Consider the following 72,089-nt stretch of genomic DNA (forward strand, 5'->3'; position numbering starts at 1 on the left):
TCTTGGACGGTTGGGAGAAGTTTCTTTTGGAGGACATTCTGGTACCATTCTTTATTCATGGCTGTGTTTTTAGGCAAGACTGTGAGTGAGCCGATTCCCTTGGCTGAGAAGCAACCCCACACATGAATGGTTTCAGGATGCTTTACAGTTGGCATGAGACAAGACTGGTGGTAGCGCTCACCTCTTCTCCGAATAAGCTGTTTTCCAGATGTCCCAAACAATCGAAAAGGGGATTCATCAGAGAAAATGACTTAGCCCCAGTCCTCAGCAGTCCACTCCCTGTACCTTTTGCAGAATATCAGTCGGTCCCTGATGTTTTTTCTGGAGAGAAGTGGCTTCTTTGCTGCCCTCCTTGAAACCAGCCCTTGCTCAAAGAGTCTCCGCCTCACAGTGCGTGCCATTACAAAAAATGAAGCAGTAAACTTTGGAAAAATTACTATTTGTCTCATTCTCAATACTTTTGGCCATGACTGTAGGCCTAGCAGTATAGAAAATGTATTGTGCGGTGGTAAGCCCCACTTATTTTTCAGAAAAGGTCAAAAAGTTCCAAGTTTTTGCACATACCCTTTGTGGCCAATTTTGCTCTATGCTAAAACTATTAACGAGGACCTGTTCATTGCCATAAATATAGCAGAAAAATTCTTACCAGGTATAAATGTTGTTCTCCTGTATCTGGTATTTCTTTTCGGTACCTGTGCCTCTCCGTTCCTGAGATATATCATCCACATCCATATATATAAAAATCTAGGGTCTGATTTATCAAAGCTTTTGCGACTCTTGGAGTCTTCATTTTTTTTTTAATCAGCTCTGCCGGACAACACGCCCCCCTCCTCTGTCAAATTCATGAAAAATGCCAGCGTTTTGTACACTAGAAATTCCACACTGGAATAGCATTTCTGACATGGTATACACCTCCCAGGAGATGCAAAATTCATTAAAGTGGTTGTCCTGTCTGTGACTACAGACTTATGACTGCCATCAGCGCAGGCACTGTGAGCTGAGGGGATTCACTGGTTTCTGACCCAGGACCAGAGGGTATGTATGAGTTATACATACCCTCCGGCCACAGCCTGTCTAGTGAGCGTGGCCTCTTTCCATATACTTGTATTGAGCAGAGGCCACGCCCCATCTAGTGACACCGCTGTCCAGCGGGCGTTGCCAACTAGATGGCACGGCTTCGCTCTATACAAGTTTATGGAAGCGAGGCTGTGCCCACTGGCCGAGAGTATAACTCATACACAACCTACAGTTCCGGGGTCTGGAGCCGGCAAATCCTGGCAGTGCACAGAGCCTGCGCTGGAGGGATTCATAAGTCTGCAGTCACACAGTGACTGCAGATTTATCGATTTGGACCGGACAACCCGTTTAACTGGCGTGCACCTCCTAATGAATTCAGCGCTTCCTGTACTCCATCAAGACTAGTGTAGCTCGAGTGTGTGCTACGCCAGCCTTGACGAATTGGCCACCTAAGCTTCTTAATCAACTGGGCGTGGCCCTCAAGAAAGCTCCCATGGAGAGAGTCGAGGACCAAAACCACTTGGCCAAAAACAAAAAATGGTCATGGTCTTGCGAGTCCATGAGCAGAATACAGGCTGTTCTGCAGAGGCCCTGGCAGCAGCGGCCACAGGTGATGCACTGGATAGGGTGGTGTTAGTGAAAGGACCTAGTCATTGACCTACCGAGGAATTTCCAGACTGTTTATGGACCAGGCCTCTAGAATATAATCACTGGAGAAACAGCCGTCTGCGGCGTCTCCTCATTGATTGATGGAATTTCAGTTATTTTTTCAGGATACATTTTCATACCATTTACCTGAAGTGACATCATTTTGGGTTCACATTGTTGCCAAGCACTGGAGGGGACCATTCCCCCCCACTTCTTTTTTTGGCAAGATCTAAAAAGGGAAATAAGCTGTGTCATCAGTATGCAGGTTCAGAGAAGGAATGCACATTCCAGCACAGCAAATGAAGGGCTGTGACAGTAATTAGCATTTATTACCCATAACATGCCATTTACTGACTTTTTCATCGTGGATTAAAAGTTCCGTAAATGGGCGATAACCTCCAAGAAAGAGTTAAAGGACAGAAATTACATGATGACTCTTGGGTGACCCTCAGTTGGTATAATTGTAGCCAGCAAATTCATTTATTTATGCAAAAATATAATATTCTGTGTCACTCGGCCTGGATGCCACAAAAATTAAAGGCTGTGTCTGAGAGCAGGAGGGAGGTTCCCTGGTCAGGGACAATTAGCATGCAGCACCTCCTGTCCCAGGCCAGTAGGGGGAGCAGGCTGCCCCTATAAAAGCTGGAACTGAGGGCAGGGTTAGGGAGACCAGGACCCACTTCTGAAGCATCCAGAAGGGTTCCCAGAGGAAAGGGACAGGTCAGCAGCAGCTGAGGAGTCCGGGAGGCAGAGGAGGAACAGCAAGCCAGGGACAGAGGCGACGAGAGCCGGTCCTGGCTGAGAGAGAACTACACAACCGGACACTAGGGTCCGAGGCTGTCAGGGTTGCAAGCCCTGCAGCAGAAAACCAACCCGCAAGGGATTTCAGGTGCCTTGGCCTAAGAAGCCTGGAGGCTCCGCCACACAGAGGGACCAGTACAGCACGGAGAAGCAACAGGTACCTAAGGCCCGAGTCGCAAGCCATACAGGCATAGTACACGGCCAGCTCAGGGACGTGGGCTTTCACACCACGAAAAGGGGGATAGTCAGCAAGGGCAGAGAGAGAACGGTAGGCCTACCCACTCACCCTGACCAGTGCGCCCGAATGCTCTCAGACACCCAGGCCCATTCCTACCCTGTACTCCTGTCATTATTACTAACTACAATAAAGACCCTGGACTGTTTGAAGCAGACTCTGAACCCTTATTATTGCGGCCTGCACAATCACCCCCAGCATCCTATTACACTGCCCTGAGACTACACCCTTCCCGTGGGGAGTTATCCTATCCCTGTGCTGCATACCAACATCAGCCTCAGCATTCTGCCTTGCAGCGGCGGTCATCCCTGACCGCAATCCACGGGTGGCGTAGTCAGACATTCAAAACCCTACAAATAGACTGCCACAGCATTTAGTCTGACCACCCTGAGCCACGGGATCGGGTTGCCACTACTACCCCCAACATTGCACTGAAGCCTGGTTCTGGGTGCCCCACGACCCAGGGGGTGAGTCAATTCCATAACACCCCCCTATGCACATGACTATTTTACTCATCTGTCTTTCATCCCCTAGATGAGGTACAGGTCCTCATACCTGCAGTCGTATTTCATTCCCACTTCTGAAACCTCTCTACCATCTTCTCTCCTAAGACCCTAAGTGAATTAGCTTGTGACCATCATACTTATTGGAGTATTCCACACTCAAACTTCAATTGAACAATGACAATCTGTACAAAAGCAACAGAATCATTACACACCCACTGAATGTCGGTCTTTGTTGGAATGGCTTCACATGTTTTAGCCTATCACCAATTTCAGTCTTGTACCACCTACCTTGGTATGATCACTGAGCCCAAATGATTTCATGGCGCAGTTACATGCTGTCAACACGATTTCGATACTGCCATCTGGTCGACAAAGACTCGGTGACGACAGCAGAGTCAGCACAGGGCAAATAACTATGTTTTTATATCATGTGGAACTCCACGTTCACACATTCAGTATTTTACATCAACATTTGTAAGCCAAAATAATGCAGATATGGTGCACGTGTTTCTATTATACATTTCCTCTGATAGTCCCACTTCTGTTTTTTGCTTCCAAATACCGATGAAAAATACTGACCAAATACTGAATGTGTGAATGTGGCATGAAGCTCCGAAACACATTGGAGAACTTACAGTAGTGTTCAAAATAATAGCAGTCCAATATGACTAACCAGATTAATCACTGTCTTTGGTATAAATTATATTACCACATGTCAAACAATTTACCTGTTGGTGCAGTAGATTGTAAGAAAACCAACACTCAGCATTCATGATCTGTAGGTTTCCGAGTCTGTGTATTTGAATAATTAATTGAAAGGGGGTGTGTTCAAAATAATAGCAGTGTGGAGTTCAATTAGTGAGGCCAATCATTCTGTGAGGAAACAGGTGGCTCTTATTTAAGGGTGAAGAAATCCTGAGAAATATGGGTCGTTTATGCTGTTCTTCTGAACAATGTTTCACTTTGATTATACGTTTTACTCTCTCCAATCAACTTTTTAACCACTTCGCACCAGAGCCTGTTTTTGCCTTCGTAACCGGGCCAATTTTTTCAATTCTGACCACTGTCACTTTATGAAGTAATTACTTTGGAACGCTTCAACGGATCCCCCTGATTCTGAGTTTGTTTTTTCGTGACATATTGTACTTCATGATAGTGGTAAAATTTATTCGATATAACTTGCGTTTATTTGTGAAAAAAAATCGGAAATTTGGCGAAAATTTTGAAAATTTTGCAACTTTCAAACTTTGAATTTTCATGCCCTTAAATCAGAGAGAGATGTCACACAAAATAGTTAATAAATAACATTTCCCACATGTCTACTTTACATCAGCACAATTTTGGAACCAAATTTTTTTTTTGTTAGGGAGCTATAAGGGTTAAAAGTAGACCAGTGATTTCTCATTTTTCCAACAAAATTTACAAAACAATTTTTTTAGGGACCACATCATATTTGAAGTCCCTTTGAGGGGTCTTTATGACAGAAAACACCCAAAAGTGACACCATTCTAAAAACTGCACCCTTCAAGGTACTCAAAACCACATTCAAGAACTTTATTAACCCTTCAGGTGCGTCACAGGAATTTTTGGAATGTGGAAGAAAAAAAAATGAACATTTAACTTTTTTTCACAAAAATGTTACTTTTAGACCCATTTTTTTTATTTTCACAGGGGTAACAGGAAAAAAATGGACCCCAAAATTTTTTGTGCAATTTCTCTTGAGCACGCTGATACCCCATATGTGAGGGAAAACCACTGTTTGGGCGCACTGCAGGGTTCGGAAGGGAAGGAGCACCATTAGACTTTTTGAATGTAAAATTTGTTTGAATAATTAGCGGACGCCATGTTGCGTTTGGAGAGCCCCTGATGTGCCTAAACAGTGGAAACCCCCAACAAGTGACACCATTTTGGAAACTAGACCCCTTAGGGAACTTATCTAGATGTGTGGTGAGCACCTTGAACCCCAAAGTGCTTCACAGAAGTTTATAATAATGAGCTGTAAAAATAAAATTTTCACATTTTTCCCACAAAAACGTTTTTCATCCCTTAATTTTGCATTATCATAAGGGTAATAGGATAAATTGCACCATGAAAGACGGATTTTGGTAAGAACTTCGCTGAAAAGGATTTTACAAGGAAGGAAGGAAGGAAGGGAGACACAGATCCATTACTAGTGGGTAGGCGGAGCCCCACAGGATAGTTCACCTCAGATTTAAAAAAAAGTGACGACCGGCCCCTCTACTTAGGCTCCTCCTACTCCCATGTTCTCCAGTCCGTACACAAGCTAAGGAAGAGCAGACAACACCAGCAGAACAGTACAACCCCTTCTGAAAAATTCAGAAATGTGAGAAAACAGGCTATGCAATAACAGCAAGAAAAAACAAACACACAGTCCTAGGTACAACTCACTGGACCTGACAACTGCGATGAGCTGGCGATGCTGGAAAAGAGCCGTAGTGCGCCAACCCCAGACCAGATGACCGCCATCAGGAAAGGGTCGCGCCGCATCTAGAAACAAAAATATACTTCTGCCATGGGAGGGTGCTGTGTCTCCCTTCCTTCCTTCGCTGAAAAGGATTTTTACAGGTAAGTTCTTACCAAAATCCCTCTTTCAGCAGCAGAAGGGAAGGAAGGGAGACACAGATCCATTACTAGTGGGACGTCCCAAAGCAGTCCAAAACTCTAGGGTGGGAAATAGTGGCAGAATCTCCAACACCCCAACAACTTAGGTAAGAGCGCAACCAGCGCCGAACAAAAAATAAAATAAAGAGGTAACCTAAACCACCGCCGCCTGCAGGACCCTGCGCCCCAAGGCCGCATCGGCGGAAGCACTCACGTCCACCTTATAAAATTTAGTAAAGGTGTGAACGGAGCGCCAGGTAGCCGCCCGGCAGAGCTACTCTGCCGAGGCCCCCTGACGAAAAGCCCACGACGAACCAACAGCCCTCGTGGAATGAGCTCGAACTCTCACCGGACAAGGCTCGTCCTTGAGCCGGTACGCTTCCAGGATAGCCGAACGTATCCACCGAGCTATAGTGTCCTTGGAAGCACACTGACCACGTCGACGACCAGCAGGAATCACAAAAAGAGTCCGACTTCCGAAACCCTTGCGTGATTGAAAGATAGAACTTCAATGCCCGTACCAAATCCAACGAGTGCAAGGCCCGCTCCTTTGGACTCCTCGGCTTCGGACAGAGAGAAGGTAACACGATGTCCTGATTGACGTGAAAATGCGACACCACTTTAGGCAAAAAATCTCCACGGGTACGAAGCACCACACGATCCGGAAGAAATTCCAGAAAAGGTGGCGAGCAAGACAGTGCCGCCAACTCTGAAACCCTTCTCAAAGAGGGGACCGCAACCAGAAGGCTACCTCCAAGAAAGCAAGTAAAGCATAGCCGAATCCATAGGCTCAAAAGGCCCATGCTGAAGAGCTTCCAGGACTAGATTAAGCTGCCAAGGGGCCACGACCGCCCTCCGAGGCGGAAACTGACGAGCAACCCCACGAAAAAAAGAACGCACGTCCCTACGTGAAGCAATAGCCCTTCGAAAAAGCGCGGATAGAGCAGATACCTGACCTCGCAAGGTACCAACTGCTAAGACCCTTGGCCAAACCATATTGCAGAAACGCCAAGAAGTTGGGGGATGGAAAAAACCCTCGGGTTCCTTGACGATCCAGAACACCAAGAATAAAAAGACTCCCAAGTTCTGTGATAAATCCTAGTCGTAGCTGGACCTCTGGCCGCCCGCAAGATAGAAATAACCTCGGACGAAAAACCACGACGGTTTAAGATCTCGGTCTCAAGTGCCACGCCGTCAAACGAAGTGCCTCCAGGTCCGGATGACGAATGGGCCCTTGGATTAACAGGTCCGGGCGAAACGGCAGTGGAAACGGAGGCGCCGCCAGCAGAGACACCAGCGTCGAATACCACGCCCTCCGTGGCCAATCTGGGGCTACCAAAATTGCTGGTACTCGTTCGAGTTTGATCCGCCGAATCACCAATGGAAGTAAGGATACTGGCGGAAACACAGATCAGCTCAAACTGGTCCCACGGGGCCACTAGAGCATCTACCGCCACAGCCTCCGGGTCCCTGTACCTGGACATGAATGTCGGAACCCTGGCGTTCAGCCTGGATGCCATCAAGTCCACCTGAGGAGTCCCCCACCGGGAACACAGCAGTGCAAAGACCTCCGGATGGAGACTTCATTCCCCCGGATCCACCTGCTCGCGACTGAGGAAGTCCGCCGAGATATTCAGCACACCTGGGATATGAATCGCAGAGATGGCTGAAACCCTGGACTCAGCCCAAACCAGGATCCGGGAGATCTCCATCATAAATCTGGAACTCCTCGTCCCACCCTGATGGTTGATATACGAGACAGCCGTCGCATTGTCCGACTGAATCCGGACCGGCAGACCGCTCAACGGGACCGTCCAATGTCGGAGGCAGAGAAAAATTGCTCTCCACTCCAGAAAGTTGATCGGTAGAGACGACTCCTCTGACGACCAGACCCCCTGAACCCAGAGGTCGTTCCAAACCCCCCCCCAGCAAGTCAGACTGGCATCGGTGGAAATCACCGACCACCTTGGGAGAAGAAAGGATTTCCCCAGGGATAGAGTTTCTGGACGTAACCACCATCCAAGAGACTCTCGCACCCTGCGGGAGATAACGACAGAGTGATCCAGTGAAGTCGGCGAATGATCCCAACTGGTCAGAATTAGATTTTGGAGATCCCGGGAATGAAACTGCAAACGGTACGGCGTCCATTGCCGCCACCATCAGACCCAAAAGGCGCATGCATTCCCGAAGGGACATTGCCATCGCCGACCTCATAGCCTGGACATGGCGACGAAGGTTCGCTTGTTTGTCCGGAGGCAGGGACACCACTGCCCGTACTGTGTCGAAAAGCATCCCCAAGAACAGGATTGACTGTGTCGGTTCCAATGACGACTTCTTCCAATTGACCAGCCACCCGAAGTCCTCCAGGTGCTGGAGGGAGAGATCGCGAGCAGCCATCGCCTCCTCCGCTGTGGGCGACACAATCAACAGGTCGTCCAGGTAGGGCAGAACCGTAACTCCCTGTTTTCGAAGAAGCGCCATGAGTGGCGCCAGGATTTTTGTAAAAACCCTGGGTGCCGAGGCCAACCCGAATGGTAGGGCCACAAACTGGTAATGGGCCTGACCTATGGCGAAACGCAGGAAGCGCTGGTGGGCCCTGCCGATAGGGATATGCAAATAAGCGTCGCGGATGTCTATCGACACCAAGAAATCGTACTGCGACAGAGCCGCTACGACCGAGCGGAGAGACTCCATGCGGAATTTTCGGGTCCGGACATGAAGATTCAAATCTATGAGATCCAGAATGGGGCGAAACTTGTCCTCCTTTTTGGGGACCACAAAAAGGTTGGAGTAAAATCCCCTTCCCCGGTCCTCTGGCGGAACCGGAACCACCACAACCTGCTGCAGAAGAGTGTCCTCCTCCCGCAGCAGTGCTGCAGCCAGTTTGGGCTCGGACGGGGTGCGTGACTGACAAAACCTGTCCGGGGGACGAGAGTGAAACTCTATGAAATAGCCTGCCAACATAACCTGCGTCACCCAGGCGTCTGAAATATGGGATGCCCAAATCGACCCGAATTGTAGCAGACGACCTCCGACCCGAGAGCCCTCGAGCGGATTCCTGGCGTCAGTCTGCCTTAGCGGGCTTTTTGTCAACCTCCCGTTTGTCCTGACGGAAATGTTGCTTCCAAGGAATACGGGATTTCTGGGTGGACTTCTTACCGGAAGACTAGGGACGACTCGATCCCCAAGAAGGCTGACCGAACCGCCTCCTGGTCCGAAAGGACCGGCGACCCCCACTGGCACTTGACCTGCCAGACGTGGAAGCAGCATCCTTAGCCTTGGCCTTAGCAATCAGCTCCGTGAGGTCCGAACCAAAAAGATGACCGCCTTTGTACGCTAGACTAAGCAAACCTTGTTTGGAAACTGCGTCTCCAGTCCACTGTTTAAGCCACAGTGCTCTCCTGACTGTGGCGGCCGAAGACTGAGCCCTGGACAGAACGGAAGTAGTATCCAGTACAGCGTCCCTGCCATAAGGTGTCGCCTCTTCGAACAGCTGGAAAAGCCTTTCCACTTCAGACAGCGGAGTTCCATCCTGCCATGCCGTCAGCAGCTGGTCCAACCACCGCAGAGAAGCCTCACCGGCCCACATGGCCCCCAAGGCTGCACGGAATCCATGACCCGCAGCCTCATAGATGGACTTCGCCGCTAACTCCGTTCTTCGGTCCAGAGGTTCCTGAAGACTGGCCTTCCCTTTAACAGGAAGCAAGGAAGATTTGCTAAGCTGAGACAGAGGAACATCCACTTCAGGGGAGGGAACCCAATTAGCGATAGTCTCCGTGGCGCAGGGATACAAGGCATCAAAAAACCGCATCCCCTGGAAGCGTTTATCCGGACACCGGCGTTCTTTCTCCACTGCCTCGTTAAGTTCATCATGCGCCGGCAATGTTGAACGAGCCCGACGCGGCTCCTGATACAGCCGGGCTGACTTGCCAGGCTTTGTCGGCTCTTCAGACAGCTGTAACGCTTCTCACATGGCTCCAATAAGAGCATCCACGCGGCCCGAAAGCGTAGCAGATCGACTCTGCCGAACTTCATCCTCAGAATCGGAGACTTCACCAACCGAGCTTGTTGGTGAATCCGAAGCCTCCGATGCACTGCGCGGAGGAGACAGTGCCACCACAGTCCTGCAGCGCTTCTAGCCTCGTGGTGTCGTTTGCGATTTAGCTGACACCCAATGACCCAGGAGGTTAGAAAGGCTGTCAATGGAGCGGGTGAGCGCCTCCACTTTAACATCACTAAGGGTCGAACTTGACGCCGCCGAAGACCCGGGTGTAACAGAAACGCGAGACCGATCCTGAAACGGATCGGGAGAGAGGTCCGCGCCCCCTGGACCCTGATCCGACATGCCTCCCACCTCAGATGCCAGCATGTTAGAATGAGTATAATAAACTAGGGTGTGTGAAAATTCCCCTTTTATTTTATTTTTTTTGGGCACTGAAGGGTTAAAACTCTCCCCTAGAGAGAGTTACCCCAGCCCTGCAGAGCAAAAGTTAACCTAACGAACTGGGGGGAAGCGCCCCTTGAACCAGAAGCGTGCACCCCCAGAAAGAGTTAACAGCTCTGTTGAGCAGACCCCCTCAGAAGGGGTTAATGCTGCTGACACACTAAACACCTCACTGCCTTAAGAGGTCAGGGAAGTGAGTGTCCAAACAAAAAGTGGTAGCGGCAAATAGCACCTTGCCTGCCTTAGCAAGTCAGCCAAGGTGCTTTACAATGGAGAGAACAAAACAGGAAACTTCTGCCTTCAGGCAGAAGCGACTCACCAGTGCCGCGGTGACTGCTCCTTCTGAGCCTGTGTGGGCGGTGAACGGGAAGCAGAGAGCAGGAGGTGCACGTGGAGGGAAGCCGGAAGGAGGGAGAGGGGCGGAGAGCTCAGCGCGTGCTAAGCCAGGAGCCTCCTGTCATAACTACCATGACAGGAAGCCGAATGACGCGAGGCCCCACCCCCCGAGCTCAGAGAGAAAGTGCGCGTTTTCCTGAAGGCTTCCTGTCAAAAAGTGATGGCAGGAAGCCAAGATAATAAAGCTACGTCCCCTGTTCCAAAGGAGCCGCGCTCCTCCGTCCCTGCTCCCCAGCCCCCAGGGTCAGAGAATGCATCGGTGATCCTCATACACCGTCTGCAAATACAGAAAAACAGAACATCACCACATGAAGTAACGGCCGCAGCCGCAGCACTCATACATAGAGCACTTACCCCACTGTGCGCCACAGGGACCCCCAGGGATGTGTGGCGCTTGTGGCCCTTGCTCCCCCCACGGCAGAGCGCACAGGGACCCCACAGGCGGTGTGCGTCTCCGCTAGGAAGCGCCCTATGTCCCCCGGGGCCGGCAGGTTACTGCGGGGACCTCCTTAAGGGGTATGCAGGTCTGCCAGGGGAGGGCAGGGGTCCCGGCGGCGCCGAGACCCCCTGAGACCTCTAGACCACGGGGGATCCAGGTCTCCATTGGTAAATTTAAAATAAAAAAAAACCTTCTGAGGAGCTGCCAAGGCAGCGACTAGCCTCTGCGACCTCAAATTTCAGACTGGAGAACATGGGAGTAGGAGGAGCCTAAGTAGAGGGGCCGGTCGTCACTTTTTTTTTTAAATCTGAGGTGAACTATCCTGTGGGGCTCCGCCTACCCACTAGTAATGGATCTGTGTCTCCCTTCCTTCCCTTCTGCTGCTGAAATTTGTTGTGCAATTTCTCCGGAGTACGCCGATACCCCAGATGTGGGGGAAAACCACTGCTTTTGCGTACGGCAGGGTTCGGAAGAGAAAGGAGCGCTATGTTGGCTGGGATAGGCAGCAGACACCATGTCACATTTGAAGAGTCGCTGACATGCCGAAACAGCAGAAACCCCCACAAGTTACACCATGTTTTGTAAACTACACCTCTCAAGGAATTCATCTAGGGAAGTAGTGAGTATTTTTTAAATTTTTAATTTATACCATTGGGCAATGAAAAAAGCATAATTATATTTTTACCACAAAAAAATGTTTTACCCTCAGATTTTACATTTTCACACAGGGCAATGGGTAAAAATGGTGCCGAAATGTGTCACACAATTTCTTCTAAAAGTGTCAATACCCCATATGTGGCTGTATTGTACCACTTAGCCATACGGCGAGATCTGGGGGGGGACGGAGCGCTATTTGACAATTGGAGAACAAATTATTGTAGAATAGGAATTTGGATTTGGGAGCGCAAAATTTTCAGAATTTCTTTTGGGGGGCAAGGGCCATATCGCTTTTCCAGAGCCTTTCTGCTACCAGTAACTTGGAAGTCCCTTATATTTTTAACAGATGACGGACCTGAGTGGGGACTAGCTTTTTTTTGAGGACTGAGTTGAAGCTTTTATTGGGAACATTTTACGTAACATTTATCCGGCGCTCTAGGCTGAGCACTTACATCAGGGTTTCCATCTAAATTTCCAAGTGATGTAATTCAGATGAAACCCCTGCAAGATCCATTCACTGTAATGAGGCAGCAGAGTTACTCTGGACTCCGTCTGGCCTCTGTTTAGCGGTGTCCTTTTTTTCTGAAGTGCACAAAACTGTGGCCAACCGCACTTTTATGCACGCCTAAAACAAATGACACCGTGGGATCACAGGCCAGACGGCATCCACAGTGGCCTATATCTGCCTCATTACAGGGAATCTTCCGTCATGGGTTCCGTCTGAATCACGTATTTCAGTGATTTACACGGAAACTCTGGTGTAAGTGCTCAGCGCAGAGCGCAGGATAAATGTGAGCAGAGCCTTACTGCGATCTTTGGGAGACATAATAAACAAATCAGTAGCAGGTGAAGAATTGGTTTTATTTATTTTTTACGCCGTTCCCCGTGCGGTATAAGTGATTAGATTACTTTATTCTTCGGATCGGTGCGATTACAGAGATACCAGATTTATATCGGGTTTTTATGACTGACAGCTGTCACACACTAAGACGCTTTTTTTTTTGCAAAATCTAGTTTTTGCATCGCCATATTTTGAGAGCTATAGTTTTTCCATATTTCGGCCGACAGTCATGTGACTGCTTGTTTTTTGATCGCTTTCTATTCCGCTTTTTGGGAGGTAAAATTAACAAAAACCAGCAATTCAGGAACTGTTTTTGGAGTTTTTTTTTTTATGCCGTTCTGCGTGTGGTAAAAGTGATAAGGCAGCGTTATTCTTCGGGTCAGTACGTTTACAGCGATACTAGACTTACTGTATTTTTTTTATGTTTTGGCGCTTTTACACAACAATTTCATAGAAAATTTTTTTTTTTTGCATTGCTTTATTCTGAGCGCTATAACTTTTTTATTTTTTGGCTGATGGAGCTGTATGGCGGCTTTTTTTTTGCGGAACAAGATGACGTTTTCAGCGGTACCATTTTTATTTCCATTTTGCTTTTTGATCGCATTTTTTTCCACTTTTGTTTGGAGATATGATGAAAAAGCATATTTTTTTGCTCCGTTTTTTATTTTTTTTTATTACGGTGTGCACAGGAGTTAATTAGTGTGACAGTTTTATAGATCGGGTTGTTTCGGACGCGGCGATACCAAATATGTGTACTTTTTTTGGTGTTGCATAAATATATGGATTTATTGGTTTAATATTTTATTTTTATTTATTTTGTGATTTTTTTTTAACAGTTTAAAAACATTTTTTTTTACATTTTTACTTAGCCCCTGTATGGGACATTAATTTTTATTTTTCTGATCACTGATCTCATGTAATGTAATAGACATGTATTACATTACATGAGATCTTTGCTGACTGTTTCACAGTCAGTGTGTCCTGCCAGGCTTCAGCTGCAGGCTGAGCAAGGCAGGACACCATATATGGCAGATCTGGAGGCGGTCATGTGACCTCCAGCTGCCATAGCAACACCAGGTCCTGGAAGGTATAAGGGGGCCGTCGGAGAGGTAAGTGGACGACCCCCTCTCCTCCTGCTCTCTTCTATATGCCGCGATCACTATAGATCACGGCATATAGAAGACAGCAAAGGGTTAACATCACTGGGACCTGATCCAATCAGGTCCTGATGATGTTCCCTGTCAGAGCTAACGGTCTGCACCGGAATCGCAGCGCTTGCAGGACCCTGAGCGCTGCGAGACCACCCACCGTTTTTAAACGTCGGCACTGCACAGAGCCCAGCAAGCGCCGACGTTGATCTACAGTGGGCCGTCGCGAAGAGGTTAAAGAAGTGCAGACAATGATAGGCTGTTCAGAGATGTATGATCTCATGAGAGCCCATCAACCATGACAAAGCATTCTTTCTTTGATGGGACCCTGAACCTAATATTTAGAGATGTATGATCTCCAATGCTTTAAAACGGAAAGCAAAACCAGAGAGACGTGGAAGAAAACCGAAGACTACCATTCGAATGTATTGAAGAATAGCCAGAATGACAAAGGCTCAGTCAATGATCAGCTCCAGGATGATTAAAGACAGGCTCAAGTTACCTGTGAGTACTGTGACAGTTAGAAGACGCCTGTGTGAAGCTAATCTCTTAGCAAGAAGTCCCCGCAAAGTCCCACTATTAATAAAAACAAAAACAAAAAAAACCCACGATATGTACTTAAACGGATACAATTTGCCAAAGAACACATCAACTGGCCTAAACAGAAACATTTTGTGGACTGATAATAGTCAGGAGAGCCATTGGATAAACCAGGTTTCGACTGGCAGCTATGTTAATGTGTACAGGCAACTTTAGTTGTTAGAAGAAAAGTTACAGAGACAGGATGCAATGTCATTTGATTGATAGATGCAGATCACCAGGCATCATTTGGAAAAAAATGAGCATCACACGGAATATATCATATCTATACTTACTAGGTAAAAAGGTGGAAGATTACAACACAGGACAAATTACTTTAAATTTGTAGGCTTTTAGCCCAGGAGGGGCATGTTTGATAAATATTAGGTTTAGGGTCCCATCAAAGAAATATCGCATTGTCATGGCTAATGGGCTCTCATGAATTTGAAAGTACATGACGCAGTAATTGACAGTTAGTTCAAATACATTCTATATAGCAGTAAGGCAGCTCAAATTTCATATATTCAATCTTTGCATACATGTTAGAGCAGCTTGCACCTGTTCTCACTTGATTTATTCAGTTTTGAGGTGCTGGTCAGGGAAAAAAAAAAAAAAAATTATATACAGTGCCTACAAGTAGTATTCAACCCCCTGCAGATTTAGCTGGTTTGATAAGATGCAAATAAGTTAGAGCCTTCAAACTGCAAACGAGAGTAGGTTTTATGAACAGAAGCATAAATCTTACAAACCAAAAAGTTATGTTGCTCAGTTGAATTTTATTAAATTTTAAACATAAAAGTGTGGGTCAATTATTATACAACCCCTATGTTTAATATTTTGTGGAATAACCCTTGTTTGCAATTACAGCTAATAATCGTCTTTTATAAGACCTGATCAGGCCGGCACAGGTCTGTGGAGTTATCTTGGCCCACTCCTCCATGCAGATCTTCTCCAAGTTATCTAGGTTCTTTGGGTGTCTCATGTGGACTTTATTCTTGAGCTCCTTCCACAAGTTTTCAATTGGGTTAAGGTCAGGAGACTGACTAGGCCACTCCAACACCTTGACTTTTTCCCTCTTGAACCAGGCCTTGGTTTTCTTGGCTGTGTGCTTTGGGTCGTTGTCTTGTTGGAAGATGAAATTATGACCCATCTTAAGATCCTTGATGGAGGAGCGGAGGTTCTTGGCCAAAATCTCCAGGTAGGCCGTGCTATCCATCTTCCCATGGATGCGGACCAGATGGCCAGGCCCCTTGGCAGAGAAACAGCCCCACAGCATGATGCTACCACCACCATGCTTGACTGTAGGGATGGTATTCTTGGGGTCGTATGCAGTGCCATCCAGTCTCCAAACGTCACGTGTGTGGTTGGCACCAAAGATCTCGATCTTGGTCTCATCAGACCATAGAACCTTGAACCAGTCTGTCTCAGAGTCCTCCAAGTGATCATGAGCAAACTGTAGACGAGCCTTGACATGACGCTTTGAAAGTAAAGGTACCTTACGGGCTCGTCTGGAACGGAGACCATTGCGGTGGAGTACGTTACTTATGGTATTGACTGAAACCAATGTCCCCACTGCCATGAGATTTTCCCGGAGCTCCTTCCTTGTTGTCCTTGGGTTAGCCTTGACTCTTCGGACAAGCCTGGCCTTGGCCCGGGAGGACACTTTCAAAGGCTGTCCTGGCCGTGGAAGGCTAACAGTAGTTCCATAAGCCTTCCACTTACGGATGATGCTCCCAACAGTGGAGACAGATAACCCTTTCCAAGGAGTTGGGCCTTTGTACCCCTTGCCAGCCTTGTGACCCTCCACGATCTGGTCTCTGATGGCCTTGGAATGCTCCTTTGTCTTTCCCATGTTGACCATGTCTGAGTGCTGTTCACAAGTTTGGGGAGGGTCTTAAATAGTCAGAAAAGGCTGGCAAAAGAGATCTTTAATCCACACATGTGAAGCTCATTATTCTTGGTGCCTGAACTACTTCTTAATACTTTAGGGGGACCAAACAGAATTCTTGTGGTTTGAGGGGTTGAATAATAAATGACACTCTGAATTAACTTTTTACGTTTAAAAAAAAAAAAATTGCTGCAGTGCATTTTCCACTTCCAGGCTGATCTACAGTACAAATGTCACAATGCCAAGTTAATTCCACATGTGTCAAGCAGCTAAATCTGCAGGGGGTTGAATACTACTTGTAGGCACTGTGTATGTATGTGTATATATATATATATATATATATATATATATATATATATATATATATATATATATATATATATATATATATATATATATATATATATATATATATATATATATATATATATATATACATATACATATACATATACACAATTTTTTTTTTCTTTTTACACACACAGAGCTAAACATTACTTCTTATTAAGTATCTTGTTTGGTTGACCACCACAAAGTTCATGTAATTGGTGTAACGTGCTGTTAAATAACCATGTGCCACAAGCCACAGAATAGAGTGTGAGACTTAGTGCCCACAATGCAGAAATGAAGCAGAAATTTTCCTGAGCATTTCTGCATCTCCTTGGCAGAAAAAACGCATGCGGTTTTTACACATATTTGCCATGCGTTTTTCCAATGCATTGTATAGGCAAATACGCATGCAGAAACGCACAAGAATTGGTCATGTCCGTATTTTTTCTGCGAGTAAAATCTGCGCAGAAAAAATACGGACCATGTGCACTGAACTTGCAGAATGTCATAGGAAGTCATGGCATAAGGTATGTAATGTGTTTCTGGAGCGTTTAGGTGCTGCAAATACGCACCAAAATACGCATCGTGGGCACACAGCCTGAGCCAGGTAATTTCTCCTTGTTTGTTCAGATTAAGGCTATGTGCCCATGTTGCATTTAGGACGCAGAAATTTTCTGCTGCATAAATGCAAGTCCTCTCCCGGAAAAACGCATGCGGAATTCCGCACGCGTTTATCGCGCATTTTTCGCGCGTTTATCACACGTTTTCCACATGCGGAATTGCCTTGCGTTTTTTATGCATTGGACTAAGGCAATTCCGCTTGCGGAAACGCAAAATTAAATGACATGCTGCGGATTTTTGAACGCGGCAAACGCTGCGGAAAAATCCGCAGCATGTGCATAGAACTTGCGGAATCCCATTGGGGACCATGGGGTGCGGATATACATGCGTTTTTCAAGCGTTTACGCTGCGGAAATTCCGCAGCATATACGCTTGAAAAATGCTACGTGGGCACACAGCCTCAAAGATTACACACTGAACAGCTTTGATTTGCCAGTATAAGGTTATAAAGCAGGAAAAGCTGAACAGATTGATATATCATTTGATTGAAATCCCCTTCTCAATGGGACCAAATATTTTCCAACGACTATAATACAGTTTCTATCTTTGGAATAGGGATTGTATCGTAAGCACACACACAGGTGAGCCGCAGAAGAAACAAATCTTCTGCTTGGCTGACTGAGCGCAAATAACTTTTTTTCTCTAGCCTCAGTCCTCCATGCTCAGTCAGCAGAGGAGATTAATTGCTTCTGATGTCACAGCCTTTAGGCTCAAGGAGGTATGTGTTTACGATATAGCTCCTCTGTCAGTTGAGACATGTCATAGGAGCAGGATTTCTACAGACTGCAGCCCGTCTTGCCATGCGACTAGGACGGGTTGCCGTTTGAGAAACCCTTTAAGCTACAGGTTGCACAACTGGTGGTGTCTTTTATAGTTACATTATACTTGTTGGGCAAATCATGTCATATTTACAAGCTGTCGAATTCTAGGATTAATCATTCATTCTGCATGGCTTAGATTTTACTTCTGGTTTTAGTCATCTAGTGCAGCATTACTACTCAAATAATTTCCGTAATATCTTATATATTCAGATGACAACTAATTTCAGTTAATCTACACAGGATCTTAGCCATCACATGCATGGGATGGTGACAGCAGTCTGGCTATTTTATAAATGAACGTGCATACATCACACGAGTCTTTCATACAAATACATTTTAATGCATTTAGTTTAGAAACCGGGATAATAAATTTGGTGATCTGCAAATTACAAAAAGTAATTCATAAACTCAATCTACCTGCAGTCTAAACCGGTGAGAATTTACAATACAAAACTATAGTAATAAAGATAAAACACAAAAAGATAAGTTACAAAATTATATGGAAAACAATTCAGAGATTGTTAGGGCACATCCACTTGTTGTCCATCGTCGTGTCAGAATACTAGGGTAATGTTAGTGTCAGGTAAGTGAACACTATATTGATGCACGGACTATACTCATTATCTGGAGTGTACAAAGCATTCAGAAGAAACTTTATAATCGTCAAACTTGAATAAGTAATGTTAGGAAAGTATCCATTATGTCACAAAAAAATAAAAATCAAGCTAGGTCAACTGGAGTTTTTGTCCATGGTGCTTACCGACAGGAAGTCTCACATAGTATGGGGATATTACTTCTGATTAGCCTACAAGGCTGCAGCTTGTATATCATCTACAACATCAAACAGTTTTTTTCCTTTGCATTCTCCTGGCAAAACCATAAATTGCTTCCTATGACTTCTTGAACAGGCACAGAGCGCTCCAAATTCCCAGCATAGACAAATAGATGACAAAAAAAATGGCTGCCTGCTGCCACTACTGGGGAGAGCTGACTGCATCCACTTAACCCCTTTCCGTCTAACAGCAAAGTAGTACATCATAGGAGCCATGTGCCCCCCAGGGATCGTAGTGACGGTGAGGACCGAGTGCTCATGCCATCAGGAGTGGCAGCTGTTTTATACAGCTGGCACCAGATTGGAAGTAATTTTGACGCACCGTTCCCAGCCATTTAACCCTTTATAGCCTGCATCTAATGCTGACATCTAAGGGGTCACCACATCCAGTCCTGTTTTGGTAAGGAGTAAAACTAATTTTCATTTTCTGCTTTTGGAATGGGGCAAGTTCCACCCAGTAGCTGCAGGCAGCCAGCACGTTTTCATTTAATCCTCCTTCAATCTTGAAATCTGCAAATAAAAGTTTGACAAAACCGCCAATGCCAATGTGAACAGAGCGCGTCCTATTTGACGGGATCAGATAAAGTGGCAGCACCGATATTTCTATTAAACAGATGGAAACCAATGGACCCAATTATAAGTAGAAGGATAGAGCAGAATAACAGAATTGACCATGTAAGTGTGAACTCCGCCTTAGAGCCAAGAAAGAAGAGGGTGGCACTTCCTAGGTCAGACAAGGCTCGGGCACATGCATCCTCTCCTTTCTCAAATGGCAGAGCATTAAAGGCTACCAGGCGTAAACAAGGACTCAAGTTGTTAGCATACAGTATTGCACAAGTCTCAACCTTTTCCCAGGTCCCCTGGTCCACACTGACCAGCCACTAATTGGTGAAATAACTGCTGCCCTTTCTTGCAACATTCATTATAGAGCATGTAAACTGAGCCAGATGACCAAGCTACAGCCATTCTCCAGCAGGGGGTGCTATAATCTGATATTCTGCCTTACCAGGTACTGCAGAATTGTAAATCTTTCTTTTCCACCTGTTGTCACTTAGATCCTATGTTTACGTATTGCTGTGCCAACTGCTTCCTTCTAAATCATAGACGTATATTCCCATATTATTTGCATTTTGTGAAAAGCAAAGACTAAAAGGTGCATCGAAAAATCGACAAATGAGTGTCTAAACCTGGCAGGACAAGCAACAGGCTGGCATATGGCGGCATGATTATTGATATTCACAGCACATCTCCGCTTTCTGATAACAATGCCACCTGGGGACAGAATCTTATTAGCACTTGTTCTGTTCACACCAGTAATTTGGAAGCCTGAGTAAAACACGCACTGATCGACATTGATCAAAAGTGGGCACAAGTCAGCACTGCTACATGGATCTTTAAAACTATGGCTGGGTTCACATAATCGTATTTTCTGCTTCCGAGAATAATGGTCTGATTATGCCAGAGTGGGCTCCGCTGTTCTCGGATATGGAGAATTAAAGATGAAAATCCGAGTGTGCTCTGATTTTATTTGATGGACTCAGACTTGAATGCCGGAGTACCATGCGATTCTTGGAGACAAATCGTGCATGCTGCGATTTTTTTTTTTTTTCCGGACAAGTGCACTACCTCACTGAATAAAATTGGTCCGAGCGAGATCCTATTTTTCAACAAATCGCATTTTGACCGAAAATAAGGTCATCTGCATGAGTCTTATGGGTGGAGGGTAAACTTCATGGTTACCAGTTAGATCAGTAAGGCTTTCGTGTGCTCCAAGAGAGAATCCTGAATTAGGGGTCCCAGTCATTGACAGTCTTGTACAAGAAGCAACACATCCAGACAATAAGTAAAGTGCAGTTTATAAATTTAAAAAAGTCTGGAGTCTGCATAGAGTAATACTAATTATACAATGTGTCAGGAGCTATTCAAGAGGGTGACTCATACGATATAAATTTATCCTAAATAAAAGGGATAAATGGAGGAATAAAGGAAAGCAATGGAGGAATACTAGATAAAAGTCTCCTCCGCTAGGCGCTGCTCCTTCTATAAGTGATAACACAATTCTATCCATCGTTATTTAGCACTGCACTTGAGGCAGAGGAAGCGAAGGAACATTAATATAGTTAATATTTAACTACCAGTGAGTTCCAGTGTCATAACTAATGTCTGGTGTCCTCAATATAATCAGAAAGAATGGAGTGTCAGCTGCAAGGGGGCACAGACCACACAAACGCACTGCTTCTGCTTTATGAAAGTAAAATTTTGCTGTAGCTGCCACTAGAGGGCGCTCATAACATACAGATTTATAATGTTTGCTATTACACCATATGCACAGAGCTCCATCTAGTGGTTGCTACAGGCAGAGCCTCATCTACAACGTGAAGAGAAGTAAGGAAGATGGAGGTCACTGGGAATGAGCAGTACGAGCCTGTAGCAAGGCATCCGTGTGGGGTCTTTTTTTTTTCCCCCTCAAAATTGTCAGAACTCACAACCATCGAGCTGCATCAGTTTTAAAAAACTGATCAGTGTCTGGTCCACAAGACTCAGTTCAAGTCTTCTTCTCATCTGTTTTGCAGATCAGGCCAATTAAGTATATAAGGATCTGTTAAAAATGGAAGACACTTATTACTTTAGCGATGCATACGTATTTCATCCATTTTTAACCAATCCATTGCTAAGGGTCAATAGATGCAAGTAGACTTTCTGAACTTCATCTATTTTTAAACTACACATAATAAGGAAAAAGAAGCAACATAAGCAAAACTGGACAACACAGAGGAGAAGTAAGGATGTAAAAATTAAAGTATGTAGCCTTAAATTCAGTCTTCTGGCATAAACACATTGAAGAATATTGTGTTTTTGCTTAATGCCATGTTTAGGATTCCCCAGCCTCACGGACATGTTAATCTTTGCCTCTATCAAAAATGTGAGAAGAACAGATCCATTCTCAATACTACGATAACACTGCTGCCTATTAGTCCTTACACATAAGTCAAAGGGACCAATCGTTTTAACCTGAGGATCTAATATTGCTTTTGCGCTATTGCTTGTAGTTACTCCATTCTTAATTTTGCTACGGCGCCCTGTGTAAGCCCATAATAGATGGAACCTAACAAAAATCCCAGTGTGACGACATCTTTGATCAGAACAGTTGGTTGCCGGGTGGTAGGATGGTAGGTGTAACGCACTGGCACATGTTTTAAGATTTAAAAGAGGAGAAAGGGGAGGAAAAAAAAAAAAAAAAAAGTCTTCACACAAGGATCTGTGTCTGTCGTCTTATACCACGGTTGTGCAGTAATTGCTTTCCTTTGGTTTACAGCAAGACTGTGCTGAACGTTGGAGAGTACATTGTAATCGTGACTCTTTCTCAAGGTAGTGGATTATCAAACACTGTGTCTGGGAGGATGGAGATCTTTAGCTTCTTTTCCGGCCAGCTATATTCTTTTGGCAACTTCATCTGGAAACAGGAAAAAAAAAAAATAATGCACAATTGTCAATGTTAATTAATATAAAAAACAAACAGATCACAAGAACCACAGAGCCATCCAGCACATTAAAGCTAAAAGGTTTGTGACTCTTTAGAAACCAGTCACATGATGGTGATATCTTTATGCTATGTGCATATGAAAGCCAGATCCACAATGGATTTCCAGAAAAGTCAGCTGTGTATTACATTATCATTGTGGATGAGATCCACTCGCTGTGAATGAGATCAAATGCACAAAATGGACATGGTGTGGGTGTAATTTCTACACCACAGGTGACTTTATACTGCAGCTTATACCCTGTATATTATAATCCCCACAGCATTTCTGCATGGGAGTTTTCATCAAGACAAAGTCAGTGTGAACATTCCCTTAAAGTGAACCAGACAGCAGATTCATAGGGTGGGGACTGTGCATCTCAGATGACTAACCAGAGGGAGGTCCCCGCCAGCTTTACCCTGTCCCGCTCTCCTAGAGTAACCGGGATCTCACTAGACACACACGCTTATAAGTGAAAACCTGTTGGGCTAGGGGAGCGAGAAGAGAAAAAGCCACGGGGACCTTCTCCAGGCAAGTAATGCAAGACAGTTTTTTTTTTTTTTTTTTTTAAATAAAGTAGATTCTAAAAAGCCACAGAGTTTCAGAGACAAATTATACACGGCTGCAGTAATGCCGCCACTGCTGATTCTTGCTGCCCATGGATCGGCCACCATAAATCTGCCAGGTGGTTCCCTTTAAACTGTCCTGGTCCATTTAGCTTCGATTCATTCTGTAGAAATAGTAGCGCGATCCCTTTACATAGGTTCACAAAAGCAACATTAATTCTGTGAGATTAAGAAAAGTGCAATCCTATAAATCGTTGTGTTTTCCATGTTCGCTGTTATTCTGATGTTGTTAGCGAGATTACAAGGAGTTAATAAATGAATCATTGTGAATGCAGGACGAGGCTGCAGAACGCAGGAAGAGGCACACTCAGGCGAGTTCCCATATTTGAAGTAGAAATCTAGGGCTGCAGAATAAGTCTGGCACCTTACAGGAGCCGTCACTCCCCCTCCTCCATCGGCTAAAAAGAGAACTTACTTCCTCTGGAGAGCTTAAATCTTCTAAGTCTTCCAGCATCCTTTCCACCAACTCCTCCGTCAACAAAATCTAAGAAGATAAAATGGTTTGAGTCTTTTATTCTGCCTTTCCATGTAATTGGAAAAGCATTTGATCTTGCCTTCTGAAGTAAGAGAAGACTTTATAGCGGGAGTGTCCCAGTAAGGTTTTTTTTTTATATGCCAGTGGCGATTTTATTCTTGTAGTTAGTATCAGCATTTTTCACTGGGGAAAAAAAAAAAAGCAGACAAATTCTATGCAAGGTTTTATCCACACCAGACCACTAGCCCAACCTGAACACATGGGTAAAACACAGACCTGGTGGTCAGATGCTACACAAACACTTTGGCAATGATGGAAGTGCTCAGACCTGTTCAAGCAGTCACCGACGTTGGATGTACGGGTACACTTAATGTCAGAGCCCACTGTGTGTAGCAGGCTCAGGAGTTGAGCCTGCATCAGAAGCAGCAGATGTCTGTGACAGCAGCGGTGAGAGCTTTTACTTCTTTAAATGCGGCTGTTCATGTCCGGTAGTGGCATATAAAGCACCCGCTCTGGTGGAGAGCTATGTTTCAAGCACCAACTAGCCCCTCCACAATGTGATTGCAGGTAGCAATGGGCTGCAATGTCAGCCGGTGGTCTGCTAAAGGCTGGGATTTAAAGGAGACTACGATTTTCTCTATATACCACAGTATCTAGAACTAGCAGGCAGACAATCTCATAAGGTTAAAGTTCTCAAAAAAAAAAAAGGGTTTAAAAATATATAAAAAAAATGAAACATCTAGTATCGGCACATCCATAAAAAAGATCAAAATGATAAAAATGTAAAATAATATAACGCCATTTTCTGAGATTTGTAACATCTATATTTTTTGTTTGACGAAGCTGAGCTGGCCTGTTTTTTTTTTTTTTTTTGCGTGATGAGCTGATGTTTATTAATACCTGCAGATCCCAATTTGCCATGCCAACCCATTGAGGCCATGCGATCATGTGACAGGGGCACGGATCGTAACGTGCTTCCGGCGTGTTCATGTTAAATGCTGCTGTCTGAGATTGGCAGCAGCATTTAACATGTTAACAGTCACGGGTGGATCGCGCTTCAACCCGCAGCTGTCAGGGGCACATGATATGATCAGATCAGCAGTCATGTGCCTGAAAACATGTGGGTTCAGTGCTGGAGCCCACATCAAAGGGAAGGAGACCACCTATGACATACCTATACGTCATAAAGGGGTTACAGAGGTTGTCCACTATTACAGAGAATGCCTCAATGTATTTAAATGGTGGAAATAAGTTTTTTTGGCAATACCTTCTGTTGTGAGAGGCGCTATCGCTGACCGCTCACAGGCATCACGTGACCCCGGCTGTAGCTGGCTCCGGCATCTGCTGATCAGCCTGCAGCCAGGCGTGACCCAGTGACGCGCTCCCCCACTCCCCCCCCCCCCCCCCCCCAATTGATGGGCGAGGTTTCACTGTGCGTCACACCCAGCATCCACCCTCTCTTTAATTCGTTGGGAAAGCACACGGTGGATGCTGGGTGTGACGTGCGGTGAAACCCCACCCACAGCCCATCAATCAGGGGGGAGAGCGTCACTGGGTCACGTCCAGCTGCAGCCAGAATTTGACGGCTGCAGCCGGGGGTCATGTGACTCACCAATAATTTCCACCATTTAAATACATTGGGGCATTCTCTATAGTAGTGGACAACCTATTTAATGGAGAAAGGTGGAGTGATTTGATTATTCTTTTTTTCTCAATTTTTAAAAACTTTGCAGGTGTACTAAGCAAGTTTGGTTCATATTTTCAGGTAGTTTTTTTTTTTAAAAAAATGAACTCCAGAAAAAGAAAACCCAAAATATAATTGTGGCATTGCAATTATTTTTCTCACCATTTCATCCTAGTTGGAATTTGTCCCTTTTTTTTTTTTTTTTTTTTTTTTTTTACTACATTGTATGGCAAAAATTACTTCAGCTGTGTCAATAGGAAAATACACATATGTGTCAATAGGAAAATAATATAATATAATAGGTGTACTTTCTCAGAATAAATCAAAAGAACATCAGGGGGCGCCACATCAAGACACCAATGGCTGTATCTACACACAGAAGCCAAATTACCTGTAACCAAGGACCATGTGCTGCATAAGGATGCTCCTCTGTAGCAAAGGCTCCTTCTACGCCCGTGGACACAAACGTGATGGCCGTGTCTCCAGAAATACTTTTATATGTAAAGTGTCGTCCATGTAACAGTCTACCCCTAGATGAGGGAGAAGAGACCAGGATCAATGAGAAGAGCTAAACATTGGTATAGATCAGGGGTCTCAAACATGCAGCCCTTAGGCCCCTGAGACAATCACGCCCAGCGAGCCAGGGACTGCTGACGTCAGCGCTTCTTTTCAACTAAATGCGCTGCAGCCCATCTCAAACGAGGTTATGGTGGGCACTGTGTAAATGTGGATCCCGGAACACGACCTCAGGACTCTTGTATCCCGCAGCGAGTTCTTCATTAGGGGGTATTATCTCTTAGACTTAGAGTCCATAAATACCAGTGCTGGACCACTCTTTGACTAATGGGCGTGTGTGTTTTTTTGGAATCTAAATCACAAACGTTTAGGATACTGACATTATACCCCTGAGGAAGCCATGATTGGATACCGTAACGCGTAAGTCTCGTATATCTGACATCTCCTTTTTTTCTGTGGATACATATGGTTTGTATTTTTTGATTCCTCTTCATCTTGGGACCTCTCTCTTTATTCCCTACTATATACTTATCTACCAGGTATCCCATACTCTTGGGAACCATATATTGGGTATTAAGATATGTAGTGGTCCTGGAAGGGGTATCTAAATCACTTTATTATGCAAACATCAGATGTATTAGGTTATTTACTATATCTGCTAAGTATTTCCCACAGATCAATTGTTTGTTATCAAAGATTGTATTGGATTGATATGTCAATTTATGTAAGGGGATTCTTTTGTCTGTGTGTCCTTTTTTCTGTCTTGCATGTTTTTTAATGCTTTTAAATGGTTGGGTCTAGTGTCCTAATAAATTTATATACTTTTTTTCAGGATATTGTATCCATATTCAATTATTTAGCGTGCTTGGTGCCTTTATTGTCCCTCTTTTCTCTTCTTGTTTGCATAATCTTTTCAACTAAATGCCAAGGGAGCTATGTCCGATGAGAAAATTATTTTAATGTGTACGTAAAGAGCAGCAGAATGGGGGACATTGCTACAAGGATGGGACTGACTGGGGGTCAAAAAAAGGAAAACCTTTAAAACAAAAATGTAAAATAAAGAATGAAAAAAATAATGGAATATTTGACCATTAAAAATCCTGTTTGAATGCAAGAAGGGAAAACCTGTATCATAACCCATATGATAAAACACCATTAAAAAGAATAAAAATCAAGCCAAAAAAAAAAAAAAGGGATGATGATCAAAAAGCCATCTAGAAAAATAATGGTATCACTGAAAAAGTAATCTATCGCAAAGAATGCAGTCCTTCATATTCAAGTTTTTTCTATGTGCGGCCCCTTTAACCGGCTCAGTTTGTGACCCCTGGTGTAGATAGACAATCTCACTATAAACAATTCTAGTATTCACAGTATATGCCATAGGTGTGATATATGAACCGATATCTAATCGCAGGAGTGGGGTTTCCAGATTCTCAGCCCACCTGGTGAGGCGGCTGCACTGATGGAGAGATTGTATGCAGAGGTGGCGGATCACTGACATTGTTATCTGAGAGCAGCAAAAAAGGAGCAGCCATCTCTGCACTCACCATCCCCCTGAATGGGGCCTGCAGCAACCTTACCAAGCAAGATGGGGATCATGGGAAGCCAGTTCTGGAGATCAGGATCCACCTCTTGGAGCTGCACCTACCAAACATTTTTAGAATCAGTTTCATGCAACTTTATTCTATGCCATTAAATGTAACTGAAGTTTTGTCCTTTGAAGCTACGAAATTAAATACATACATAGCAACATGAATGGTCACCTTAGACAAAGAGGAATAAGAGCTCCGGACTCTTGATTAAATTTCAGATGGACGCTTTCCAGTTGACGTGTGCGTATCAATTCATGAGGGATTATGGCTGAGGAACTTTCACTTTCCAGGCTATCTTTTCGGCTCCTTGGCAAATAGAAAATAACCAATAAATAGCAATGCACAGACATCACCCATTTCTTGACATCTCATTAGGATGGACTATTTGGAGCTTAAAATAACATGGTGTTACGTGGTTGTTTCACGTTTTCCATAGATTATGGACCACATCATAGGTCATGCCAGGCATCGCTCAGAGTGGCTTCAATACATTTAGAGATCCTCCGAGGAATCTCATGTTGGCAGAAAACATTAGGATCTTGCCCCTACGCTGAAACTATCTCAACGCTTGGTCATCCTTTTTAAGAGGATCACTCAACTATTTTCCATGGCTCTTGTAGGGTTGGTGTCATGCGAGGGTCTTTGCTTATTTCACCATCATGTAATGTAAGGGTGAAATGATCAGTTCACCTTCACATTAATATCTGCTGCGCGAGGTCCGCAGTGGAGAAGCAACGTGGGAACGTATCCTTAGCACAGAATGGAGTTTGGTAGCAGCACCCCGAGCAGTGGTCAGTTCACCCTTGTCTACTTACGGCGCTCGGTCGTGGTTCATGCCATTATGTCTCTGTGAGCTTATTGGAGGTAGGATAGGTTTACTGTTAATTTCTAGGCCTCTTCGCAATGCCTCCCTGATCTGTTCTGTATCTGAAATTTACAGGAGCACAGATTTATAGGCCGACAGTAAATGTAATGAACAATAGGGCAAATATGTCAAAGTAATCATTTCTCTCAAGGCAAACCTTTGCCAGATAACTTGCGTGGTTGGTTTCCTATACAAATACTTCTGCTGTCGTCATCATCTGGTGGGCGGCTTAAATCGTCCCAAGCACATTTGGCGCTGACGCCGCTGAGGTTGGAGCCTTCGGTCTCAATTCCTTTATCAACTCTCTCCTGCTTAAAAATGAATGTGACAAAAAACACAACTTTATAAGAGAATCCAGTTGTGCAAGCACAGCTACAGAAGACGCCATGAGCACCGCAGCGCTTCTTAAGAAGCACATTGCAGCAAACATTGCATGGGACATATACACTTTTTGGTAATATGATGTGATAAGCAGCCAAGCCCTACACTCAGATCATAGAGACAGCAAGGTCAAGTCAGCAATAGTGGGGAGACGAATCGCCTCATTGTACCCCCTGCTTGACCGGCCTCACCCTCTACTAACACAAACCGGGATCTCCAGGGGCACAGCAGACTATACGGGGAGGAGAAGTTTGAAAAGAATTTGGCACAAATACATTCTGCTCATTGATATCATGTGAGGGGGGTGTTAAAGAAAATTGGAATGGTTCAGCGGTCACTTGTAGTACATGTAGAGATCACTACTGCGACCAATAAATCACAGAGTCATGTGAATGATGGACATAACATCATCATCACTGCAGGACTGGCAGGGAACACTGGTGCTGTGATGTGGCAGGGGCTTGAAGAGCCATTTTATTGTTTTGTTCATAGCCCATTTAAAAAATAAATCCTGGGCGGCTCCTTTAACCGTAACCAGGTGTCAAACATGCCAACGCACTGCCTGCATTGTTCCCTAATCCAACAGTGCAACAATGGGAATGATAATCACCAGGGAAAAACATAACATCCATTGCAAATAAATAATCTAACTAGGAAACGGAGAGAGATGTTTCTCAATAGTCCTGGCCACTTGCATCAGATAAGCTCTTGAAATTAAGCACCAGCATTATGTTAATTGCTGTAAGACAAGTATGTGGCTGCTAGGCAGCAGTGTACCCCCCCAGCAGCCGCTGCCATGCAACCTTTGTTGATGCTAGTTATTCAGTTTTTTGGCCTAGGAGGCATTTTAGTTAGTAATTCAGTTTTTTGTACGGCCTGTCACATTTCTTATACTTCAGAATCCTACCAAATGTCTGGTGCCCCCTCCTACCAAGTCCCTGTGCATGGAGCCCAACCGTGACAGTGCTCTTCTATTGCTCATGCCAGGCCCCAGCTTTACCCTGTGAATCAGTAAGCTCATGTGAATTCATGTGCATCTTATGGATGGCTTCATGAGTCTCCGTTGCAGTATATTAACCAGATCAGTTTAAGTCTTTTGTCAGCTTCACACCAGTATCTGGTTTCATTTTAGTTTTTTTTTTTTTCCAGGAATTTTAGTCTAAAAGTGTTTTTTTTTCCCCCATTTTTGTAGTGGTTATTTCCAGCAGTAATTGTAAAAGTGTGTGCGGGATGGATATTTTGTATTAGTTAAATCCACGCAAAAATGCACATGTTGCAAAGGGCGACATCCAAGGTGATTGCAGAAAGGATCGTCAAGCTGCAAAGTTTCATTTCAGGTCCATTACAACATGGAAATTATCTGCAGAATGTGGTTTCGATTTTTAAAAACATTATCCACTCTGCTGAGCCTAATCTGCTGCAGATTTTCTGTGTACAAATTAGGATGGAAAAAAAAAAAATCTACAGCAGGGGTGAAGGCCTGATCCTAGGGGAATTGTAAGCAATTTACAGCATCCTACATGCAGTCTGTTATGGGCAAGAAAGACAATAGATCAGAGGTTAATCTGAGATCTTCCATCTCTGACTGCAAGTCTTGTATGTAGCGTTTATCAGTAGACTCCTCACGTGCAGCAGTCGGCGCCATGTTTTGCAAACATGGGAGCAAGTTTTAATCTCATCTATATCACGTAGGTTGGGTCCATTAACACCCTTGTTTGACAATCCAGATGCGGACGGATTTCTAATCTGGGTCAGAATCGCAGGGGTTAGATTGAGACATGTTCTCATGGGATCAGGCTCTTTTCCTTCCTTTACAGAACTTGGTGGCTCTTGTCCAGGTAAGAGTCTATCCTGGATGGCTTAAGGCCCCATCACAGATAACGAGATTGCTAGAGAGATCGTTGATACGTCATGGTATTTGTGACGCAATAGCGATCTCGTTATGTCGGACAGGTAGCAACGATCAGGCCCCTGCTGTGAGATCGCTGATCGTTACAAAGCTTCCTGGACCATTCCTGGGTCGTTGCGCTCCCGCTGGGCAGTGTGCATCGCTGTATGTGACACCTAACCAACGAACTCGTTAGCGATTCAGAACTGAGACACGTAGGCATTCATAAATTGGACTTTTCCGCGCCCCTCGTCCCCGATTGGTGGTCGCTACAGCGTTCTCATTTTCCGCCGTGCATAAAGAAGGCAACAGGATAGCAATTCCATACTTTGTTTCTGACCTCGTGCTGGATTGCAGATCCGGGCAGAATTCTCGGGGCTGTTGATATCCGTTCATTCGACTGAGTCCTGATTTTGCGGATCGTTGTAGCGTTCTCCGGCTGTGACTGGCCGTACATCTGGTCTTGTTCCTGACTGCGTGGGGCGTGGAAAAGTAATTTTATGCACGCCTTTGTGACACAGTACAGTCCCTATCAAGGTGTGAATCGTTGAAATAGCTGCTGTGTGAAAGCGTCCCAAAGACCGTCGAGATCGTTAGTTAGATCGCTGGGGCGGTCAAAATCGTTGGGACGTTCTGAATGTTTGACAGCTCCCCAGCGATCACGAAACGACTCTCCAGCGATCCCAAAATCGCGACGTAATAACGATCTCGCTAGCGATCTCGTTATGTGTGACGGGGCCTTTACTGCCAGCCCAGATCATTTATAAATTCTCACATATCTCTGGCTAGTGTAAAGGATGAGCTAACCTTAAATCACTCAGATAGGTCCTTGTACTAAATGTCTAACTTGTATATACAAAGCAACACAAAAAGGGACACCTGCAATGACCCTCTACCCCCTTTACGAGGGCTTGGGAGAAGGAATATTGTAATCAAATTTCAGAGGATTGGCAATAAGCACCTTAGGCACTTTAACAGCTATGAAGTCAATTGTTCCATGTTACTGGAAATCCACAAAAACTCCCACTTTGGGTGAATGGGTGGAAGAGGTTAATAAGATTACGAAAATAGAAACATGATTGAAAGCTTTGAGGAGATTATCATATGCAATCACCAATGGGCATGTTGGATATTATTCAGTGAGGGGAATGACATGGCAATCTGCTGGTCAGAAAATAATACTCCAAATAGAATGTCGTTGTAGATGTGGTCTCCTCTGAAGTGCTGGCTTCAATAAGTCGTGGTTTGTTTGTTGGTTTGTTTTTTGTCTCCCCGCCCCACCACCTCCTTTTCCTTCCTATTATTCCTCTTTCCACCCTCCTTTCTTCTTTACATTCCTCCAGCTCACACACAATTATTTGGTTCATGTAAGAACTTATAGTAATACCTAATCAAGCTTATTATAGTCTAATGTTTTTAACAACGTCAACTTTTTTTATTGTCATTATTGAACATAATTGGAATGTTCCGTTTTCATATTAATGTTGTTAAAAACAATAAAAATATTTAAAAAGTAAAAAAACAACAAAAAAAAGTGTGTGTGAATGGACCCACAGTGCCTACTGTCACTTTTTGGACAGAGCTATACATATTTAGGCACAGCAGGGACGCTGTACATATAATATATACAGTTCTAAGAATTTACAAATTAAACGACTGGTTGCTACAACTAATAGCATTTCTCAATCTCTTGATACTTATCAAGTCCCTTTTCTTGGTCTCATCATGTAGACATACTTGCAAATGAGGATCAATCTCAAAGATAGTCTCCCCTCTTCGCATATCTGTAATTAACCATGGTCCGCCGGCTCTGAAGAGAGAAATATTACAATATTAAACACCTCACTCTCCGCAAGGAGAAACTTTACCCCCTTGGATCCCGGTCAGACGCCTCTCACCCAGCCAAACCAGACCTCACAACTTTGCCCTGACGAGGGGCAGTACCCCGAAACAGTGTCTGCAAATTGAGATTCTGTTTCTGGCTTTTATCCTAAGTCATGTGATAAGGCGAGAGCAGATATTGACTTTTAGGATTGCTACTTTCTGTAGGTGGCACTAGAGTTCTGGTCCTCTTCATCTTTGAAGAGGCAATTTTCATATTTCCCAGAGGAGCATTGCTGTTTAAAAGTCTCCTCACCTTGACATGCTTAACATGTCACTCTCCGCAAGGAGAAATGTTACCCCTTGGATTCCAATATTAAACATCCTAACACAAAAATAAAAGGGCTAATTATTCTCCATGAATAGCTCAACTAGCGGCACAGGAAGTTATACATTTGTATATAGAGATATGGAAAGGAGAAAAAAAATATAAAGGGGCGACACTACTCACACTGGCACGGTGCGGAGAAGTTCTAGGATTCCTTGTCCATTCCACTGCTGGGCTGCATGTAGCTCTTCAGTGCAAACACCAACTATCTACCAGAGAAACCAATGCATGTTATTATAGGTCACATTATGGATATTTCAACTGCATCAGAACTGACACTCCATATACTATTGATAAATCTTCCAAATCAATCCAGCAAATGCACAGTGCTATGGGCAACTACCACAAACTAGTTATGTTGATGCTTACCCCCTATCCAACCCCAACACCCTCCCCCACCCACCCAAAAAAAGGACCCTGAAGGCAGCTTGTGAAAGTATTCACCACCTTGGCATTTTTCGTGTTTTGCTACCTCAACCTGGAATGTCATTGTTTTTTCTGTTTTTTTTTTTTTTTTTTTTTTTTTTGAGGGTTTGCATCAGTTCATGTAAAGAACATGCTTAAAACTGTGATCATTTGGTTTTATTTTTATTGAGAAGCAAACAAAATAACTGAAAACTTCAGTGGGCATAACTATTTACCCCCCCTAAAGTCAGTACTTCATAGAGCCTCCTGTTGTGGAACAAATCGTTGCAAGTAGCTTCGGATAAGCCTCTATGAGCTTTCCACATCTAGCCACTGGGATTTTTGCCCATTCCCCAAGGCAAAACTGCTCCAGCTCCTTCAAGTTAGATGGTTTCCTCTGGCGAAAGCAATCTTCAAGTCTAACCACAGATTCTCAATTGGATTAAGGTCTGGGCTTTGACTAGGCCACTCCAAAACATTTACACGTGTCCCCTTAAACCACTTGAGTATTGCTTTGGGTCAGTGTCTTGCTGGAAGGGGACCCTCCGTCCTAGTTTCAAATCACTGTCAAACAGGTTTTGCTCAAGAATAGAGTATTTTGCACCATCCATCTTCCCCTTAACTCCGACCATTTTCCCTGTCCCCGCTGCCCAAAAACATCCCCATAGCATGATGCTGCCACCACATTTCATTTAGGGATGGTGTTCTTGGGGTGATGAGCAGTGTTGGTTTGGTGCCAAATAGCGTTTACTTTGGTGGCCAAAAAGTTACATTTGGTCTCATCTAACCATAGCATCTTCCTCCATACATAAGTCTCCCACATGTCAAACTCAAAACAAGCCTTATAAATGTGTGTAAGCAATTAGCAAAGATAAAAAGTATAAAATAGTCCATCATATCACTTGCAAGACAGAAGCAGTCATTTACTATATCAGCTGCCAGTGTGAATTAATTTACATAGAGATGACGATCAGACCAAGCTCACATACAGGAACATATCAGGGACATCAAAAATGCAATTACTTGTTCTGATCCCCACCTATTCAAAACTATACCTAAGCATTTTTATGAAATTCTTAACAGTAATCCAAAAGGGTTTCACTGCCATATAGGCATCAAAGTGGGTAATATGAAAGGAATTACTGCAGAAAGAAACACTGGAATATCCTGTTGGATACAGTAGTCCCTAAATGGTTAAAAGAAACAGTTTCAAGAATTTTCTTAAAAAACGAATAAGAGTCCCACCATTAAAAGAAAGCGCAATGTATTTAAAGGGTATTGTATATTAATATTTTGATTTTTCCCTGCACCCCTTCAGTTATAGGCATTGCAATCCTTATGCCGTTCGGCGACCGCCGAGTGGGCCTTTTTGGACAATCTTCCTTATAGGATCATCTTCCATACCTCACGTCTTTATACATTCAAGCACGTCTTAAGGCCCCGTCACACTTAGCGACGCTGCAACGATCCCGACAACGATACGACCTGTCAGGGATCGTTGCTGCGTCGCTATGTGGTCGCTGGTGAGATGTCAAACAGGCAGGCTCACCAACGATCAGGGGAGCAGCGACATCGTGGAAAGAATCTTTCCACGATGTCCTGCTCCTGGTTACCAGCCTGCTGAAGCAGGAGCAGGCTGGTAACCATGATAAACAGCGGGTTACTAAGTGCGCGTGTGCCCCTAGTAACCCGATGTTTACCATAGTTACCAGCCTGATCGCTGCTCCCGCTGGTCACACAGCGATGTGTGCTGACCAGCGGGACAGCAACGACCAAAAAATGGTCCAGGACACTTTGCAGCGATCAGCGACCTCACAGCTGGGGCCTGATCGTTGCAAAGTGTCACACATAGCGACATCGCTGGTGAGTCACCAAAACCGTGACACAGCAGCGATCTCGCTATGTGAGACGGGTGCTTTAAGTATAAATGAGGACCATTATCTTTAAATACCTAGCTGGCCTAAAGAATAGATGAACTCCATTATCTTGATAGAAGTCAACAGGATGTCATAGTGACACTGTTTACTATTTGATTTAATTCTATGTTTGGATTTGTTTTATTGACATATTTGTTGATCTGTAGTCCTCTTTCCTTTTGGTGCTAGTTTTCCATGCATCATCTAGATCCTGGGATCTTTTGCCTGGTTGATGTGGCTGGGCACGCTGCTGAGGCATTGCGAGCTCGCCACTCTGACGGCACAGCCTTCCCCCATCATCAGGTTATACTTGCATCATTATCAGCCCAGCGCTCCAGTCCCGACAGCCTATACGCACCCCTTGCTCATGCCCCCGCATCGCCATGGTTATGGAGGTGATGACGTTTTCTTGTCCATCGTGTGCGGCCTCGTCTCATCACAAGGGCTTGGTATCATCGCAAGTGGCGTGCTGATTTGCTGTCTTACAAATCACATATTTAAAAAAGGTGCCAACCTTTTAATACAACCCACGCCTCCTGAGGAAGCCGGTCTGGGCGAAACGCGCATCGAGGCATCTGTGCATTCCCACCCACGCTCACATCACGACACAAGGTAACATATGCTGATCATTGCTTATTACCCTGAAATTGACTTTACATTGTACCATTTACACATGGCATGGACCTTTTGCAAGACAGCACCTGTTGCCTTTTTGATCGTATCATGCTGTACTGATTGGTGCAATAGAGGACTATCATCTCATACCAATTGCACTTCATATCTGATTTTTTGCACCATGCACTTTTTTTTTTATTGCTGCTAATCAGATTCTGAGCTCGCATATCCTGTGATAGACAAGTGAACACAAATGAACCTTTACACCCTCTAGTGCCGGGTTCGCCAACTCCAGTCCTCAAGGCCCACCAACAGGCCATGTTTTCAGGATTTCCCTTAGTATTGCTCATTGCTGGGAGCTTAGTAAAGGGATCTACGTCTCTCATAGGGTTATATACCACCTTACCCTGTTTTTAGTTGTGCTTCTCCTTTTCTGCCATTTTTTGTTATTGTACCATTATGCATTTGTATAAAATTTCTTGAATAAAGATTGCCAATATATCCCTAATGTCTTGGTTTTTTCTGACTTAAATCAGTCCTATAGGCAATTCCCTAACTCATTTAGAAAGAACTTTGCTTTCCTTAGAAAGGAGTAAGTTCAGTGCTATGAGTCCATAAAAATTCCATTCTTCATTTATTTCATAGCTTCAAACAGTATAAAAATCGATTATGTCACAGTCCAGACATTAAAAACATACGCGTTTTGACGCAAAGCAGTGGGTCTTAATCATTGAGTCAATGGATGGATTTTTTATGGACTTCTAGCGCTGACAGACAATGTGACGCTTAGTGAAAGGAAGTCTACCTGTGTGCAATCTAAGCATGTGACTTATGAAGGGAATAGCATGCACCAGAATGGTTTAGGGGCTTCATAGCAAAAGGGGTGAATACATGTGCACATGCCAATTTTCAGTTATTTGATCCCATAAATTTAAGTCTATATTTTTTCTCACTTCCCCAACTTTAACTATTTAATGCTGATGCATCACACAAACCAGAATACAAAAATATTTAAAAACACAGGTCGTAATGTAATAAAATAACTAAAAAGCTAAAAAGGGGGAGACTTTCACAAGCCACTGTATATAATAGTCATACATTCTTATGCAAAAATCCACTGCTCGTCATTATTCATTCCAGGCTTTACTAGCAGTCAGATCCCCAAAATAAGATCCTGCCGCCTTCAATACTCTCAGTGAACATTGGTATGACAGCTCACCTGTAGAAAGGACACAAAGCCAAATGGTGTCTGCACTGGGCGCATCTGAGGGTCCTCCGTTAGAAGCATGTGCTGAATTCGAGACTCGCTGTTGTCCAGCGGACTGTGCCATGATACATGATCTCCACTGCAGAAGGTGTTTTCTAAAGAGACAATACAGTGTATTCATATATCATGTTGTATCCAGTTATCACTGAAATGTAATACATGTTACTAAAAGAAACAAACAAGACTACAATAAAATATATAGGTCACAACCGGAATATCCATGATTATCCACCTGTTTAAAAGAAAATATGTCATTGGGTTTTTACTACCCCATCTGAGAGCAGCATAATATAGGGGCAGAGACCCCCATTCCAGCAATGAATCTCATACTGGGCTGAGTGTTGTATTTTTAATAATACACTGATTTTATGTGCTGTAGATCTAGCAGTTCTCTGAATGCTGAGTTTTGTATAACCCCGCCCACACCACTGATCTGCTGCTGCTACTTACTAGTCACAAAACATGTAGGTGCCAAGATACACATTTTGGGTAAATCTCCCCCTAGTCCCCAAAACGCAGGGTGTTCCAAACAACTGGCCTTTCTTTACGGCTTCTCCATAGATCTTAAAAAGAACCATGTAAAGATAAAATATCCAAGTAGAAAGCAAAAAAGAAAATTCTTGCCAAGAACACAGGTAACACATGCTTTTGAAAAATTTATAACAGTTTTTCCAAAAATCGCCCATCAAAATATCAAACAGTCTTGTGACATGTCTAATTAAAGCCTGTACAATTCTGAACAAAACGATGCCTCTCCCATCTATTTATCTTAATTCTAGCCCAAGATATAACAAATGTCAAGTCATACAAGCCCCCAAAATTCATGTTTTCAGAAAACTTTAGTTTGATATTTTTATAGATTTCTAAACTAATGAAGATTAAAAATTAAAAACTTTTTTTTTATTATTATTCACTAAAGTAGCACATCAAAAAACACCAAAGAAGATAAATATCCTAAGAGATCAAAAAAAACAAACAAAAAACAAAAACAAAAAACCATTCAGATTTGGATGACTTGAAATGGAAGGAGCCATCCATTGCTGCTCGTTTCTGGAAACAACCCATGGAGTCAAAATCATCACTACACTAGTAGATAAATTTCTAGAGGGGTGAAATTTTCAAAATGGGTTCACTTGAGGGGGGATTCTGCTCTTCTGGCACTTAGGAGCTCTGTATATGGAGTCTGCAAACTATTCTATGAAAATTTGTTCTCCAAGAGTCAAATAGCGCTCCTTCCATCAGAGTCTCGCTGTGTGACTAAGCAGTACTGTACAGCCACATATGGGGCATTGCTACGTTCAGCAGAAGTTGTGGGACATTTTGGTGTCACTTTTACCCCTTTTCCCTACTGAAAATGTAAAATCTGGGGCTAAAAATTTTTTTTTTCTTCACCACTGAATGGTATAAAATTATGAGACAACTCTGGTGTCAACATGATCACTGCACCCCTAGATGAATTGAGATGTAGTTTGTAAAATGGGGTCACTTATAGGGGGAGGGGGGTGTTCTGCTGTTCTGGCACTTTAGGGCCTCTAGCAATGTGAATGCGACATGGCACCCACAATCATAACCGCAAAGTCTGTACTCCATATATGGTGCACCTTCCCTTCTGAGATTTGCACGGTGCCTCAAAAGTAGTTATCGACCACTTATGGGGTATTGGCGTAATGAATCGTACTGTTCATTTTCTCCTATTACCCTTTGGAAAATTAGAAACTTGGGGCCAAAGCAACATTTTTAGTGGAAAAAAAATGGTAATATTTCATCTCTTCAGCTTAAAAGTTATACAATTCTGTGATTTGCCTGAGGGTTAAAAATACTTCATACACCCCTATATTAATTTCTCGAGGTGTAGTTTACAAAATAGGGTCACTTGTGGGGGGCTTCTGATGTTTTGGTATGTCAGAAGCTCTTCAAAAGGTAACATGGCGTCGGCAACCTATTTCAGCCAAAATTGCATCCCTTCCTTTCCGAACTCTACTGTGCACCCAAACAGTTTTCCCCCACATACGGGGTATCGGCGTACTCAGGGAGAAACTTTGTCTATTTTCTCCTTCTGAAAATGGAAGTTTTGGAATTTAAGTAACATTTTTGTGGGGAAAAAGTAAAATATAAATTTTTTCCTTCCACATTGCTTTAATTCCTGTGAAGCACCTGAAGGGTTAATAAACTTCTTGAATGTGGTTTTGGAGCACTTTGAGAGGTGCAGTTTTTAAAATGGTCTTTCTAAAATACACATGCAAAAACAAGTATTTTTCGCTGGGTTTTTCCTGCTAAGAGGTGCAGAAATTTCTGCATCCAAATATTGAAAGTGTACACATAGCTTTAACCCCTTTCCGACCAGGTCAGTAATAGTACGCACCTGGTTGGAAAGGCCGGTTCAGCGGGGGCTCCGGCGCTGAGCCCGCACATGTCAGCTGATTCTTATAACCGACATGTGCCCGCAACAGCCGTGGGTGGAGTCGCGATCCACCCGCGGCTGTTAACATGTTAAATGCCGCTGTCAATCTCTGACAGCGGCATTTGACTTGCGCTTCCGGGAAGCGCGTCCTAAGCCCCGCCCATCGGTAACCCTGTCACGTGATCACGGGTCACCAATGGGTGGGCATGACAACCCAGGGTCTGCAGCAGACCCCTGTGGTTGTCATGTCTCAATTGCTATGAGCGCCACCTAGTGGTCGGCGCTCATAGCACATGAGCATTTCTGCTGCATACAAGCGATCTGCTCATCGCTTGTATGAAGTAGGAGCAATCAGACAACTGCAGCTTCTAGTCTCCTATGGAGACTATTGAAGCATGCAGTAAGTGTAAAAAAAAGTTTAAAAATATTAAAAAAAATAAAAAAAGTTTAAATCACCCCCCTTTCGCCCCATTCAAAATAAAATTTAAAAAAAAAAAAATGACATTTGGTATCGCCGCTTTCAGAATCACCAGATATATCAATATAAAAGAAGATTTAATCCGATCGGTAAAAGGCGTAACGAGAAAAAAAAATTTCTAAACGCCAAATTTACCTTTTGGTCGCTGCAACATTGCAATAAAATGCAAAACATCAGATCTACCCCAAAATAGTATCAATAAAAACGTCAGCCCGGCGCGCAAAAAATAAGCCCTCACCCGGCCCCAGATCCTGAAAAATGGAGACGCTACGGGTCTTGGAAAATGTTTTTTTTTTTTTTTTTTTTTTTAAGCAACCTTTGGATTTATTTTTCACCACTTAAATAAAAAAGAACCTATACATGTTTGGTGTCTACGAACTCGTAATGACCTGGAGAATAATAATGGCAGGTCAGTTTTAGCATTAAGTGAACATGGTAAAAAAAGGACCCAAAAAACAAGTGTGGAATTGAGTTTTTTTTTTTTGCAATTTCACAGCACTTGAAATTTTTTTCCCATTTTCCAACACACGATATGGTAAAACCAGTAATGGCGTTTAAAAGTACAACTCATCCCGCAAAAAATAAGACCTCACACGGCCATATTGAACGAAAATTAAGAGAGTTCTGGCTCTGGGAAAAAGGGGAGCAAAAAATGAAAACACAAAAACAGAAAGACCCATGGTTGTTAAGGGGTTAATATAAGAAAAAGCAACATCCAAGTTTAATGCAAGCTTTTCACTCACATTACTGAAGACGATAGATTAATAGGGTCTCCTTAAAGGAGTATACCATGCGGAGGTGTCAAATAAGCAGTTAAAGGAAACCTGTCAGCAGGACTTAGCCCTATAAACTGAATAACAGGATACCTGATGTGAAGGGATCCGCTCAGTGGTTAATACTTTCCTTTTAAAGTTCTCATGAAATGATGTCTTCTGTGCTCCAGTGCTTTCAGGGTGGGACGTGTGGGCACGGTCCTCTTCTCATCCCCTGCCCCCACCTCACCAGCCTCCTCTGTTTCTTGTGCAGGTCACTGATTACTCAGTGACATGCCTTCTTTTTAAAATTCGGCACCGCCATCATTGTGTGGGCGGAGGGTACGCAGTGGGAGCCGGCGTCCAGTGTGCAGGACTTCAATAAAATGGCACCAGAGACGGTACATGTGCAGATCAAGATTTCGGCTCTGAACTGAGATCTCGATCAGCGCATGCGCCGCCTCCGGTGCCATTTTATTGAAGTCCTGCACACAGGACACAGACTCACACTGCGCACGCTCTGCCCACACAATGATGGCAGCGGAGCTGAATTTTAAAGTAATCAGAGACCAGCACAAGAAACAGGGAGGCTGGTGGGGGTGGGAGAGGAGTTAAAGGGGGGGTATGAAACAACCACTGAGCGGATCCCTTCATATCAGGTATCATATTAATCAGCATCACAGCAATATTACAGCCATGCCTTTAGTTTATAGGGCTAAATCCTGCTGACCAGTTTCCTTTAAAAGGTTACTCCTAAAGTTTGACAGTTTGGACCCAAGGGCCACTTTGCCATTGCAACTTTGGGAAAGCTCAGAAAAAAAAAAGCTAGCAGGATACAGCCAGCTGCAGAGCACAGCTCGAAAGCTCTAAAGCAAAGTGCTTATAAGTTCTGCGGGCTCTTTGCCTAGGAGACCACACAACACACACACAACCACCTTATTAAAGCAATAAAAAAATAAAATGCACTAATGTGAAAATGACCCAAAAAACATTCTGACCTTCACAAAGCTCTGTGTACACGCACATGTACTGACAGCAACAACAAGCATTTGTATTGCACTTTTCTCACAAATGATTCAAAAACAGAGGACAATTGATATTTACCAGACTGAAAGACGTATCTTGCAAGGCCCTGCATCAACTCTGCTGGCCATGTTGGTGGTGCGGATTCCTCCTGTTCTCTTTTTAACCTAAAGGAAAGCTCAAAGCCAAAACCACTCGGTCCATCAGATCCTGTGTATCTGGAATATAAAAAAATAAATAATTATGATGGCTTGCAATATAGATTGTGAGCCCTCGCGATCAGGATCCTCTCTCCTTTTGTACCAGTCAGTAACTAGTTTTTGCTCAAGATTATTGTACCTGTTTTCTGTTATGTATAACCCTTTTCACGTGTAAAGAGCCATGGAATAAATGGCGCTATAATAAATACCAATACAACATGTGCATTCCAATTCTTTAAAGCAGCAGGTATACATTAAAATGCTGCACAAGTCTGCACCGCAGCTTCGCACTCCCTGTCTGTGCAGCCATATCATATGCAAATTGGGGGAGGGGTGGCTTCTGCGAACCCCTCCAGAAACTGCACCGCTAGTATCCGGATATTTCAGCTAAGCCCGTTCACTTGTATAGGCCACCATATACTACAATAACTAAGTAAATACTGTCGATCCTAATCCATGGAGATCGTGGCGCAGAGGCATCGGGCAGCTACAAGAGGCCTGCAGTTTTGCAACCAGCTGTATCCTCCCCAATTCTAGACCAGTGACACTGCAGAAGTCACAGCATGGTATAACACTCTACATCACATGCCACTAATTAGGATAGTCTAAAATATAAAGACGGTTTTCATGAACGCATGACAAGGTTATGTTTTGCCAGGGGGAGAGGTACAGGGAATTTGCCTTATCCTGTGAGCGTGCTGTTGAATAAAAAGCCATCCCCGCTCTGTTGGTGGCCCCAGCGCTGCAGCATTATTGATGGTGTTAACTAGCGCAAACAAATCTCAAATCTGAAACCAAATACACTGAAGGAAAAGGTTTCCATATGTTAGGCATTTCTCCAGGGGAGGTCGACCTCCCGCACTCTGATAAAGCCTTCATTTAGCAGGGAGGGCTCATTGATGCAATAGCAGACACGGTGGCCGACCGGCACCTCCTGACACCATCAACAGAACGTCTAAACATTTACGTATAAAACGCGATCGAGTACATCATAGAAAGGAAGCCACGCAGACCAGCTCATATACGGCAAGTGGATTTATTCTACTGAAAGCGTTATTCAATCTTACATTGGGGAATCCAAAAATGATGTCAGGTATTTATAATCTGGGTTCTGACAAATAGATAACCGAATACAAGACAAGCCTCGGATTATACTAAACACCTACAGAACATCATTGGCCCTTTTTGCACATCCTCATACATCATAATGCCCAGTCTTGTAATTTAGGAGATCTGACAGTCTTCATAGGTAACAAAGCTTAGCTGTCATGTGAACGCGATTAATCCCGATTGATGCGGAGTTCACTGCATGCTTCACAAAATACTGTGCAATGCAATAGTCTTAAAGGGGCTAATTACACAAATCATTGGCAGTCCTTGCTCTAGCTTTCCATAAGGTCTATGTGAAGACAAGAAAGTCATACAATCATATGAAAGTCCCTAATGCAGGAGTGACAATCACTGTAGTCATCATTTAGTCCCAGCCAGAAGGACTGTATAAAGGGACTAAAGAAGTCATTTTCCTAGTTTTGCATTTTGGCAACGAGTAAAGTCTCCTGGATATTTTATCACATTTGCATGAAGGAGACACTGAAGCTTTGTGTGGCGGCTGACAGCAGAGAAGTGCCAGGTTTCCTGGAGAGCCCACTACTTGTATGACCTCAAGCTGTTCACAAAGACCCCGAAGACAGCCCCCCCACATACAGCTCCCTCCAGAGCCTCACACAATACACATGTCCTGGCAGAGCCTCAGTTGCAACTTCTGGGACAACTGGATACTAAAACCACATCTGCAGGAACCTGGAGACCATGTCACATACATAGTTGTGTATTTTTCCTGTGTGTTCTAAGGCAGTGACAATCACCATCAGACTACCAGGATATAGGGGGTCTGGATTTTTAGCAAGTAGGTCTCCATTTCAGTTTAAAGGGCATCTGTCAAGACGAGGTTACTGGTGAAGCTAGTGGTATGGCTGTAGAAGTCCAAGCACAAGAAATAAAAGATAACCCAGCTGTAGAAATCTGAAGTACTAAAACTGAGATATCAAGTTGAGGCCACATACTAAATTGATCTGGTAGACCAATGGGGGGGGGGGGGGGGGGGCGCGCATGTCCACAAGCATGGACACACCCAAGATTCACTTTCAAGCTAATTTGCATGTGGCACATTTCATTTTTACTGCTGTACTAGAACTTATACAGCCATATTACTTAACTTCAGTGGTATTTGTCCTGACAGGTTCTCTTTAAAGCTGGCCATTTAGGAAGAATTTCAAGGATGTTTTCAAAAGGGCTGGTCTGATATGATAGGTTGTTCAGGATTTTTGTTGCTGTTTTCTTGGTGCGTTTTTTTTCACTGTCCTTTTGTCTCTGTTATGAGTGTACATAAAGTTCAGTGGAGGAAAAAAAAAAAAAGAAAATCTAATTCTGGTTTATGCACAAAAAAAAAAAAATGCTGAAAACTTGACACCTGCATTTTTGGTGCGTTTCTTTTTTCACCACTCATTACTTCAAATGGGTGAGAAAGAGCTGAAATAACACTGAAAGTAGTGACATGCTCTTATCTTTCAAAAAAATAAAACAAACAACCAACCAACAACAACATGTGTGCATGAGATTTCCGGAATCTAAGACTTTGCTGGTACTCTAAAAAGCAGCTGAAAATTTGCATTAAAAAACCCATGATGTGTGAACATAGCCTAATACTGTTCAAATTTCATGTAGGGTATTTCATGTTTGCATGCTATAGCGTTGCAGAGTGCAGCTTTATTTGTTGGTTATATGTGGAGATGGCTACTCTTACTGTGCACCTGTTCACACCTGCTTTTTTTTTGTTCGAAAGTGACGGACAGTAGTTAATATTTGTGTACATAAAGCCTCATTTAGACGTCTGTGAAACACGGTATGAATACAGACCGCGGCGAATGAGCTGGCTGAAAGGTTCCTGAATCACTCATAAACATACTAATATATTACATATGTACAAGACTGAAGGCAGCACTCCAAAAATAGAACATTTGAAAAAATTAATAGCCCATAGTAACGGCAAAGTTTCGTATTATTTGAGAACCTTTCTCAAGCGCTTGAGACAGGTCCTCAATTGGACGGAAACTTTGCCATCCCTAAAGGCCATTACATTTTTCACATTTTCAATTTTGGGAGTGCTGCCTTAATTTTTGTACACATGTTGGAGGATCGTTTTTTTTTTTTTTTTTGCTTGGGAGGCATAAACCAATAATAAATATACATACACAGTTTAAGTCTGCTTTTTTTTGGAGACTGTTATGGCCAGCTTATGCAATTGTCCCCCAAGGCAAAATCCTTTGGCCTACACGATAGTCATAATTATGCACCATATAAATCTTAAAGTAGCACTCCAGTTTGTTTGTTTTTTATTTAGTCTGTCACTAGTATAAACCTATAGAGAATTATACCCTGAATTTACAGACATTATCATCTTAGTTAGCAGAAGTTCCTGTAAGATGCAACTGTATGGCCTGCACCACAAATTCTCCATGGAGAAACACATATCAAAAATAATGACGATGACTGCACAGTGCCTGTCACACAGTTATAAAGGTAGGGAATAACAGGTCAGCATCCTTTACTGTATTTTGGAGAACATAGAGGGGAGAACAATCGCTCCTAATCAATTGTCTGGGTCCCCATACACTTCAGACTGTTAGCAAAACTTGTCAAATTGGTGGGTTCAGCCGACATTAGTCAAATGTGTATATACATTACTGCCTTCTCCGTGGGGAGTTTAGCCATCACTGACAGCCGGCTCCCTGCTCCATCTCTGCCGCTGCTGATGTTCTAAAAAGTCAGTTATATACCCATTGGCATAGTGTCTTAAATTGCTGGATGGACCACAAGCAGTTGGAGGCTCTCGCAAATAAATCCTTTTTAAAACAGAAGCCACCCCAGTGATTGTCAGAAATCTTCTAAAAAACCCCCATTGATCAGCGGCAGGTGGCCATAAATTTTCTCTGCAAGCAGAAGCCATTCATGAATGTGTAACTATGTAATACAAAGACAGTCTGATCCGCTCAGAGAAAGAATTTTCCAGCTCCAAAGTTCGGGTCCCCATAGACTTCAATGGGATTGGGTTTAGATTCAAGTAAAGTTGGGGAACCCAAACCGAACGTTGGACTAAAGTTAGATCAGGTACCAGAACTTCCATGGGTCTGCTCGTCCCTACTCAAAAAACATTATATATAATTATACATTAAAAACAGACAGCATAGCCAGAACAATAGACAGAATTTTTTAGAAAATAGCAAAAGGCAATGGTACTCACCAGCCAAGATTTCAAGAAAAAATGCACACCAGGACACGGCCAGCCCCCTTTTGTTAGAAGGAGGTAACACCGGTGCAGAATACTGATGAACAATCGCCCTCACCCACTCTCACTGGAGGGGCGACTGCCCAGCACTAAAACTGCACACAGATGAAACTTGCAGTAGGGTGCAATTCACACACTCGCGGCACCGTGCCTAGTCAGCATCCTATTACACGCCCCTACTATTCGACTAGGCGGGATGGCCGGCACCCTATCCGTGCATCGCAGAGTTGTGAAGCCCCAAAAAAAGGGGGCCGGCCGTGTCCTGGTGTGCATTTTTTCTTGAAACCTTGGCTGGTGAGTACCATTGCCTTTCGCTATTTTCTAAAAATTCTGTCTATTGTTCTGGCTATGCTGTCTGTTTTTAATGTTAGAGTAGGGACTCGCAAAACCGTGAGGACCCTTGACGATGGGTTGCGAGCTTACGTATTTTGGCCAAAATATCAACTAATACCTCATATGATATTTCTTGCACTTTTTTTTTTATCTGCCAGGGCACGGCCAGGCCCAGTAATGGTGACCTTGCGAGTTGGGGCTTCACAACTCTGCGATGCACGGATAGGGTGCCGGGCATCCCGCCTAGTCGAATAGTAGGGGCGTGTAATAGGATGCTGACTAGGCACGGTGCCGCGAGTGTGTGAATTGCACCCTACTGCAAGTTTCATCTGTGTGCAGTTTTAGTGATGGGCACTCGCCCCTCCAGTGAGAGTGGGTGAGGGCGATTGTTCATTAGCATTCTGCACCTGTGTTACCTCCTTCTAACAAAAGGGGGCCGGCCGTGTCCTGGTGTGCATTTTTTCTTGAAACCTTGGCTGGTGAGTACCATTGCCTTTTGATATTTTCTATATAATTATACACACACACCTATAGTAATGCAAGAAGAAAATCCATCAGTAACATTAATCACTTACTCATGTACTCTGTTGTCTCCATACAAATCGCTTAGTCCAAAACTGACATAATGCCAGTGCTCAGGAACATTAAGGGTGGGATTGCCCAGATTACGGTACATGCTGACATAGTCCAGTGGATCAGGTCCACCCAACCTGCAAAGTAGGAATAAAAAAAAAAGGGCACTTAAATAAGGTAATCCTATTTGAAGAAACAATAGCAGAAGTTTTTAAAAAGCAAATATCTATCTATCTGGGCTTAGATCAGAACACCAGGCCTGACCACAGGGGTCTCCTTACGGCTTTGTAGGCCATATATGAGGCAGTTAGCTCAGGTCAGGCGATGCGGTTGCTGGGCAGTCTGATCCTTCAAACAGGAACCTGATTGTAAGAACAGGGCTGTCAGGATCCAAGAACTACTCTTTACTTGTGACATTTCAGATAAGACAGTTTTGTTTGCTCAAAATAAAAATTTGCAAAGGGAGAACAGTTTGCTGCTCGGGTTGGCTTCATTAGGAGGGCTCTCCAAATTTTTGTTTGACAAAAGCTCTCAGTCAAGGCAAGTCCAGTGGTGAGAACCTGCATGGAGACCATCCAGTGGACACCTCTAAGGCTCCCTACCCAGCTTCTTTAAACACAGTGGCGTTTCAGATCAACACATAGGGGGAAATTCACAAATACTGGCATTTTATACCCTAGTGTCTCTGGATAGATGCATGCTCCTTAATGAATTTGATGCATCTTTCAGAACCACAAATGTGCTCCAGTTGCAGATTGGCGTACACATAGGCTATAATTTGATGTGTAAATTATGATTCTTTCAGGCCACGTCTCTGCCTCTTTTTTTGTGCAAATATATATTGCAGAATAATTTTGTGACTTTTATAACCAGTTTTCTGCTGAAAAGTGCTTGATGAATTCCCCCCCCATAGTTTCTAGTAAGGAAAGAACCGTACTTCATGCTGGTACATGTACACAACTTATTTGCTGGTAGCAAATTGTTGTCGGCTTTCCTTAACTCTCAGCCTTGGGATTGCAAACAGTGAAAGTTGCAGAATGTTGATGGGATTTTATAAACCTTTCCACACGTTGCTGGAAAATCTGCTGAGTGCAAAAGCCGAATATACAAAACAAAACTAGACCGGAAAGTATACAAGTAATCATGCTGGCTTACATAAGATGGAGGCACCAAACTAGTCACTTTTAGGGCTTCGTATATTTCTATGAAGCGTTCACACTCGGGCCGGGAGAGCCGCTGCCAGTCCACGTGTTACAGTCTGATCTCAAACCTATTTGCACGGGTGTGTGAATGAGCCCACACAGGGCCTGTTGCTACGTAGCCATGTAAGAAAGCTCCATGCTTGACTACAACATTCATTATGAAGACTGGAGGTTCTCCAACACTTGAGCCCCATCATGTTTAATTACACATGTTACTCAGCAAAGCAAATATACACATTAATCTAATGCAATAATATGCAAGCGAGGAGCTACACAATCAGCCTTAACGACTGTTAAACACAAACCGATGATTGCACCCGATGAAAAGTTTTCAGACTGGTCACATTTGATCAGGTGCTCTTTTGCCTGGATGCAAAGATTTAGGAAGGATTTAAAAGAGAACCTGTCAAGTCGATTTTACCACTAAAACTAATGCTATGGTTGTATAGGGCCTGGTATGACAAGAAAAAGTATACGCGTCTTGTATTAATCAGATGATCTGAGAAATGAAGCTTTGAAATCAGGTGTAAATTAGCCTGGACAAGTGTAGGGGGTCACGATTATGCAATTGGGACTAAATAGACACCCCCTGTGCAATTCCAGGCAGCAAAGCTTCATTTCTCAGCACTTGTACACCCGATTACAATGAAAACAGCCATAATTTTATATTGTGATACTAGGATCTAGTCATACTACTAGTTTCAGCATTAACACCATTCTGACAGGTTCCTGTTAATAAATATGTATGGCAGCACGGTGGCTCAGTGGTTAGCACTGTTGCTTTGCAGCGCTGGGGTCCTGGGTTCAAATCCCACCAAGGACAACATCAAGCAAGGAGTTTGTATGTTCTCCCCATGTTTGTGAGAGTACACCTGATAAGGAATTTAGATTGTGAGCCCCCATGGGGACAGTGATGATAATGTCTGCAAGGCACTGCAAAATATGATGGCACAATACAAGCAAAATAATTGATCACAACAAATGAAAATTATTGACTGAACTTGGTTTTTGATCACTAGCACAGAAGACATCTACTGAAACTTACTAACTGCTCGACAAAATCATAAGATCAGGTCTCAAATGGCTGCGACAACCATCGACATGTGCTAAAAAAAAAAAGTTATTAAAATGTAGCTCCAGTAATGATAGTCATGGCTAAGAGTGTTGGCACCCATGAAATTGTTCCAGAAAATTATTGCAATTACACATGTCCATTTAATTTGTGTGTATTGGAACACAAGAGGGAAAAAAAAAGGCAAATTGGACATAATTTCACACAAAACCCCAGAATAAGGTCTGCCAAAATTGTTTGAACCCTCAACCCCTCAACTTAATATTTATTCTAAAGGGTGTGTAACCAATCGTTTCCTGTAACCATCAACAAGCTTCTTACTCAACTAGAATTTTGGACCACTATTTTGTAAATGGCTCCAGGTCTCTCATATTTGAAGGCGCCTTCTCCCAACAGCAATTTTAAAGATCTCTCCACAGGTGTTCAATGGGACTTAGACCCGGACTGATTGCTGCCACTTCAGAACTCTTCAGCGCTTTGTTTCCATCCATTTCTGGGAGCATCTTGAAGTATGTTTGGGGTAATTTTCCTGCTGGAAGAACCATGACACAAACCCAGCTTTCTGACACTGGACACTACATTGCAACCCAAAATACTTTTTGTAATCTTCAGATTTTATGATGCCTTGCAGTGTGTCAAGGCACCCAGGGCCAGAAGCAGCAAAACAACCCCAAAACATCTTTGAACCTCCACCATATGTGACTGTAGGTACTGTGTTTTTTCTTTGTAGGCCTCATTCCATTTTCGGCAAACAGTAGAATGATGTGCTTTACCAAAAAGCTCTATTTTGGTCTAATCTGTCCACGAGATGCTTTCCCAGAAGGATTTTGGCTTACTAACGTACATTTTGGCAAACTGCAGTCTAGCTTCTTTATGTCTGTGCCAGCAGTAGTGTTCTCCTAGGTCTCCTGCCATAGCATTTCATTTAAATGTCGACAGATAAGTCGCACTGACACTGATGCACCCTGGGCCTGCAGGACAGCATGAATTTCTTTGAAACTTGATTGGGGCTGCTTATCCACCATCAGGACTACCCTGCCTTGCAACCTTTCATCAATTTTTCTCTGCCTTTCAAGGAGGGCATTTTTTTTAGCTGCGGATTACATGAGGATGTGTCTACCTGTTTGCTGCGTTTTTGTACTCTTATTGCTTTCTAAGGGTGCAAAAATGCTTAAAGAATTAAAGGGATCATGTCATAAAATAATACTATTAACCTGCAGTTAATCAGCAAATTAAGCGTTCTGACACTGCGGCGACTGCATTGCTCACTCTTTCAGACCTAGCGGTGGTGCTGGCACAGTTTCAGTCACTGCTCAGTGTATATAGAGCAGCGGCAACTGTGCCCCCCCAGCACTGACTGACGGCCGGCCCTAATGCTGAGCTGCAGTCAGTCAGTGCAGGGAAAGCAGTTACAGTCACCGCTCCCTACACACAGAGCGGTGACTGAAGCTGTGGCGGCAAAGCACTTATTACTGAAACCAGACCGGTGCCAGAGGGGAAAAAAAGTTAATTTCCTCCGGCAGTGGGGCTCTCAGTGCCAATGCTACATGGTGTCAGAATGCTATTAACCCTATACTTGCAGGTTAATAGAGTCATTTTACATGACAGGTTCCCTTTAACATGCCGCAAATTTAAAAAACGATTCAGTGCTCAAATTCAGTCAGGGAAATAAAAAAAAAAAAAAAAAAAAAAAAAGGAGCATGTACATGGGATTTCTGAAATCTCAGCTTTCGCTGGCACTGAAAAATGCAACTTCTTATTTCCGTAAAAAAAAAAAGCTGCGTGTGAAGACAGCCTACAGTGTTTCATCTGAACAACCCAACAGGTGGTACCTGCACCCCAGGGAGTACAGTCAGTCCTCATGTGGTGCTGTTATTGTGCAGTATACAGTCATAGCCAGAGGGGGAGGGTCTTTGATGTGATTTTAATTAGTAGTTGGTACTTGACTTGTTCCCATACACTTTACATGTACAAATACTGACTATTTCAGAAATGTATATTTAGAGCACATTTCTCCACTTCTGCTATCAAAAGGTGCTATATTAATAATTGTAAGAGGCAAGCAAGGCAAGTACCTGAACATGTGTTTATAGTGGAAGCCAATATCTTACCTTGTATTTTTCTTACTGCTGAGTAAACTGGTTTTCCCTGTTGTTATCAACCATTACAGGCTGGAGATTTTGAATAGTGTTTCTCATGAAGACCCCCATGTCCCCAATTATTACTTTATCCAGTGCACAGAGCCTCTTGTTAGATTTCTATACAAATCTGCAGATGATATTGGCAGTAACCAGTCTGTATGATCAATTCATTGTTCCTTTAAGCACAAAATAAGTGGACATGGGGAAAGTTTGTCCCCAACAACGGCAATAAGGAAAAGCTCAGATTTCACCTGATGGGCTCACGTCTCTGAATAATGAGAGTTATCCTGGGGCAAAATTCTCACCAGGCGTCTCAGATACCAAGAGGACAACCCCCAGGTAGTGAGTAATGAACCAAATGCTCACTGATGTGCTTGGTGTATACAGCGAGGGCGTAAAGGTATATAGCGAGGAGACCTACAGAAGAATATGCTGAATACTAGATCTGCAGCAGACATTTCATACAATAATTCAACTACATAGAGGTAAAGGACCCAATGCCGACAGTTTAAAGGGGTCGTTTACTGCCCCCACCCCTTTTAATATCTCATCAAAAAGAGTATACCTTTTTTTCTAGCCTGGCCTCATTCCCCAGATCTCTGTGCCGTGTTTTTCCAAAGCTAACATTGAAATGATATCACAAGACCACTGCAGTCTTCACTATTCTGTCATAACGTACTTATTTTTCCAGCGATTGGCCCAGCTGTAGGACCCAGGAAATGTGACAGCTTGTGGCGTCTAATTCACACATCTAACACTATGGGCCGAGACTAAATAACATGACTCGGATTTACCCGGCTGTGAATGCCGTCGTATTGAGTAGCCTTGGAGAATCTCCACGTAACAGCGTCTTATTGGACCGAGTGATGTCCGATTTGCATTCAGAGACTATTTTCTTTTCCCACGATCCGGAGTAGCAGCGTTTTCGACGTCTCTCACCTCTGCTGAGTCCAAACCGCTGCGTTGTACATTAGAAGCACAGTGGATGGGATTTATAGAAATCCCATGCCCACAGTGCTTCTATTTGACGCCGTGTAAACTCACCGGCGGTGCGGCTTTACGAGTCACAGCATGTCAATTTCTGTTGTGGAGACGCTGAGTCTCCACAACAGAAATTTCCACAATACAGCGGATAGGATGCGGTAACTCTGAATGTGTTCAATGAACACATGCGGATTTACCTGCATGATTGGATTGGACGCAGTGAAAATACTCTGCGTCCAAAGCACTGCTATAGCCTGATCGTGGGCACATAGCCTAAATATCTCTAAATTAATGGGTGGTGGGAGACTTAAATGGGGACAGGTGAATTATCTATTAGTGGAAATGGGGAGGGGGGGGGTCTGTCTCCCATTTCATCTTTAATGGTGGAGTCCAGATAATACAAAACAAAGTACTTGCCAGCTCTGATTAGGCTCTAAGTGGGGAGACCAGACCACCCATCCTAGTGAGGACTAGAAAAAGGAGGGGACCTAGCAGCCTGCTTGTGGTGGCAACCAAATAATGGAGAGGGACCTTCCCTATACACTTGTGAATAAGCCGCATTCACCATCCCATCAAAGCCAGCTCTATATGACCGCATACAGGGGCAGGCAAGTTATAAAAGGGGTATTATCCTCTCCATACAGGGGGCTCAAACCCACACACCAGATTCTCATCTCCATAGACTTCTATGGTCAGCAGCACCAATGAGGAGAACAGAGTAAGGCCGGACATCACGTGACCCAATCTCCAGGAATGAGACCCCCTGTGTGCACTACAAGTACCAGCAGCCTCAGACTCCGCACACGGCCAGGACTCACCAGTACTTGACGATGGCGGTGACCTGCAGGGGATTGAGCTGCTCCGGGTACAGTCTCCGGCACTCTCCATAGATAGCATGAAGTCCAGGAGGGAAGAGAGTCGGGAAGGGCTGGGACGCGGGGCCGCCGCTAGGCCGCATCTCCTCCATACCCTCCACTCAGCAGCGGGCAGAAACACGGACTTCTCGGACTTAAAGTGACGTCAGTCTCCGGTGTGGGCGGCGCCGCCCCGTGCTCAGCCCGCTCCCGGGAGAAGTCTCTGGAGCAGCGTCCACAGCTTGTTGCTGTAGAGTAGTCAGTGGTCCTTTACTGAGCGACCAATACCATTGGCTGCTGAGTCTGCCAATCACGAACGTTATTACGTCAGGCTCCGGCACCTTTCTTCAGTCATTGGCTAGCGCCGCAGCCAATAGTAGCGCTGATCACGTGCTACGTTCCTGTCTCTGGCGTGGGAGGGGACATAGTGTTGGTTAGAAAAAGAGCCAGGAGCAAGAGCGTCTGCGGCTGCGCAGTGTGTCAGGGAACTGCTTCCCGCCTTCAGCTTTGTGCACGCCGAAGATTTTTTTTTTGCTGAACTTTTGGAGCAGAAACTGAGGAATTTGGAGTTTCCTCTCACAGCTCAGTCTGTACTGTAAAATATTCTCAACAAACTGTGTGCACATAGCCTTAGGGAATGTGACTATAGAGGTTTCTTAGGAATTTTAGAAGCGGAAACAGAAACTCTCCCAGCACTCCTCAAAAACTTGTTTCCCCTCGAGTTAGGCCTGTAGTGTACACAAAATGTTTTTTTTCATGAAGTTTCTGACTCGAAAACCACCTGAAAACCTTTCAAAAATCTTTTAAAACCTATGCACATCTCTGAAGTTACGACTTGATGTGCCGACGTTCAGTCTTCTTACGTCTTTTAAGTTAACAGCTTCAGGGTTTGGAAACTGCCGCCCGCTCTCTTAATAGAATATACACCAAAGAGCCGGCAGTGTGTGAGCCGCCGCAGGAACGACGGCAAATCCACCGGCTGATCCAGGAGAAGCCCAGAATTGTCTTTATGAGCGAAAGCTCCGGCATCTAGCAGACGTCGTGTGCACATAATATTCTGTTCCAGAAGCTCAGCAAAAACACCCTGTGTGCACATATCCTTAGGGTATGTGCTCCCATCATCTTTCCGAAGGTGGCGTACCGGCATTATTTTTAAGGTAGAAGGTGCTTCAGGACAACACAGGTGCTGTTTTACCTGAACAAACTTTTTTTGGCCACTGGCCCCACATAGTCTTCCATACAGTATAATGGGCCCCACATAGTCCTCCGTACAGTGTAATGGGCACCGCATAGTCCTGTGTACAGTATAATGGGCACCGCATAGTCCTCCATACAGTATAATGGGCCCCATACACTGCTCCATGCAGTATAATGGGCCTCACATAGTCCTCCGTACAGTATAATGGGCCCCACATTCCTCCATACAGCATAGTGGGCCCCATACACTGCTCCATACAGTGTAATGGGCCCACATAGTCCTCCATACAGTGTAATGGGCCCCACATAGTCCTCCATACAGTGTAATGGGCCCCACATAGTCCTCCATACAGTGTAATGGGCCCCACATAGTCCTCCATACAGTGTAATGGGCCCCACATAGTCCTCCATACAGTGTAATGGGCCCCACATAGTCCTCCATACAGTGTAATGGGCCCCACATAGTCCTCCATACAGTGTAATGGGCCCCACATAGTCCTCCATACAGTGTAATGGGCCCCACATAGTCCTCCATACAGTGTAATGGGCCCCACATAGTCCTCCATACAGTGTAATGGGCCCCACATAGTCCTCCATACAGTGTAATGGGCCCCACATAGTCCTCCATACAGTGTAATGGGCCCCACATAGTCCTCCATACAGTGTAATGGGCCCCACATAGTCCTCCATACAGTGTAATGGGCCCCACATAGTCCTCCATACAGTGTAATGGGCCCCACATAGTCCTTCATACAGTGTAATGGGCCCCACATAGTCCTCCATACAGTGTAATGGGCCCCACATAGTCCTCCATACAGTGTAATGGGCCCCACATAGTCCTCCATACAGTGTAATGGGCCCCACATAGTCCTCCATACAGTGTAATGGGCCCCACATAGTCCTCCATACAGTGTAATGGGCCCCACATAGTCCTCCATACAGTGTAATGGGCCCCACATAGTCCTCCGTACAGTGTAATGGGCCCCACATAGTCCTCCGTACAGTATAATGCGCACCGCATATTCCTCCGTACAGAATAATGGGTACCACATAGTCCTCCGTACAGAATAATGGGCCCCACATAGTCCTCCGTACAGAATAATGGGCCCCACATAGTCCTCCATACAGAATAATGGGCCCCACATAGTCCTCCATACAGAATAATGGGCCCCACATAGTCCTCCATACAGAATAATGGGCCCCACATAGTCCTCCATACAGTATAATGGGCCCCACATAGTCCTCCATACAGAATAATGGGCCCCACATAGTCCTCCATACAGAATAATGGGTCCCACATAGTCCTCCATACAGAATAATGGGTTCCACATAGTGCTCCATACAGTATAATGGGCCCCACATAGTCCTCCATACAGAATAATGGGCCCCACATAGTCCTCCATACAGTATAATGGGCCCCACATAGTCCTCCATACAGTATAATGGGCCCCACATAGTCCCCCATACAGAATAATATGTCCCACATAAGGGTGGTGGCTTTGGTGTCGAGGGCCAAATAAAAACCACCCTGTGGGCCAGAGTTTGACATATATGTATTACATAGTGGCAGCTAAAAGACATTACAAAAGACAACATGTACACATCAAATCATTTTACTAATTGTTTTTTAAATGTTTGAGTGCTTGCTTTTGCAGGTAGGTTCCACGTAGAGTCTGCCTGAAAAAGACATGTGGTCATACATTTAGTTGCATTAGGTTTAGCTAAAAGACTTTGACAAAAACAGAACATAACAAATTGTGATATAATGGTGAGATTTGTTACATGACAAACTTAACTCTGCTATTAAGGACCCCTTCACACGTCCTGGTGATTCCGGTACTGGAAAAATCAGTACCGGTGAGGTCCATGTCAGCGTGACACCATGCTTGTGGCATACGTATGTACGTCTACGTGTGTATCATCTGTGTGCACCATCAGTGTGACAAGTACTGGAATAGAATGAACAAAACAAATGACAGATATTTAGGTGTTAGATGTGTAAAGATATAGTAAGATAGATAGTAATATGATAGTGATATATAATCCTTGCAGTGTGTGTGTAGTTTACTGTATTTGTATTTAGCATAAAAATAAATAAATGAAAAAAATGGCGTGGGGTCCCCCTTATTTTTAATAACTGGCTGAGGGGAAAGTAGGCCGCTGGAGGCTGACCTTATAATTCTGGGAAGAAGCCAATATCCATGGAGCTTACCAGCCTATTAATATCAGCCCACAGCTGTCTCCTTTACTGGTTACTAATAACCTTTCCTGGTTACTAAAAAGGGTGGACCCCAAAATAATGCTGTGGGGTCCCACCCTATTTTTAATAACCAGCAAAGGCTAAGCAGACAGCTGTGGGCTGATATTAATAGGCTGGCTCCTTCACAGACTAACACCAGCCCTCAGCCGCCCCAGAAATGGCGCATCCATTAGAAGTGCCAATTCTGGCACTTAGCCTCAGCTCTTCCTGATTGCCCTTGTTACTGCACATCCGCCATCTATTCAATTGAATGGGAGGAGGATGTGTAGTACCCCGCGGCGGCCTCTACAACTTGATGGCCAAGCACTGCATGTCAGCACTTCCGGCCGGCCGCCGCCGGCACCGATAACAGCAGATCGGCGGGGGTGCTGCGTGTGGAACGCCTATTAATAGGGCATCAATGTGAAAGTAGTGGTCAACTCCTTTAATAGTCATGTGCGGATTACATATGTTTTTGATGCATTTCCGCAGCAGAAGCACACTAAAAATAGATGTAATATTTTTTGCATCTAATGCGAGTCTATGGGGAAAATCTTCACATAAAACTCAGTGTACCCACAAGAGAAATTGACATGTTGCAGATTTGAAACACGCAACGCAGGTCAGTTTACAAATCCCATCCACTTCACTGGAAATGTAAGATGCTGCCCTTTTGACGCAATGAAAGCACACATTGTCAAAAACTCATTGTGAGGACACAGCCAAAGGGTCATAATTTGACAGCATTCACTTGTATTGCGCTGCGATGTAACGTGACAAATAGTGATGTTTAACTGAAAGACCTATGCCGTGACCAAAGTCGCCGCATAGCCCTAAGCCTAAAGGGGTTGTTTCAAGTTATCCCTTATTGCAGGACCGGCGTCAGCACCGGGGCCCTGAGCAGGCGGGGGGGCCCTGAGCAGGCGGGGGGCCCACGCGCGGTCGGGCACCCCACCGAGCTATGGGTGAAGGAGAGCGGTGCCAGCGCCCGCCCTTCTCCCCCGCTTGCTCAGGGCCCCGGCAGCCGGATACTTACCTCTCCCCATGCCTCCGCAGATCTGCTGTCTTCCTGCTGTGTGCTCCCTGTGACGTCTCAGGTCAGAGGGTGCGGTGACATCTTTACACCGCGCCCTCCCCTGAGCCGTCACAGGCAGCGCAGAGCGGGAAGACGCCGGCAACGCTGGAGCCCGGACCTGAGCAGCGGCAGCAGGTGAGGAGGAGTGAGGTGAGTATTTGATTTTTTTTTTAATGTATGGAGGCATGGGGCATTATATGGGAGGGGGGGTGACATCCTGCATGGGGCATTATATGGGGGGTGACATCCTGCATGGAGCATTATAAAGAGAGGGGGGTGACATCCAGCATGGGGCATTATATGGGGGGTGACATCCTGCATGGGGCATTATAAAGAGAGGGGGGTGATATCCTGCATGGGGCATTATATGGTGGGGGAAAGGGACATCCTGCATGAGGCATTATAGGGGGGGGGGTGGAGCTGACATCCTGTATAGAGCATTGTATGGTGGGGGAAAGAGACATCCTGCATGGGGCATTATATGGGGGAGAAAGGGACATCCTGCATGGGGCATTATATGGGGGGAAAAGGGACATCCTGCATGGGGCATAATATGGGGGGGAGAAGTGACATCCTGCATGGGGCATTATATGGGGGGTGACATCCTGCATGGGGCATTATATGGCGGGGTGACATCTTGCATGGGGCAATTAATGGGGAGTGACATCCTGCATGGGGCATTATATGGGGGGTGACATCCTGCATGGGGCATTATAAAGCGGGGGGGACAGCCGGCATGGGGCTTTATTAGGGGGAACAGCCTGCATAGGGCATTATGTGGGGGGGGGGCAGCCTGCAAGGAGCATTATATGGGGGCCAGTATCCTGTACGGAGCGTTATTTGGGGGCCAGTATCCTGTACGGAGCGTTATATGGGGACCAGTATTCTGTATGGGGCGTTATATGGGGGCCAGTATCCTGTATGGAGCGTTATATGGGGGCCAGTATCCTGTACGGAGCGTTATATGGGGGCCAGTATCCTGTACGGTGCATTATATGGGGGCCAGTATCTTGTACGGAGCGTTATTTGGGGGCCAGTATCCTGTATGGAGCGTTATATGGGGACCAGTATTCTGTATGGGGCGTTATATGGGGGCCAGTATCCTGTATGGAGCGTTATATGGGGGCCAGTATTCTGTATGGAGCGTTATATGGGGGCCAGTATTCCGTATGGAGCGATTCGCCAGTTTCTGAGCTATTGTGGAATTTACAATAGATATCACTCATGTAATGTAAGAAGTGAAATATTTGCATTGTACTGCATATATATATTTCTCTGCGGTATCTGTTCTTAATGAATCGTGGTATGTGTTAAAGGGGCCCACGGAGACTCTTTTGCCCGGGGCCCAGAAAAACCCAGAGCCGGCCCTGCCTCATTGGTATGTTGTATGCGCACTTATGTTTTCGACTCTGCCTGCAGTAGGACAAAACATAATGCGCAGCCATGATCTCTCTGCGCAGGTGCCAGATTTCGCCCGTCAATGTGGATGACTCAGGAGTAGTGTTGAGCGATACCTTCCGATATCAGGAAATATCGGATCGGATTGGATCGGGCCGATACCCAAAAAGTATCGGATATCACCGATTCCGATACCGGAAACCAATGCAAGTCAATGGGACACAAATATCGGAATGAAAATAAACCCTTTCTTTCCTTGTAGGTTAATTCTACATGAAGGAAAATAACAGTAATGTAGAATGTATTGGGGGAGGTGGTTGCCCAAATCGATGGGAACAGTGCTCACAGTGAAACATGAAAAGCCGGCAATTCAGCAGCGGCATACACCGTACCGGACAATTTAGAACAGAAAGAATAGAGCTTCACACATAGATTAGATAGATAGAAACATGTCAGTCACATATATAATAAGTACAGTGACAGTGTTGCTTACTGTACTTGTCATTTAGTGTAAAGGATTTATTTAAAAAAATAATAGTGTTTTCATACACCGTCTCCTTAAAAAAGCCGGCCGGCAATTCAGCAGCAGTACCCGACAATTTAGAACAGAGAGATAGAGCATCACACATAGATTAGATAGATATTATATATGTGACTGACATGTTTCTAAGTACAGTGACAGTATTGGTTACTGTACTTGTCATTTAGTGTTAAAATAAAGGATTTATTAAAAAAAAAATTGGCGTGAGGTTCCCCGTAATTTTAGTCTCTAGCGGAGGTTAAGCAGACGGCTGGGGCAGATGTTTGAAGCCTGGGAAGGGGGTAATACCCACGGAGCTTCCCAGGCTACTAATATCAGCCCCCAGCTGAATACCTAGCCTTTACTAGCTATTAAAATGGGGGACCCCCCAAATAAATGACGAGGGGTCCCCCCTATTTTAATAGCTAGCAAAGGCTAGGCAGACAGCTGGGGGCTGATATTAGTAGCCTGGGAAGCTCCGTGGGTATTACCCCCTTCCCAGGCTTCAAACATCTGCCCCAGCCGTCTGCTTAACCTCCGCTGGAGACTAAAATTACGGGGAACCTCACGCCATAATAAATAATAAATAAATAAATAATAAACCAACATCATCCTTACCTTTCGATGGTTCCCAGGACAGCTCCAGCTCTGCTACATAAGGATGACAGGCTGGATCGCAGCAGAAAGCTGCCATCCAGCCTGTCATGCCGCAGGCAGACACTGAGAAGCGCAGGCATGCTTGCGCTCCTCAGTGTCAGGCTGTGACGGCATCCAGATGAGCCGAGTCTCTCACGCTCACCGCATGCGCAGGAGAATTCTCCCACGCTGTCAGTGACGTGCATGAGGTGAGCTGAGTTCATTGTCGGCTCATCTGGATGCCGTCACAGCCTGACACTGAGGAGCGCAAGCATGCCTGCGATTCTCAGTGTCTGCCTGCGGCATGACAGGCTGGATGGCAGCTTTCTGCTGCGATACAGCCTGTCATCTCGATGTAGCAGAGCTGGAGCTGTCCTGGGAACCATCGAAAGGTAAGGATGATGTTGGTTTATTATTTTTCTTTTATTGCAGGAGATCGTTGGCTTCAGCTGGAATGGGCGTGATGGTAAGTATGGTTTAATTTAGAACAATAAAGAATTGTGTGTTTATTTCAATTAAAGGACTTTATTCTGGGTGTTTGTGTTTTTTTTAACTTTCACTATGGGGTTAGTAATGGGGGGTGTCTTGTAGACGCCTCTCCATTACTAACCTGGGCTTGATGTCAGCTGGCATTATCAGCTGACATCAACCCCAGCCCTATTACCCCACTGCCACCGCTACAGGGCAGTGGGAAGAGCGAGGCTAAGTGCCAGAATTGGCGCATCCTATGGATGCGCCATTTCTGGGGCGGCTGACGGCTGGTGTTTCTAGCCTGGGAGGGGGCCAATATTCATGGCACCCTTCCTGGGCTATTAATATCAGCCCCCAGCTGTCTGCCTAGCCTTTGCTAGCTATTAAAATAGGGGGGACCCCACGTCATTTTTTTTGGGGTCCCCCATTTTAATAGCTAGTAAAGGCTAGGTATTCAGCTGGGGGCTGATATTAGTAGCCTGGGAAGCTCCGTGGGTATTACCCCCTTCCCAGGCTTCAAACATCTGCCCCAGCCGTCTGCTTAACCTCCGCTAGAGACTAAAATTATGGGGAACTGACGCACCCCTGGGCCTGTGTCGCGCTGCGTTGCGCACGCGGGAGCTTACCCGGAGCCGGATCTTTTGAGGGTTGTAGTCTCGTGGCGGTGACCCGGTCCGTGCCCAGGGAGTCAGACTAAGTGGCGTTGTATTAGCGGTAGATGTTGGACGACTACGCCACCCGTTGAATGCAGCGAAGGAGCTGCCGCTGCAGGGCAGACCGCTGAGGCCGGTGGTAGGATTGTGCAGCGTGGTAGTATCACCCCCAACGGGAGGGGTATGGCCTCAGGACAGCCGACGTGGATGATGGGGGTAGCAGGAATCACTCAGAGACGATGCGGTGTAATTCAGGGTCTTTACTGGTGATAAAGATAGACCCTCCCGGAGTACTGGCTAGCGATTGGGGCCTGGTCAGTCCTTGAGCAGATGGGATCTCCCCTGGCCAGGCGGAGTTGTAGGCCTCCCAAACTGACTGTACTCTTCTGGCTACCTTGCTAGAGGCGGGTATAAGTAGCCCACGTCCCTGAGTGTACCGTGTGGTGCTCACCCGTATGGCCGGTGACTCGGGGCCTTCTAGTAGCTTCCGCTCCACGACGGCGGTGCTGGTCCCATGCGTGTGACCGTGCCTTCGGGTTTCTTGGCCAGAGGACCTGAAATCCCCTGCCTGACGGATTCTGCTGCTGGGTAGGAGTTAGTCCCCACAGCCTCGGACTCCGGGTCCGGTAAGAAATCTTCTCAGTCAGGGCGAGCTCTGCAGCTGCCAGCCCCTGACTCCTTGTAACACTGCTCCCACAGAGCTCCTGTTGTTTCTTCCCATAGCTGCTTCTCTTCTCTGTCTCTACTTCTGGCATGGCCCAGGAGCTGGGCCCAGCCGGAGCCACAGCTCCCTGTCAGCCCTCCTGGCTGAACTCTCCCTCTGAACTCTCTAACCCTGCCTCAGCCCCAGGTTTATATAGGGGAAGTTCTTCCCCTCCCAGGACTGGGCAGGAGGTGTGGCATGCATAGGATTCCTGACCAAGAGACCTCCCACCTGCTCTCAGACATAACATTGCTGTTACTGTGGAAACCAGACCCCTGGGGTGCCACAGAACCTCACGCCAATTTTTTTTTTAATAAATCCTTTATTTTAACACTAAATGACAAGTACAGTAACCAACACTGTCACTGTACTTATTATATATGTGACTGACATGTTTCTATCGATCTAATCTATGTGTGATGCTCTATCTCTCTGTTCTAAATTGTCGGGTACCGCTGCTGAATTGCCGGCCGGCGTTTTTAAAGAGACGGTGCATGAAAACACTATTATTTTTTTAAATAAATCCTTTAACACTAAATGACAAGTACAGTAACCAACACTGTCACTGTACTTCTTATATATGTGACTGACATGTTTCTATCTATCTAATCTATGTGTGAAGCTCTATTCTTTCTATTCTAAATTGTCGGGTACCGGTATATGCCGCTGATGAATTGCCGGCTTTTCATGTTTCACTGTGAGCACTGTTCCCATCGATTTGGGCAACCACTGTAATGCCACTACCACCATGGCTGTGGCATTAACTTCTTAAAAAAATATTAATTCCTGCTATTCCATTTAATTGTAATGTAAGGAGATAATGTAATGTCAGCGCTTGAGCAGGAGAATTCTCCCACGCTGGGATGGCATTCTGATGACAGGCTGGATCTCAGCTGAGCTCTGCCATCCAGCTTGTCATCCTTCAGAGACACTGCAGAGCGCAGGCATTATGTGAACTTCCGATTCCGGTATTCGATATTGTAAAAGTATCGGAACTCAGTATCGGAACTCCGATACCGCGAATATCGGTCGATACCCGATATTTCAGTATCAGAATGCTCAACACTACTCAGGAGGCATCATCCACTTCAATCAAGGTAGGAGGATGGCGAGCAGGACCCGAGAGGAGGGATAGAGACCACAGAAAAGACACCTATTGAACCGGACCGACAGAACTAACATACAGCGTGGGAGAACTTCAAAAGGTGTTTGTAGTGTGTACAGGCGGAGTCAGGGATTTATATAACCATTCATGGAGTGCAGCACAGGTGCTGAATAAGGTGAGTTTTAGTTGATATGTGACAAAACTGGTGGCAGGTTCCTTTTTAAGTAACTGCAGTTTATGTGTTTTTTTTTCAGGCTCCACATAGAAGCCTCTAGAGAAAAAAAAGCACCAAAACCGCACTGTTCAACTGTGTCCTGAAATCATGTCCACTGTTCTTGGACATTTAGGCCATGCTGCACTTTTTCTGCTGCATTTAACTATCCAAGAAAATTGTATGTAACTTCATTAAAATTCCACCCACAGTGCATCTAAACACGCTGTTGAATTGTGCAGTTTTGGTGCTTTTTTTTCTCCAGAGGCTCCAATGTGGAGCCTAAAAACAAAAAATGTAAAAAACTGCAGTTACTTTTTTAAATGCAGAATCAAAGCTTTTCTGTACTATAAAAAACACATTAAAAATAGCTCATCAAACCTGCAGCAAATAATGGGGCATAAAATTAAATAACAGAAGGTTGTTATTTCTTAGTTTGATGTGTACACTTGCGTAAATGCTGTGTTTTTTTTGTTTTCTGCAACATGTAAACCTGCCCTTACAGACACAAAAAATCAAGACCTCATAAAGCTTACGTAAAAATCAGAAAGTTCTGAATGCTACATCTATGAATGAATGAACAAAAATAAATCCACAGGTCCCAACTAGAGATGCAGGATGCACAGATGACGTCAGACCAACCCTGGATAATCAAAAGCAGCGTCAGGAACACTGGGAGGTAAGAGCTTCGCAGCCCTCCTTCCAGCTGCCTTGTAGCACCGACATGGATGCTGGATTGGAGTCCCATGAATTCATCTGCTCATCTCTAGTCCCAACAGTCCCAGATACAACAGACAGTCAAGGATTGGGTCTACACCCTGCAGTCTTGAGTGTCTGCTAAATGTCCCTCACTGCCAGCGTCCCCTGTGACATCTCCTTCCGGCAAAGGTTGAAACAAATGTTAAATGGGTATGGCTTAGGATTTGGCTAAGAGCATGGTCAAAATTCGCTCCACATAGTTTCTCCCTCTTTCTATTCTGTAGAAGTTGAGAGGTACGGTTGAAGAGTAAATTTGCACCTTCATTACCTGGGAGATAACTTTAGAACGCAAGGGCACAGAAGAAAATGAAAAATGGTTCCAGAATCAGTGGAGCAGCGACAATCAGAAAAGGTACTCAGTTTAAATTTAAAAAAATCCAGCGAAAGTTCCTTTTTCAGTTAATTTGACATTTAGAATATACACCAAAATTTTGGTTGAGTTTTTACTGGGAATTTAAAGGGGTTGTCTGGCCTTAGGGTACAAGTCTGCAGTCACTCTATAACTCTATAGATCTCCAGTGCCAAGAGTTGCAGACACGTGAACACAAGTATACGATTTGCATAAATGTTGTCACCTACCAACTAGACATAGGTGGCATTACTCAATGCAAGTGACACGTCTAGTGGGAATGTAGCCGCAAGTATGCAAATCACATATTTGCAGTCACATGACCGCACGCTCCCAGCACGAAGAATCCTCACAGTGTGCACGCTGTGAGGATTCACAAGTCTGCAGTCACATAAATTGATTGCAGATTTTTACCCCAAAGCCAGACAACTCCTTCACCTCTGGGCAATTTTCCATTTTTTCCCCCCGTTCTTTCAAGAGCCATAACGTTATTATTTGTCTGGCCATATAGGCTTAAGAGTGCTTGTTTTTTACGGGACAAATTTAACTTTTGAATACCACCATTCATTTTACCACATTATGTACTAGAAAACAGTAAAAAAAATTCCAAGTGTGCTGAAATTGCAAAAAAAGTGCAATTCCACATTGTTTTTTGTTTTTTTTATTAACCATGTTCACAATCTGGTAAAACTTACCTGGCAGTATGATTCTCCGGGTCAGTACGAGTACACAGATACCAAACATAAATAAAAAAAAACTATACAAGTGGTTTGGGAATTTGTAAAAAAAAATAAAAAAAAAATGTTGCTTTTGTCGCCATTTTCCAAGACCCATAACATTTTCATCTTTCGGGATATGGGGCTGTGTGAGGGGTTATTTTTCGCGCCCTGAGCCAACAGTTTCACTGATATCATTTAGGGGCTAATATGAGCAACACGTCTGAGTACAGAATTTATAATGAGAAGAATGTACTCTAGAATATAGGGCTGTAAATTAAGGTTAAGCACCATTGCATACAAAATCAAATAAGAACTAGTGCAAAATAACCGAAGTAAGACAAATTATTTTTAATATAAAAAATAAACAAATTTTATTGAATTTTTACAAACAAACATGTATTTATACAAGTTAGCCAATAGATGGCACCAAACAGCAGCATTTAGGGAAGAAACATCTGTAACTAATAATCCTGAAAACACATATACTAGATCAGTGATGGCGAACCTTTTAGACTATGTGCGCACGTTCAGTATTTGACTGCAGAAATTTCTGCAAGGTTTCTGCATCTCTTTGCAGCAAAAACGCTGCAGCAAAAAAAGTGCGTTTTGCAGCGATTTTGGTGCGTTTTTTATGTGTTTTTTTATGCATTTTTGATGCATTTTTGTACAGCAATAAATGCTTTTTGGAGCTAAATAAAGATATTTGAAAAAAGAAACGCAAGACATCGCTTTAACCCTTGGTTTACTGTCGTTTAAGTATATTGGTTAATTTAAATGATTAAGCAATGTGTCTGTTTTATTTCAAATAAAGTGTTTTATTCTCACTGTGTGTGTTTATTTAACTGTTTACTTAGTAATGAGGGTGTCTGGCTGACACTTCTTTAGTACTAAAACTAGGGTTAGGTGTCAGCGACACCTAATCCCATTAACCCTAATTCCATTACTCCTAATGCTGCACTTGTTTTGTCAGTACATGCGGATCCACCTCTAGTAATGACATTTCAAATCGGTCAAAATCTGCAGCAGAGACTAGCGTCTCCGCTACAGAAATTGACATGCAGCAGATGAGTTTGGGTACATGCCCATGATCGGGAAATGCTGCGGGTTTGACGCTGCATATTATGCAGTGTCAAACCTGCAGCAGCCTGATGTTACGGGATAGTGGATGGTATTTCTAGAAATCCCATGTCCACTATGCGTGCATCTGAGGCTATCATGTGGCATGTATTTCAGGACCGCAGCATGTCAAATTCTAGTGTGGAGTTGCTAGTCTCTGCAACAGAAATTTGACCACTAGAAAGTATTGAATGTGATAATTCCGCATGGTTCAGTGAACACATGCGGATTTACCTGCTGTAAGGCATCTACCAGACATATAGTTGATGGGAGGTACAGTACAGACCAAAAGTTTGGACACACCTTCTCATTTAAAGATTTTTCTGTATTTTCATGACTATAAAAATTGTACATTCACACTGAAGGCATCAAAACTATGAATTAACACATGTGGAATTATATACTTAACAAAAAAGTGTGAAACAACTGAAAATATGTCTTATATTCTAGGTTCTTCAAAGTAGCCACCTTTTGCTTTGATGACTGCTTTGCACACTCTTGGCATTCTCTTGATGAGCTTCAAGAGGTAGTCCCAGTAAATGAGAAGGTGTGTCCAAACTATTGGTCTGTACTGTATGTGTCACAGAGATGGTTGTCATCTGTGATGTAATCTTGGAGAGTTGCTCTAGGGCACACTTTTGGGTCCTGTGGCACCTGTGAAAAGCAGGGCGCCACATTCCCCCCTAGCACAACTCAGTACTCCTGGACTGAAGCATTTTAACAGGTAATAACAAATAACAATTTACAATTATAATAACAGTAGTAATAATAACATTTTCCTATATACATAATAAGCACCCTTATGAGATCCTTAGCCAGGTGTCCGTCTCACTGGTGAAGGTGCCATATGAATAACATGAGGGACCCGTCCGAAAACCCTCAACGTAGGCCCTAGGCGTGGCTGCAGGGCATAGGTGATCCAGATGTTGGACCACGTCTTCGGCCACGCCAAACGGGTTTTTGTTCAGTGGTCATTTTATACAGATCCAATAAAGGGGCACTTTAGGGAGTGCAACTATTTACATGAAAGTTTTTGGGCTGCTCACAGTTCTCAGCCTACGAGTCTTTATACCCTTACGGGTAACTAAATGCACATAATATTTTTCAGTCCGCATAAATATCAACAAAGGAAATACCCAACTGGGTAACTATTTACATTGCAGGTATTTCTAACTTATTCCCTATACCTGACAGGGATCTGGCCTTTTCTACTGCGTGTTGACCTACGTAGTACTGGGGTATTATTGATGTCTGTACGTGCACTGTCTGCTACCCTGTCAGATCTACGTGTGGGTAAGTTATAGAACGGCCTTAATCTCTCTATGGGACTGGCAAGTACGCTGTTTACTGGGCCTTCTGGCTCTGCTTCAACCGGTGATCCTTCTTCCAGGGATCTTCCTGTTCCTGAGCAGGTTCTTCTGGGGCGCTTACAGGTTCTACTTGCAGTGGAGATTCTTCTGGTTGCTGATAGAAGTGCATCACGGGTATGATAACTGTTATGTTCTGCTACCAGAGCTAAGGAAAGAGAGGAGCTCTGTCCCTACGATAGAACTCAGCTGAATCCCTACGATGTAACAGGGAACCTGATCCTGCGATCAGACCTGCTAAAGTCCTAAGCTAGTCTGTACGGAGACCTATAGATGTGGGGAAGGAATCCCTACAAGTACTAAGGACTGGGAGGAAAATGGGACACCTCCTAACAGAAATAGTAGCAGACAGACGAACAAACAAAATATATAGAACATAGAGGTCCGAAGACCAAGCAAACTAACAGAGTTAGATACAGAGCACAGGCTAGCTAGAAAGTAGTTATACAATGAAGTCCAGCAAAGCCAGAAGGGCGGAGCAGGATTAAATAGGCCAACAAGGTCATGTGACCAGCAAAGGAAAAAACCTAAGAGCAAGGTTCTAACAATAACTGCTCCAGCAAGTTGAGGCCAATCTGCTGGGAAATCTCCTAGAATGGTATGAAGTACATCTTTGGGTTCCTCCAGTACTGTAAGAGGTACTTCTTCCTCCTGTGGCTTCAATAGACCTGGACACAATTTCAAGTGGTCTCTTGAGACTCTTGCAGTTGTCTTACCTCCGTCTTTACTGATCAGGCAGGTTTTTTTGTTGTCAAATCTAGAATTTAACACAGTGTAGGGCTCTCTTTCCCACTGGTCATCGAGCATGTGGCTTCTTTTCTTCCGCTTTAGCTAGACTTCTCCAGGTTCTCTAAGGGTTCTGCTGGTGCATGCTTGTTGTACTGTTCTTCTTACTTCTCCCTTACTCTGTTTAGACTGTCTTCGACACAGGCCTGTACTCTCCTGTACTGCTCTTGTTGAGTTGTGTTCTAGTCTTCAGTGGACATATCGGCATCAGGTTCTACCACTCCGAGTTCCAGGTCCATGGGCTACTTTCCAGGTCTTGCTTTCATGAGGTACGCTGGAGTACAATTAGTAGAACTCACAGGTATGTGATTGTACAGATCTACCGGGTCAGGTAGTTTATCTGGCTACTGGTTCCTTTCTTCCAGAGGTAAGGTCTTCAGCAGGTCTATGACGATGTTGTTCATTTTCTCACACAGACCATTGGTTTGAGGGTGATACGGCGCAGTCCGGATCTTCTTGCACCCGTACAGATGACAAAATTCTTTGAACAGCTCGGCTTCAAAGGCAGGGCCTTGATCCGTCAGCACCTTGTCCGGGTATCCATGGGGCCTGCAGAAGTATGCTTGGAACGTTCTTGCTGCAGTTTCTGCCGTCAGATCCTTGACGGGGGCCACCACCAGGAACCGGGAATAGTGATCTACCATGGTCAGGGCATAGGAATAGCCTGACCTGCTGGGTGACAGCTTGACGTGATCCAGAGCGACAATCTCCAAGGGTCGAGTTGTTTTGATGGGCTGCAGGGGTGCTTTCTGGCTGCCGCAGTCTTTCCTTCTGAGGCTACAAGGCCCACAATTCAGGCACCACTTCTCTATGGAGCTCCGCATTCCAACCCAATAAAACCGGCCCTTCAGCAGGGTTTCCAGTTTCTTCCAGCCGAAGTGCCCTGCTTGACCGTGGTAGGCCTCTAACACCATCTGGATGTCTGTCCTGGGTACTACTATCTGCCACACCATTTCATGGGTTCTGGGGTTGACATACCTTCTACACAGCTTCTCTCTGTAGATGAACAGCCGGCTTCTCTCATTCCACAGTTGCTTGGCTTGTTGAGGAGCGTCCTTCTCTAGGTGAGAACATTCCTGGGTTATCAGTCCTTTGATGAGGCTGACAACCATGTCACTGTCCTGAGTCTCCTTCCAACTGTGATGAGGTAAAGGGTTTAGTGTCTTACCACGATACCTTCTGGAGGTGCGCTGCTCGTGGACCATCCCATTTCTGTGGAAGGCAGGTAGCTCAATCTCTTCCAGGTCTTCCCTCGTCCTCGGTGTCCAACTGGTGGGGCATTCTGGACAGGGCATTGGTGTTCTTGTGGCCTGCCCGGTACTTGATCGTGAACTGATAATTTGACAGTCGGGCCATCCAACGCTGTTCCATGGCTCCCAACCTGGCTGTCTCCAGGTGTGTCAAGGGGTTGTTGTCAGTAAAGGCTGTGAATTTAGTGGAGGCTAGGTAATTCTTAAATCGTTCAGTGATGGCCCAGACCAAGGCCAGGAACTCCAGCTTGAAGGAGCTGTAATTTTCTGGATTCCTCTCGGTAGGGCGAAGCTTCCTGCTGGCATAGACAATCACCTTTTCTTTGCCATTTTGCTTCTGGCACAACAGAGCTCCCAGTCCCTCATTGCTGGCGTCGGTGTACAGCAGGAAAGGTTGGCTGTAGTCAGGGTAAGCCAGGATTTCTTTGCCAGTTAGGACTCAGCCTGTTCCTTGCCCCACTGGAATGGGGGACTTCTGCCTCTCTTGGACTGTCCCACCAGATCTTGTAAAGGCGCTGCCTTCTTGGTGTAGTCCTTTATGAATCTCCGGTAGTACCCGACCAGTGCCAGGAATTGACGCACCTCCTTGATGTTCTTCGGCTCAGGCCACTTCTTGATGGCAGTGACCTTCTCCGGGTCTGGTGCTATTCCCTCTGGGCTGACTATGTGTCACAGGTACTGAACCTTCCGTTTGAGTAGGTGGCACTTCGAAGGCTTTAATTTCTTCCCATACCGGGACAATGCTTCAAATACTTCCGCCAGGTGCTTTAAATGGTCCTCATACGTCCTGGAGTACACAATCACGTCGTCCAGGTATAGCAGCACTGTCTCGAAGTTACGGTGTCCTAAGCAGCACTCCATCAATCTCTGGAACGTTCCAGGGGCGTTGCAGAGTCCAAACGGCATACTGTTGAACTCGCAGAGTCCCATCGGGGTAGTGAAGGCTGTCTTCTACCGGTCTTCCTCAGCAACAGAGACTTGCCAGTACCCACTAGTGAGATCCAGGGTAGAAAAGTAATTTGCAGACTTTAGTACAGCCAAGGATTCCTCTATACGGGGCAAAGGGTATGCATCTTTATGTGTTATGCGATTAATGCGATTAATCTGGCTATAATCTACACACATTCTCATGCTACCATCCTTTTTCCTGACCAGGACCAGGGGAGCTGCCCAGGGGCTACAGCTATCCCTTACTACCCCTGCCCTCTTCATGTCATGCAACATTTCCTTCGCTTTCTGGTAGTGTGCTGGTGGTATGGGTCTGTAACGCTCCTTGATGGGTGGATGTTTACCGGTGGGTATGTGGTGTTATACCCCTTTAACCCTTCCAAAATCAAGTGGGTGTTTACTGAACACCTGTTCGTATTCCTGGACCACCCTGTGCACACCGTGTTTTTGATGGACAGGAGTGGCGTCAGTCCCAACATGGAGCTGTTGACACCAATCCTCCAGCTGAGCTTCTAAGTCATTGTCCTCCACTGTATCTGGTGGGGTTAAGGACTCTACTGTGTGTATGGCGTTATTATCCACAGTATACTATCTGGCAACAGTGGCGCATCGTGGCAATTTAACTTCCTCCTCCCCATAATTTAGGAGGCGTACGGGTACCCTTCCATTGCGTACATCCACTACCCCTCTAGCAGTTAAGAGTGTAGGTCTGTGCTCCGAGCTAATGGGATCTACTACCGCCTGGTAGTTCTGTCCCCTGAGACCTATTGCTGCTCTACACCAAATTATCACTCATTGGGGGAATCACAATGGGTATCGGGTCCATCACCCGTACATTACCAATTTCACCACCTGATAGTTTTACCTGTTGCTGGTACATGAGGGCTCGAATTTCTTTCTGGAGCACCCACCTCTGCCCTGGCTTGGCAGTGTCAGCCTTCTGTTGGAGCAAGAACAACACTTCTCCCAAACAGTTACCAACAACATTTGTACCAAGTATCATATATAAGTCTATATAACCAGGGTTGGTCTCTACTACAATCAGTCCTTGGTCCTTAAGTTCCGCTCTTCCCACCTTCACTGTCACATCCTTAACCCCGACTAGGTTAAGAGGAAGGCCATTGGAGGCATACACAGAGAGGTTTGGGTCTGGCGGGTGGAGTTCATCTATGGACCAGAACCTTTTGTAGAGGACATCAGGTATGATGGTTACCTGTGATCCAGTGTTCAGTAGGGCAGGTGTTGCGATGCCGTCCAGCAAAATGGACAGGAAAGGTCTTCCTCCCACGAACCGGTGGTACCAGCTTGATGGGCCTAGTTGGTTTACTCCTGGGTGTCGGCCCTTGGCCCCAGGGTTTGCTCATTTAAAGGACAGGTCCGTGCAGCGTGGCCTGCCTTGTGGCAACGGTAGCAGATTAGCTCTCTTGGAGGGCGGCGTTGGTCG

The 72,089-nt window shown here is 44.6% G+C and overlaps 1 protein-coding gene across 2 annotated transcripts; it reads right to left on the reverse strand.

Annotated features, from left to right (window-relative positions):
* Positions 1-18,312: 18,312 nt before the first annotated feature.
* On the reverse strand, positions 18,313-53,454 carry SUFU (SUFU negative regulator of hedgehog signaling). Of its 2 annotated transcripts, none has more exons than XM_073685327.1 (12): positions 53,108-53,454; positions 46,893-47,027; positions 41,521-41,657; positions 36,738-36,880; positions 32,706-32,791; positions 32,111-32,183; positions 28,262-28,412; positions 28,055-28,166; positions 27,411-27,545; positions 25,523-25,661; positions 23,388-23,456; positions 18,313-22,279 (listed from the first exon to the last, which is right to left on the reverse strand). In XM_073685327.1, exons 1-12 carry the CDS (start codon positions 53,254-53,256, stop codon positions 22,190-22,192), a joined length of 1,419 nt encoding a protein of 472 aa, XP_073541428.1. In that variant the 5' UTR covers positions 53,257-53,454; the 3' UTR covers positions 18,313-22,189. The 2 variants fall into 2 exon arrangements, with proteins under 2 accessions (XP_073541428.1, XP_073541426.1); XM_073685325.1 differs by having other exon boundaries at positions 28,262-28,415; positions 53,108-53,453.
* Between the last annotated feature and the right edge of the window lie 18,635 nt (positions 53,455-72,089).

This window comes from Phyllobates terribilis, unplaced genomic scaffold (assembly GCF_046119375.1).
Source record: "Phyllobates terribilis strain yellow unplaced genomic scaffold, ASM4611937v1 Scaffold_5__5_contigs__length_657084704, whole genome shotgun sequence".
NCBI classification, from domain to species: Eukaryota; Metazoa; Chordata; class Amphibia; order Anura; family Dendrobatidae; genus Phyllobates; species Phyllobates terribilis.

Bases quoted from the DNA above. Each gene is read 5' to 3' on its own strand.
- SUFU (XM_073685325.1), bottom strand. From the start codon at position 53,256: ATGGAGGAGATGCGGCCTAGCGGCGGCCCCGCGTCCCAGCCCTTCCCG. The intron at 41,658-46,892 runs GTAAGTGATTAA...TTTATATTCCAG, and splicing joins GGAGACAACAGAGTACATGA to ATACACAGGATCTGATGGAC. The intron at 28,416-32,110 runs GTATGTCTACAT...TTCATTTTTAAG, and splicing joins AGATTGATCCTCATTTGCAA to CAGGAGAGAGTTGATAAAGG.